General features: G+C 42.5%; 1 protein-coding gene across 2 annotated transcripts; it reads left to right on the forward strand.

Moving 5' to 3' along the window:
- The first annotated feature begins 29,377 nt into the window (after positions 1–29,377).
- Tmco5a (transmembrane and coiled-coil domains 5A) lies at positions 29,378–42,895 on the forward strand. 2 transcript variants are annotated; one of them, XM_075963782.1, is made up of 11 exons: positions 29,378–29,412; positions 30,297–30,446; positions 30,857–30,980; positions 32,429–32,479; positions 33,159–33,230; positions 36,471–36,527; positions 36,963–37,022; positions 37,444–37,508; positions 38,495–38,552; positions 40,622–40,662; positions 42,697–42,895. In XM_075963782.1, the coding sequence occupies exons 1-11, from the start codon at positions 29,378–29,380 to the stop codon at positions 42,893–42,895; spliced, it is 912 nt and encodes a 303-aa protein (XP_075819897.1). The 2 variants fall into 2 exon arrangements, with proteins under 2 accessions (XP_075819897.1, XP_075819898.1); XM_075963783.1 differs by lacking the exon at positions 36,963–37,022.
- The last annotated feature ends 29,194 nt before the right edge of the window (positions 42,896–72,089 follow it).

The following is a 72,089-nucleotide window of genomic DNA, read 5'->3' on the forward strand; positions in this document are numbered from 1 at the left end:
TTACTGTGTGCTTCTGTTTCTGTGTGTGTGCACCTGTGTGTGCCTATTACTGTGTGCTTCTGTTTCTGAGTGTGTGCACCTGTGTGTGCCTATGTCCGTGTGCTCCTGTTTCTGTGTGTGTGCACCTGTGTGTGCCTATGTCCGTGTGCTCCTGTTTCTGTGTGTGTGTGCACCTGTGTGTGTCTATTCCTGTGTGCTTCTGTTTCTGTGTGTGTGTGCACCTGTGTGTGTCTATGTCCGTGTGCTCCTGTTTCTGTGTGTGTGCACCTATGTGTGCCTATGTCCGTGTGCTTCTGTTTCTATGTGTGTGTGCACCTGTGTGTGCCTATGTCCGTGTGCTTCTGTTTCTGTGTGTGTGCACCTGTGTGTGCCTATGTCCGTGTGCTTCTGTTTCTGTGTGTGTGCACCTGTGTGTGCCTCTTACTGTGTGCTCCTGTTTCTGTGTGTGTGCACCTGTGTGTGTCTATTACTGTGTGCTTCTGTTTCTGTGTGTGTGTGCACCTGTGTGTGTCTATGTCCGTGTGCTTCTGTTTCTGTGTGTGTGCACCTGTGTGTGCCTATGTCCGTGTGCTTCTGTTTCTATGTGTGTGTGCACCTGTGTGTGCCTATGTCCGTGTGCTTCTGTTTCTGTGTGTGTGCACCTGTGTGTGCCTATGTCCGTGTGCTCCTGTTTCTATGTGTGTGTGCACCTGTGTGTGCCTATGTCCGTGTGCTCCTGTTTCTGTGTGTGTGTGTGCACCTGTGTGTGTCTATTACTGTGTGCTCCTGTTTCTATGTGTGTGTGTGCACCTGTGTGTGTCTATTACTGTGTGCTCCTGTTTCTATGTGTGTGTGTGCACCTGTGTGTGTCTATTACTGTGTGCTCCTGTTTCTATGTGTGTGTGTGCACCTGTGTGTGTCTATTACTGTGTGCTCCTGTTTCTATGTGTGTGTGTGCACCTGTGTGTGTCCTTTACTGTTTGCTCCTGTTTCTATGTGTGTGTGCACCTGTGTGTGCCTATTACTGTGTGCTCCTGTTTCTATGTGTGTGTGCACCTGTGTGTGCCTATTACTGTGTGCTCCTGTTTCTATGTGTGTGTGTGCACCTGTGTGTGTCTATTACTGTGTGCTCCTGTTTCTATTTGTGTGTGTGCACCTGTTTGTGTCTATTACTGTGTGCTCCTGTTTCTGTGTGTGTGCACCTGTGTGTGCCTATGTCCGTGTGCTCCTGTTTCTATGTGTGTGCACCTGTGTGTGCCTATGTCCGTGTGCTCCTGTTTCTGTGTGTGTGCACCTGTGTGTGCCTATGTCCGTGTGCTCCTGTTTCTGTGTGTGTGCACCAGTGTGTGCCTATTACTGTGTGCTTCTGTTTCTGTGTGTGTGCACCTGTGTGTGCCTATGTCCGTGTGCTCCTGTTTCTATGTGTGTGCACCTGTGTGTGCCTATGTCCGTGTGCTCCTGTTTCTGAATGTATGCACCTGTGTGTGCCTATGTCCGTGTGCTCCTGTTTCTGTGTGTGTGCACCTGTGTGTGCCTATGTCCGTGTGCTCCTTTTTCTGAATGTGTGCACCTGTGTGTGCCTATTACTGTGTGCTTCTGTTTCTGTGTGTGTGCACCTGTGTGCCTATGTCCGTGTGCTTCTGTTTCTGTGTGTGTGCACCTGTGTGTGCCTATTACTGTGTGCTTCTGTTTCTGTGTGTGTGCACCTGTGTGTGCCTATTACTGTGTGCTTCTGTTTCTGAATGTGTGCACCTGTGTGTGCCTATTACTGTGTGCTTCTGTTTCTGTGTGTGTGCACCTGTGTGTGCCTATGTCCGTGTGCTTCTGTTCTGAATGTGTGCACCTGTGTGTGCCTATTACTGTGTGCTTCTGTTTCTGTGTGTGTATTTGCATCTGTATCTACGTGGCTATGTCTGTGTGTTTCTCTGTGCACATGTCAATGTATATACGCATGTGTTTGTCTGTGTATCTTTGTCTGTATCTATGTGTTTCTCCATGTATATTTGTGTCTGTGTCCACATCTCTCTCTCTCTCTCTCTCTCTCTCTCTCTCTCTCTCTCTCTCTCTCTCTCTTTCTCTCTCTCTCTCTGTGTGTGTGTGTGTGTGTGTGTGTGTGTGTGTGTAGGCTGTGTATGTGTATCTGTCTGAAAGTGTATGTGTCTGTGTATGTCTAAGTGTCTGTATATGTGTGTCTGTCTGTCTGTCTGTCTGTCTGTCTGTCTGTCTTTCTGACTGTCTGTCTGTTACTGGAGATTGAACCCAGGGTCTCATGAGAACATTCCACCACTGAGTCACATTTCCAGGCCTTTTTCTTGACTCTTTTTCTTCTTGAGGCAGACTCTCTCCAGGGTGCTCAGGCTGAACTCCTAGGGAAGCATGCATGTGTTCAGATCTCCATCTGCAGGCATCAGTCCCTTGAGCAGCTGGAGCTACTCCAGGCCTTTGCCACCAGATTCAGCTGCAAACTGGTAGACTCGTATGACCACCCTAGATGCATTATTTCTACAGATGGAAAGGCATGATTGTCTTGAGGCTGCTACCGTGAGCACATGTGTTAGAGAGACTGATCCCCAAATGCCAAGGGACAGACCAAATTAGAGGTCATCACTAACTCTGCCTAAAATTTTAGGGGAAAAAATTCTCTGGGGGAAAAAAAGCCTTACTACTGAATCAGTTTTCATTTATACATTTATGATGAAAGAGGATCAAGAAAAACATTTAATAAAACCTGATATTAAATCATAGTGAGAATTTCTGAAAAGTCTGTCTAAATACATCTCAACATTGTTTATTTAAAAAGTCAGTTATTCTAGATATTTCTATAAAGAACATAATTTGTGCATAACCACATTCTCTTGCCAATATACTTTTCATTCCTCTGATATCTATCCAGGTAAGCAATGTTATTACTCTTTGATTGAATCTCTAAAGACATTGAGTTCATCTCTTCCCCTGCTGCTGCTGCTGCTGTTGCTAATTTAGAAGTTGGGAGCACATACTCTTTTAGTTTTTAATACTGAACCTATAAATTAAATGACATATATATAATACATACTATATATGTTATATATTATAGTATTATATAATACATGATATATAATAATATATATGACATATATATATATAAATTAAATAATTGGCCAACTGGCCAGTTGTAGTTAAACCTTGTAAGTACGTAGGGAAATATTTTACAAAAGAAATCACTCATTGGTACAAAGGAGACCCAAACTTTCCTCTTCCCTGCCTAAGGATTCGCTGTGTGTGGAAACACCAGAGAGAGTCCACAGTGATGCAGAGAATAGGAGTCTTAGCCTCAGCCCACCCGTGAGGAGACATAGTCTAGGACTAGTAGATAATTGGTCCAGGGCTCAACAGCTCAGAAATTCAGAGCATAACTCTGTGGCCCGTGGCCTCTGGCCTGCAGCCCACCCGGTGCTGTGAAGCCTGGTCTTAACTCTTCCCCAGTGTCAGACTATACCCATGTGACCCTAAAGTGAGCACAGAAAAAGCCTGGAAATAAATAAGGGCTGGAAAGACAATCTCAGTAAATGTAGGGATTTTATGTTTGTTTGCTTGCTTTTTTTTTTCTTTTTCCACAAAACTACCTCAAACAGATCAGCACAACTGAGAAGAATCCTTGAGCACCCAGGGAGGAGTACTCAGAAGGAGCACGTGGAATTTTGCAGAAGACCTTAGGGAGAAGAGATGAAAAATCAGACTTAGAGTGCTGACAGTGTGGTGTGAACGATGAATATTCCCATTGGCTGGCTTCCAGGAAAACTGCCAGCAGGAAGTAGCCTCCCCAAGATGAATAAGGCAGTGCCTTCCTGTGAAGGATAATAGCCTCACCTCTCAGTGGGGCTCAGACGACAGAATACAAGAAGGTGGCGGGAGTAATATGAATATCCCAAGATAAATTAGAACCTGCTATCGAGGGAGATTTTTTTTCACCCTCAAAGAGGGGGTCCTGTCACTTTACAGGATGGATGAGTAGGGGAACGAATCCCCTAGCCACTGAGGCCAACCCAGAACAGCAGCATCTAAGGTGTTGAGATAGGGTTGGCTGACACAAAGACAGATTGGTAAGATCTAGCAAAGGACCCCAATCAGGTCCCAGCAAGGAAGAAAATTTCAAGATCCTGTCGAATGGTCAACTACAGTAAAACACCAGAAACTGAGTAATTTGTAAACAATGGAACTTTGTTGCTCACAGCTGTCTAGATATTGTAAATCTAAGACCTAGAACTAGCAGTTTCGGTATCTGGGAAGGGCAGGTGTCATCCTTAAAAACAGCATCTCAAAGCTATGTCCTCCTCCAAATGGGGAAAAATACTGTAGTCACACAGGGCAAGAGGGATGTAAAGGTAAAAAGGAAGTTTAACTAGGTCTCCCTAGTCCTTGCTACAAAGTCAGCATACCAGTGAACTGTGGAGGTCATAGGATCCATCTAAATATGAATGGCAATCCATTCTGATCTCTCAACGAAACACTGACTGGCATTTGATGCCAAGGACATTAGATAGTCAAAGTAGTAGTTTAAACTTTGTGGGGAAAGTTTTGTGTGAAGAAAAAAAAACCCTACTTGACTGTGAACTTGAGGAATGGAATATTATTTTATTTCTGCTGTAATCCCCAGGGCCAAGTATATGGCCCAGTGTTGTGAAATATTTGTGTACACTGTGCAAAGATGTATTACTGTGATTGGTTTAATAAAGAGCTGAATGGCCAATAGCTCGGAGAGAATAGGCGGGACTTCCGGGGAGAGAGAATGATGGGAAGAAGAACAAAGCAAGTCGGACATCCAGTATAGAGAAGAGGCAACTGAGCCATGTGATAGAGGCCTATTAATAGAAGCAGGTCAATTTGGGTTGTAAGAGCTAGTTGAGGGAAGGCCTAAGCTAAGGTCAAGCCTCCATAGTTAGTAACAAGTGCCCATGTTTGTATTGGGGGGCTGACAATGCAAAGATAGTGCCATAAGAAAGCTTGCTACAGCCCAGTACACATGAAGAGTTCAGTTAGTGTTTGATGAATAAACAAATGCAGGACATCCTTCTAAGAATCTGTAAACTATAACAGAGACATAAGTATGGTTAAAAGAGCTGAGAGTATAGCTCAGTTAGTAAAGCATTTTTAAAGATGGGATTGGGAAAGTTGGTGTTTTCTTGTTTCCTGTTAGAAAAACAATACAATTCAACAACAAAATTTTGAATGAATTCTTGTGTTTAGGAGCCATACTTAACCCTCAAGAATGAGGATAGAAACTACACTTTTGTGCATGTGTAGAACAGGTTCTGGTCACACCCATCACTTTATCTCTGTCGTCCTCTCTCAGCCCAACACCCTTCTTCCCACCAAATCTCCACCCCATTTTCATGTCTTTTTGTTTTGTGTTTGTTTTTGCTTTCTGACCCACTATGTTTAGGCAGGGTGCCTCACATGGGCATGATGGGGAGGCTCCCATGGGAGTGAGTGTGATCTTTCCAGGAGAGCATGAAGACAATGATTTTCTTCCCCCAATAACTTTCTACTTATATTGCCTTCCCTGAGCGGGACTCCTTGAGTCCCTACTCCCATCTAAGAGTGAATGTTTGTTAGCTCGGTTCGTACAAGTTCTATGCAGGCAACAGCAGCTGATGGGAATTAGTGAGTGCCACTGCCCTGTCAACCCCCTCAGAAGTGACTCACAACTGTCCTCCCAGCTATCCAGCTCTTGCCTTCCTCTCAGCCCTTCCTCCACAATGTTCCCTGACACTTGAAGGAGGTGGTATAGGTGCCCCATTAAGGCTTACCACTCAACCGTCACTTGTTCTCGGTGCCTTAAACAGCCAGGAATCTCTGCATCAACCACTGTTTGCTGCACAGAGAACCTCTTCGGATCAAGGCAAAGGACCGAACTAGTTTGTGAATATAAATACAAATACTTAGCAGCCGATTTGAGAACGTGCCCATTTAGGAAAACAGGTAGTAGATTCCCTATGACCTCCTTAGTCATGAACCTTACCAAGTTCACAGTACCAGGCATGAATTCTGTCCCGAGGAGCAGTCCTCAGACATAGTCGGAAATCATTTGGTTACACCTATAACAGGCATGCCCCTGTTAAAGCAATAAGAACCTCTCGACAGCATGTAAAGAAGACAAGTTTGTATCATAGCATACAATGTCCAAAGTCAGAAAAGAAAGACTTTTGCTGACTCCTCCACCACCACCACTCAGCTTCCTGCACAGAAACTGACAGTAGGGAATGAACTTCCAGCTCAATTCCACCAAGGTTTCTCGGTATCCTAAAGTTAAAATATGAAGTATCTTCAATAATAGGGCCTTACCACCTCACTCTGGAAGGCATCCAAGGGTATTGGCCTTAACCTGTATACTTTGGGGTGCTCTGGGGCCTTCCTAGCCAATAACTTCTAGAAAGGTATCTTACATCTGGCAGTAAGATATTCATTTAATAACCTGTGGCTTCAGGATTGGCATTGTTATCCCCGTGGATGGCATCTACGTTCAAAGTCTTCTGTTTTCATTGTTTTGTTTTAAGACAGTACCTTACTGTGTACCCCAGCTCACCTGAAATTCACCGAGATCCACCTGCCTTGGTTTCCCAACTGCTGGTTTTAAACATGTGCCACCCCACCCAGTCAATCTTTTTTAAATTATATGTTTGATTAGCTTTAAATTATTGGGTTTCTGTGTGACCTATTCACACATCCCCAGTGTAGTTTAACCCTTTCCTCTAATCCTCATCTTCTCCCCATCCCTCAACCTATTGAGACTTTGATGTCAACTGTCTTTCTGTCTCTAGTTTTATTCTTTTAGGATAGGAATAGCTATAGGGATTTTAGTGAACATTCTTCTCTTCCTCTAGATTAAAAAAAAATGTTACTAAGTATAGGGTTTTCTTGTTTTCCCAGAAGTACATTCAAAATCAAAGCTAAGGTCTACAGTATGTCAAGAGAGCCACCCCCAGTATTCTACTATAGAAAGTGGTCCTGCACAGCCTACTGAGAGATTGCTTTAGAACACACCTTCCTACTGGCCACTACCTCCTCTCCCTGGATACTTTATGAAGAGAAATAAAGGTACAGCAAAGAGGCTAACCTACTAAAGAGACACCATTCCTTGAACAGGAGGAGAACTTGCCACTGAAAATCAAAGGACAAGAGCTTTAAGTTAATCGATTCATTTTTAAGACTAAGAGGTCATGAGCCGATGGCAGGATAGGCTGTCCATTCTCCAAAGGACATTATTTAGCCAGCATATTGGGGAAGAAAGGATTTGGAAGACCTGTAGGAGAGCCTACCCAGGAATAAGCTGAAAAGTATAAGCCTGCCAAACAGTGAAGCATTTGTTCTTGTTCCTCACTGAAAGAAAAATGCGCAAGAAGGTTGGAGATAGATAAGCCTATTCTTTTGTGGAATGAAGGGAGGAAAAGATTTTTGAAACAACATAAGACTTTTTTTTAATTTAAAAATATTTATTTATTTATTAAGTATACAGTATTCTTTCTGCGTGTATGCCTGCAGGCCAGAAGAGGGCAACAGATCCCATTACAGATGGTTGTGAGCCACCATGTGGTTGCTGGGAATTGAACTCAGGACCTTTGGAAGAGCAGGCAGTGCTCTTAACCTCTGAGCCATCTCTCAGCCCCCAACATAAGACTTTTATAATAATTGAAAGTCACTAGAACTTTCTACACTCAACTCAGTACATTACTAAGATACCTGCTAATACCAGTATATAATTAGGTACTATGATACCTAACTGTATTGTAGTATATTGGTGGATAGTAACTGGAAGCCTATACTGAATTTAAGCTCTTCAATAAATATTTAGTTGTATCTTTCACTACTTCTATATTTATTTAGGATGGAGATGAACATGTTGTTATTATTTGGTGTACGGTCCCTCCCCCCTTGTCCAAATAATATTGTGATTATATGTTCAGAATATTTATGCCTCTTGAGACTCCCCATAGAGATACAATAAAACAAAAGAGCAACTTGAGGTTCCTGAAAGGCTCCCCTACCCTACCTTTGCAGTGACAGAAATGACATGCATCAGGGGCTTCTGTGTAGGATACCAGCTTAGAATCACGTTGAAGCATATTATTGTTCTACAATGCTCATGTTGTCAACCCATGCAAATGCTTAGGTTTTTCTTTTCATCTTTTCTTTATTTTGTATCCACAGATGATGAATTCTGGCTAATTGGATATAGTGCTTGAAATTTCAGGTGTCCCCTAAATAAGTAAAATAGAATCCTCACAGAGCCAGGGCAACATGATGCTTGAGTCAGATGGCTGGGACTTCTTAAAGCCCAAGCTGAAGTCTCCCGTGGCCAATGAGTAAGGGAAGTCTAGTTTGTGCTGAGCGATTCCTACCTCTCTACTTGCAAAGTCCTAAAGAACTATAGAAGCCTTGAAGCGAGGACGTGTACATTTTGAATGGATTTTAGTTTCTTGGGGTTAAAAGATAGCTTCTAGTCTGAGATGTAAACAGATGAAACTTAATTGCATTCAAAGCTAGGTATTACCCATAGGGAACTCAAAAGCCATCCAAATTCCAGTGCTGTCTGGGAAATGAACCCGGAACTACACTGGGGTGCCATGGCTAGCTTGACTAGAGGTGAAACAGAACTGCTAAGCCAATACTGTGCACTTTCACCTCTAAGGGTCTGGGAAATAGGCACAAACAAAATAGTCAAGAGCTTAAAATTTAGCTGTGGGAAATTTATTGCAGCTAAATAGAGAAGGAAACAGCGGATCCCTGGGGAAGCAAGCAGGCTGTAATACAGAATGCAATTTGGAGCCGCGGTAAAGCAATTCCCCAGTACTGTGTGCGCCATAGTCACTTCAAGGAGGGCCCCGGTATTCTCCACTCTGGCACCTGGGGAGCTCAGGGGTTCCCAGCACAAAGACCCATCAGTTGAAGGGAGAAGTGACAGAAGGTTCAGGGAGATGGGTCAGCTAATGGATGGGGGAATAAATTCTCCCAGAACACTCCATGTTCAGACCACTGGAAATGGAGTCACCCTTCAAATAATCGTTGTGCCTGTTTCTTTTTTTCCATTTTCAATTTATAATAACAATAACGACCTAGACATAGGACATTTCCTGGGCCTTAATGACTGTCTGAGGTTAATGGCCCTCAACTACACCTCAGGCCATCAACCCCTCCCAGCTGGTCATTAATCTCCAGGAAGTATCCTGTTCCAGGGTCATTACAGTTTCCGTATCAACTATACCTTAAATGCTTTATGGATTCTGCAGATACAGATCTCTTGCCAGTAGAGGCTGTAAAACCTGTTTAGAATTCCAAAATTATTTTGAGCTTGACCTCTCAAAAATGTTTGCTTCTAAACCAAAATTGGCCGAAGGAAATATGCAGCTTCACTTTTCCTGAGTTATTTACATTTTTGGCAAGAGAGAGTTCAACTCAATGTTACAGTGAATATGCCAAAGATCAATTAATATTGGAGGGAATCAGCAGCTTTAAAGAGGAATTCCCGTTCTTCTGACGAGTATCACCACGCAGCCTTTGAGAAGGGATGCTGTCTGTGAAAATATCTCCCTTTGAGGATGCGCGTGTGTAGATGGCAGGCATTACATTTAATGGACAGACTTTTCTAAGTACATCTAATCCTAAAGCCTCTTTTTTTTTTACTTTCATCGGAAAAATTCCAGTGTATACACAAATATCATAATAAGCATTTGTTTTGCTACAAAATATTCTATATAAGGAGGAACTGAAACAAGAGTGAAATACGACTGCCGGAAGGGGTAGCAGCCAAGCTACCACCCCACAGGAAATGGAAGGGTAGATTCTCAAGAATCCTTGAGGATCTAGAGAGCTCAAGTAGGGACAAAGGAGGGAGACCAAGGAAACTCCGGAATTCCAACTATTGGCGATAGGCCCATGCCCCGACTAAGCAGGAAAGCCATAGAAACATGGTAGCTGGGCATTGTAAGCCTGTGCTGGTCAGTGTTTGTCAGCCTAACACCAGCCACCTGGGAAGAAGGAACCTCAAATGAGTAATCGCCTCCATCAGACTGGCCTGTGGGCACGTCTGTGGACCATTTATTGATCCTAATTGACATAGGTGGTGCCATTTCTGGGCACGTGTACCTGAGCTATAAAAAGTTGTTGAGCAAGCCAGAAAGTAGTGTTCCTCTGTGTTCTCAACTTCAATTCTTGTCTCCAGGTTCCTACCTCGGCTTCCCTCAATGACAACAGACTGTGACCTGTAAGCCAAATACACCCTTTAATCACCAAATTGGTCTGAGTCGGTATTTTAGCATAGAAGTGAAAAGCAAACTAGGACCTTAGAGGTAGGTAGCTGAGCCCAGCACTGGGGAAGAACAGTGGAGGGATAGGGAAAGCATCAAAGATACATGAACGGAGATTCTGATGAGACCCTTGTCTAACGCACAGTGATAACTGCATTCCCAGCTCATGGGTCCAGATCCTCAAACTGAACAATGTCAAACACCTAGGGGGCTGGAGAGATGGCTCAGAGGTTAAGAGCACTGGCTGTTCCTCCAGGGGTCCTGAGTTCAATTCCCAGCAACCACATGGTGGCTCACAGCCATCAGTAATGAGATCTGGTGCCCTCTTCTGGCCTGCTGACATACATGGAAGGAATGTTGTATACATAATAAATAAATATATCTAAAAAATATATAAAAAAGACACCTAGGGCACAGAATCAGAGCATGGGGAGACTGCTACAGTAAAAGCTGTAGAGGACCAGCCTTGACAAAAATACCACTTGTCAGGGTAGGGACTTGGGGATCAGAAATGTAAGTAAAGAGTACAAAGGTGTGAAAATAATAAAACAGAAACCATAGAATAGTACCGGGAGAGTGGTCCACTGAATACTGACATCGTCTGCATTTAATTTTCTATGCACTTTTATACCCCAGCACAAAACGGGGAAGAAGGCAACAAAAGACGTCTTTAACATGGTACAAAGGACAACTGCAACAGTCAATTGCTTCAACACTTTGAGACATCAAGTCATTCGCATTCTGTTGTTTAGGCAGTGAAGCTACCCTAGATCAAGTATCCTGAAAGCAGCCACTCCCAGGTAACCTCCTATTACAAAAGAAGGAGCAAAAGTATGCTTGCATATCCTGACCATCTATCTATCTGACAGGGCAGAGTAGATCTACCCATATGGACCATCTTAATGTCAAAAGAACCAAGTAACCACGTCTTGATTCAGGAGCTATAGCTCTGAGGTTGTTAGCAAAACTGAGCATTTTCTAACTCTCTGACCTTCAGACAAGGTGGAAATAGGCTCACATTTTTGGGCCTCCACAAAAAGCTGGACGAATTGTACAGAAGAACTATTTTCCTCTATTTGTAAGACCAAGACCAAGTTAACCCAGTTCCTAATGAGGGTCCCGGTAAAGTCTTGATATAGTTTATTATGTCTTATAAGGATTCATGTAGAAGTCTAGTCCCAGTGAAGCGGTGTTGGGAGAGTGTGAGAACCTTGAGGGAAGACATTATGCCATTGGGGTCACTGCCTTCAGCAAGAACCAATCCTGGTCTCATAGAGTAAGTTCTTATGAGTATGGGTTCTTAAAAAGTAAAGATACTTCAAGAACTTGGCCTCTTCTGAACTTAACAACTTTCTTGCCTTTTCTTTACAATGTAATGATGAAGTAAGAGGAAACTTAGACAAAAGGTGAAAAACGGTGGTAATTATGGGTTTTCAGGCTCTGAAATTGTTACTTTCCTAAATAAACCTTTATAAAATATAAGTTCCCAGATTCAAGTATTTTATTATAACATCAGAAATATGGTTAAGACTCACTTCCTAGTTTTCACGGTGCCTCCTTCTTGCCACATTCTTACTTGAAAAAAAAAACATATCTCTACCTTTAAAAATAGTTAATATTGTCACTATTGAATTTGTTCAGAGGAGTTTAAGAAAATTAAATATAGAGCTACCAAATGAGTTACATATGGTACGGAGCTAAAGGAGTCAAAGTTAGCAGATCACAGTTATGCCTCACATCTCTGTTTACTGCAGCACTGCACACTATAGCTGCAGTGAATACATATGTGTATGTATGCATATATGTATGTATGCATGTGTGTATGTAATAAGCCCAGCCACCCAACAGCTGAGCAGATAAAGAAAATATACTATGTCATTCTGGAAATGATAGGCTCAAGGCATGGGAACAGCAAGTATTAAAAGTATTTACCAGAACTGATGGGAAAAGAAACTTAATAAAGAAAAATTCCATATCTATCACCCTGCAGAAAACTCAGCTCCAAATGGATCCAGGGCCTCAACATAAGGTCAGCTATCCTGAATCTCATAGAATCTTACTGGTGTGGAATAGCCTTGACCTCACTAGCACAGGAAAAGACTTTCTGAACAGAACACCATTAGCACAGGAACTAAGAACAACCATGATATATGGGACCTCGAGAAACAGAAACACTCCTGTACAGCAAAGGACATCATCATTAAGGCACAGCAGCAACCTAGAGAATGGGGAAAGATTTTTGTTGTTGTTGCTTTATTGATTTTTATTGAGCTATACGTTTTTATCTGCTTCCCTCTCTTCCTCTCCCCTCTCCTTCAACCCTCTTCCATGGTCCCCATGCTCCCAAGTTACTCAGGAGATCTTGTCTTTTTCTACTTCCCATGTAGATTAGACCCATCTATGTCTCTCTTAGGGTCCTTATTGTTGTCTAGGTTCTCTGGGATTGTGAATTGTAGGCTGTTTTTTTTTTCCTTTTTTGTCTAAAAACCACTTATGAGTGAGTACATATGATTATTTTTTTTCTGTTGTGTAGTACTCCATTGTGTAAATGTACCACATTTTCCTTATCCATTCTTCAGTTGAGGGGCATTTAGGCTGTGTCCAGGTTCTAGCTACGACAAAAAAATGCTGCTATGAACATAATTGAGCACATGTCCTTGTTGCATGATTGAGCATCCTTTGGGTATATACCCAAAAGTGGTATTACTGGGTCTTGAGGAAGGTTGTTTCCTAATTTTCTGAGAAATCACCACACTGGCATCCAAAGGGGCTGTACCAACTTGCTCTTACCCCACAACCTCTCCAGCATAAGTTGTTATCAGTGTTTTTGATCTTGGCCATTCTTACAGGTGTAAGATGGAATCTCAGAGTTGTTTTGATTTGCATTTCTCTGATGGCTAAGGATGTTGAGCATTTCCATAAGTGTCTTTCAGCCATTTTAGAGTCCTCTGTTGAGAGTTCTCTGTTTAGGTCTGTACCCCATTTTTTTGGATTATTTGTTCTTTTGTGACCAATTTCTTGAGTTCTTTGTATATTTTGGAGATCAGCCCTCCGTCTGATGTGGGGTTGGTGAAGATCTTTTCGAGACTGAGGAAAGATTTAAACAAATTATAAATCTGATAGAGAGATAGTATCCAGAATATATTTTAATTTTTAAAAAAAAAATGAACATCAAGAAAACAAATGACCCAGTTTTAAAATGGTGTAGAGAACTAAGCAGGGAGCTCTAAAAAGATGAAACACCGATGATAATAAACACTTAAAGAAATATTGGACATCCTCAGCCATGAAAGAAATGCAAATTAAAGCTATTCTGTGATTTCATCTTATACTTATCAGAATGGCCAAGGTTAAAAAAACAAATGATAGCATATGCTGGCAAGGGTGCAAGAAAATGGGAACACTTATTTGTTGCTAGAGTTAATACAAACTTGTACAGCCACTATGGAAATCAACATGGAGATTCCTCAGGAAGCTAAGACTCTATTGACCTCAATCACCACCTGTACCACCCTTGAGCAAAGGACTCCTCATGCTTCTACAGAGACACTTGTTCATCTGTCTTCACTACTGCTCTATCCATAACAGCCAGAAAGTGGAAACTATGATAATAAAATATGGTACATTTACCCAATGGGAATTATTCAACTGTTAAGAAAAATTAAATTATGAAATTTTCAGTTAAATCAATGGAACTAGAAAATAATCATCCAAGGCAAGGTAATCCAGACTTAAAAAGACAAATATTATATGTTTTTTCTTATATGTGAATGTTAGCTTCTGATATGTATGCTACTATCTGAATCATCACAGAGGTTATATACTTAGGAAGGGACCAGAGAAGAGGAAAGAATCTCCCATGGAGGGGAAAATAGAATTTAGAGTTGTCAGGAGATAAAAAGAAAACTAGAATAGGAGAATTAAATGATTAGGGAGATGGGAAACCAGAGTAAAAGAAGGATATGATGAATAATACTAACACTAAAGGTCTTTTGAAGTACCATATAGAAACCTTCTGCTGTATAAGCTTCCTAAAATATACACACATATGACAGGAGTTTAAATGGAGCCACCAAATAATGGTGGAGACAATGTCCAACCAGATGTCGTATACCACCAAGTAAAACTTTCAGTGCCAGGATGGATTACATCTCCTTGAGTTGCTGGCCAATGGGTTTCCATGGACTCCCCTAAACATCACAGGCCATTGTCAGGGCTATTAGTTGCTCTCCACAAACTAATGGTAGTGCCATATTGCTGGAAACAACACTTACATCATCAAACACAGAAAATTTTCTGGGGTCCTACGAGGAGCGTCATTTCTACCGACTATTTGTCTTGATCCTGGAAGTTACTTTGCATGCTATTAGAGAAGAAAAGTAATCATCAGTATCACCCAGTTACAAACTCTGTGACCTGCAATAGCAACCTGCATGGTACAATGTTTGCACAATGCTATGTGTGTGAGTAACTAACTCCATTTTTATTGGATTTAAGGCTCACCCCTTGAGATGGAACTCACACCTTACCCTACTAAAGTGATCAAGAACCTGAGACTAGCTAGGTCTTGAGCTCTCGTGGTGCTTTATTCTGTTACAGGAACACAGTAATAAAACGACCCTAATGACATGTTCTATATGCTTAGATCAGCGCCTCACTCGCCCCGTCAAAGGAGCATTTTCTTGCAGTAGATGAGGATTAACACAAACCCACCCACAACTGGAGAAAGTGCAGACAGTGAAATACTTTGGAGCACTCCTACGTGAATGGGACATCTTCATCAAACTCTTCCCCTCAAGTTCCAGAAATCTATGCAAAAGAGGAAGTATAAAAATTATAAGAGCCAGAGGCAGTGAATTACTCCAAGAAAATAGTGTCTTCCAGACCCAACAAGACTGATGGACTCATGGAGACTGTGTCTGCATGCACAGACATGCACAGATTAAAGCCAGACAAAGTCCCAGCACTAAGCAAAGGAAGTGGACACAAAGTCTCATCCCTAACCAGGAAGCTATTTGAAATTGATACCAGCCAGGAAGGGGAAAATCCGTTTCTCCAAAGGAGAGGCACTGGGTGTGTTAACCACACTCTACCATCACAGGCCCTGTGTCCAGGAGTAACTGGTCAAAACGAAACAAACTCCATGTGGACGTGTGTGTGTGTGTGTGTGTGTGTGTGTGTGTAAGTTTTTGGTTTCATTTTGTTATATTTGGGGATTTTTTTTTCTATGTTTTTTATTTATTTTGATTTTCATTTTTGGTTTTTGAGGATTTGTGTGTGTGTGGAAGGAAAAAAGAACAAGAACAGGAAGTGGGTGGCTAGGGAGGTGGGGAGGACCTAGGAAAAGGTGGGGGAAAGAAAACATAATCAAAATCTATTGTATGAAAAAAATAAATCAATAAAAGTAGCAAAAAATTTCATGTTACTTTTGCATATTTGTTATCACTCAGAAAAGCAAGAGGAAATAAAACGTGAATTCTCCTTTGGGGAAATAGAATCTGTTCTGTGGATAGAAACAAAGTGTGTGGGTTCTCAGAGAGAATCACCCCTCTGAGTGTGAATGGTGTCTTTTTATAGCAGTTAATAGAAATTACCTGGCCTTGACTTCTGGGCTATTTATGGGGGATGGTGTTTGAATAGATAAGAGGGGGCTCACTTTCTGCTTGTCAGGGAGTAAATTTTATCTCATCATCTGTCCTTCCTGAGACTGGTGTTTGAGGCGAGGTGCCAGGGGTCATTAGGAGTTAGACCACAATTGTTTGTATGAGTCATTAGAAGGCCCTGGGTCAGACTCCAAGCCTTGAGAGCTGATTGCGGGAGAGTGGGAAATTTGCTTTTTATTTTTGAGCCCTTATTTATTTCGACCTTTTAGTGTCTACAATACACTTTTTTCCCTCACTATAATGTCAGGGAAGTGGACAAGGTCAAAATTAGGACATCTACGAAAAAATGAAAAGAACTATATATCACTGGGTTAAGCAAGAAGTTAAAGCATTGTGCATTTTCTCTCATATAATGAATCCAGGGGAAACAGAAGGGGACCTTGAGAGAAAAGGAAGGTACTTGGGGAGTCAGAGGAACAAGGTCATGGATATGATCAAAGTATGTTATATACATGTCTGAAAATGTCACAATTAAACCCATAATATTAGTATAATAACTATACTAATAATAAGATTAATAATTCCCTTAGGGGGCCACATCATCAGAACTTTACCTGAACATAAGCCTCTCTCAAAGGCCCTACCTCTGAATTCCATCAAATTAGGGTTGGTTATTTAACACATGAATTTGGTGACAACTCAGGAGATGATGCAGTTGGTGAAGTGCTCACTGCACAAGTGACAGGAACAGGGTGTGGTGATGGTGCATACATGTAATCATAGCACTTGGGAGGATAGGCAGGGAGATGAGAGGTTCACAGCCAACATAGACTATATAGCAAGACTTAAAACTACCTGTTACTTCTGCTCCAGGGGTTCGAATAACCTCTTCTGGTTTCAGTGGGTACCTGCACTCATGTGGACACACACACGCTCGTGCACACACATGTACACCTTCACAGTTTTTAAAACAATAAAATAAAATTTTAAACTTAAGTATATAGCATAAAATGAGAATAAATTTTATTTAAGGAAAAACAATACTTGTGTTAAAGGCAAACCTTAAGTTCATAATTATCCTAGGAGAGGATGAATCTAGCAACCACTCTGAGCCTGACAACTGACTGATGTGTGGCCATTAGGGTCCTAAGAGCCTATGTAGCTTAGATGGTGGGAAAGAACAAAAAAGGCCATCTGAGGAGCACCACAAGCTTGGGGTCAAGAGTTTAGGTTTCTTTTAGGAAGTGCTTACACTGGGCCAAGAGACACTTTCAAGCACAAAGTAGATAATCAGGAAGTAAATCAAATTGGGCCAAGACTAGTGAGACTATATATATGCATTTTATCTGCTTCCCTCCTTTTTTCCCAGTCCCCTTCTACAACCTCTCATGGTCCTCATGCCCCCAATTTACTCAGGAGATCTTGTCTTTTTCTACTTTCCATGTATATTAGAGCCATGTATGTCTCTCTTATGGTCCGAATTGTTGTCTAAATTCTCTGGGATTATGAATTCTAGGCTGATTTTCTTTGCTTTATGTCTAAAAGCAACTTAATGAGTGAGTACATATGATATTTGTCTTTCTGGGTCTGGGTTACCTCACTCAATATGATGGTTTCTAGATCCATCCATTTTCTTGCAATATGCAAGATGTTGTTATTTTTTTCTGCTGTGTAGTATTCCATTGTGTAAATGTGCCACACTTTCCTTATCCATTCTTTGGTCAAAGAGCATTTAGGTTGTTTCCAGGTTCTGGCTATAATAAACAATGCTGATATAAATATAGTTGAACGCATATACTTGTGATACGATTGAACATCCTTTGAGTATATACCCAAAAGTGGTATTGCTGGGTCTTGAGTAGATTGTTTCCTAATTTTCTGAGAAATCGCCATACTGATATCCCAAGGGGCTGTACCAATTTGCACTCCCATCAGCAATGCAGGGAGTGTTCCCCTTACCCCACATCCTCTCCAACATAAATTGTCATCAGTGTTTTTGATATTGGCCATCCTTACAGGTATAAAATGGAATCTCAGAGTTGTTTTGACAGCTAAGGATGTTGAACATTTCCTTAAGTGTCAGGGAGATGCCGTGTAGCTACTGAAGGAGAAAGACTCCAGAACCTTACTGGTAAGCCACAGCCTCGTGATGATAAACAGATTAATAGAAATGGGTTAATTTAAAATATAAAATCTAGCTAAGAATATGCCAAGCCATTGGCCAAGCAGTGCTGTAATTAATATAGTTTTTGTGAGATTATTCGGATCTGAGCAGACAGGAAATGAAAGCACAGTCAGTCTACAAACACTGAGAGAAAACAATGACAACCTGGATTCAACACATATTTAAGAAAATATCATCCAGGTCCTAGCGGGCAAGGTGCTAGGCCATGATGTCATTCAGGTAAGAACTTTCTACTTTCCCTTCCTTCCTTTATATACCTAAGGAGGTGTATAAAATCATACCCAGTGCTTATGGAGGAGTCAACAGACTTCATATGTGAGCAGAATAGTTTTGGTCAACTTCAAATCAGCTAAAGTCATCTGAGCAGAAGAAACCTCAATATAGAAAATGCCCCATCAGTTGGCCAGTAGGACAGTCTGCTAAGCATTTGCTTGATTATCATTTATATGAGAGGGCCATCCCACTGTAGACAGTGCTATCCCTGTCCAGGTGGTCCTAGAATGCAAATAAGAAACTGAACAAACTGTGAAAAGCAAGCCAGTAATCAGTGTTCCTCCGTGGTCTCCGCTTGGGTTCATGCCTCCAGCTTCCAGCCTTGAGCTCCTGCCCTGACTTCCTCTGGTGACAGACTGGAACCTGCATGTCAAACAAATCCTTTCCTCTCCAGCTTCCTTCCCATCTTGGTCATGGTGTTTTATCACAGCAATAGACACCTAACGAAGACGACATGGAAAGAGTTTCAGCAAGGCCTCCTTCCACAGGCTCAGCCTTTCCCCCAGCAGGCCTGACTGCTGGGATTCAGAAGCCTCAGGCATAGCAAGCTCGATGTTTCGAGTATTTATGACTGAACCAGAGCATTGTTTGGTCACTAGAGATCAGCAGACAAGGTCATGGGATTTCAAATTTTGACTTGGAGCAAAAAACTATTCCCAGTGAAAGCAAACTTTAACAGGCAGTAGGAGAGCAAGTAATCTAAGGATTGATGTGGTGGTTCAAATAAAAAAGACCCCCACACACTCATTATTGGAGAGGTGGCCTTGTTGGAGTAGGTGTGACCTTGTTGGAAGAAGTGTGTCACAGGGGATGGGCTTTAAGATTTCAGGAACTCAAGCCTAACCCAGTGTCTCTCTTTCTATCTGCTGCCTGCCAGTCCAGATGTCAAACTCTCAGCTACTTCTCCAGGGCCATGTCTGCCTGCATGCAGCTGACCTTCCCACCATGACAATGATGAACAAGACCTCTGAACCTGTAGGCCAACCCCAATTAAATAGTTTTCTTTGTAAGAGTTGCTATGGCAATGCTGTCTATTCACAGCAATAAAAAAAAAAACTAAATTGTTTTTTATTAACAACTAACTAAGACAGTTGATGCTTGCTCAAGACAATGATTATATAATTAGGTCAGACTGGAGAAGCTGAGGACAACAGCTCTCATTGAACGTCTTGTAGACATTGTGCCCATAGGGCACTCATTACTGCCTTTGTAAACCAAGCAAACAGTTAAAATATCTCTAATACACAATCTCTAGAAGGAAAAAAAATGCATGGCAGAACTTGAACTGCAGATGCTTTGGGCAAGCCCAGCGTGTCCAGAGCAGTAACTGAGGAGTGTTCGTGAGGTAAGAATGCTACTAGTTTCTTTCAAGAAGTGCATTGTTAGGCGGATCTCTGTGAGTTCGAGACCAGCCTGGTCTACACAGCTAGTTCTAGGACAGGCTCCAAAGCCACAGAGAAACCCTGTCTAGAAAAACAAACAAACAAGAAGTGCATTGCTGACGTTGAACTTGCCTGTCCTGCTATTTTCTTAGTCTACAGTTCCCACCTTTATAAGAGTAAGGAAGATCTGCTGTGTGAATATAAAACCAAAGAATCAGTACCTCTCATAGAGCTTCCCCATCTGAGCCCTGCCCCGGGAGCTAGACAATCCCTGGAAAGAGTGGACCCTGAATTGCTGGCCCTTACACAATCACGACAACTTTGTAAAGAGCAATATCTGAATGACCCTTCAGACTTCAGAGATCAGCAATAGCTGTGTGACAGGAAGATGTTGGCTCCAAATGACAGAAAAGAGAGTTAGCTGTTCTCAGGGCTCTGCAGTTTTTAAGGAAGAAATAGATATGATTGGGTTTAAAAGGGAAAAAAAAGAGACAATTACATTTAAGGATGTAGCTAGGGACCTCACCCAGAAAGAATGGCAGAAAATGGCACTTGCTGAGAGGAACCAAAATGTGATGCTGAAGAACCATAGCAATCTCCTCACAGTAGATTGACAGGTCACCAAACAGATGGAATCTTCTAATGGGACAAGAAGAGGCCTGCAAAAAAGTAAACACTACAGCTGAAGACAGTGGCTGGCTTCTCTCTGCATGTGAAGCGTTGACTTCTCTACGAGCGGCTGGGTAGGATTCCAGAGAGCTACAGGTCAGAAGAGAGAAGAACTTGAAGGCTCTACTTGGCTGATATTGGGAACCAGTACCCTCATCCCTGGGGTCCAGATTGTTGAGATATACTACACAGTTGGCACATTCTTGCTAGACACTTGTCTATAGTTTTCCCATTTTAAGTAACACCCAGAAGAGAGCGCAGTTCCCTTGGTGTATCAGATTCCTTTGCTTGTTTGATGGAAGGTGGGAGGAGGGGAGATTTTGCTCTTTTCCTTTACAGATTCTGATTTTATGAAACAATGTTTCAATTTCGATCAATCAAGGTAAATTTTTCCAACTTGGACACCCCTGGCCTTTTGTTTCCTTTAACGTCATATGATACCGGATCCATTCGTCTGTATCTTACCCTTAAATGAGAGCATTTTCTCCTGGACCCCGCCCCCATCCTTACCAACTGTGCCTGACCCTCCTGACACTTTATAAAAAGTTCCTATGTAGGCCTGGTTGGTCCTTCCCCTCTGCCTAGGTCAGGGTGCTTTTAGAACACTATACGTCAGTCACTGAAATACCACGCTCATGGTGCTTGCGACCCTCTCATTCCCTGAGAATAATTACCAGCATAAGACTTTTCTATAAGACAAATATCATTTATACAAAAGAATTGACCTGGTGGGCTGGAGAGATGGCTCAGAGGTTAAGAGCACTGACGGCTCTGCCAAAGGTCCTGAGTTCAATTCCCAGCAACCACATGGTGGCTCACAGCCATCTGTAATGAGATCTGGTGCCCTCTTCTGGCCAGCAAGCATGCAGACAGAACACTGTATATATAATAAATAAATTTAAAAAAAAAGAATTGTCCTAAGCAACATCTTTACATTTGACATAGTGCTTGTAGTTTTACTATGTATTTAACTGTAACTAGTGTTTAATTATGTGTATGCATGTATGTCTATGGGAGGTTATATTCATGTCCAGGAATGCAGATGCTTGCAGAGACCAAAGGAGAGTGTCAGGTTCCCAGGAACTGGAGGTGCAGGCAGTGGTGAGCCACCTCACCTGGGTGCTGGGAACCTAACTTAGATCCTCTGCAACAGCATGAAACACTCTTTCTTGTTTTATTTTATTTTATTTTATTTTGTCTTGAGACAGGATTTCTTTGTGTAGCCCTGGCTGTCCTAGAACTCACTCTGTAGACCAGGCTGGCCCCAAACTTACGGAGCTCTGCCTGCCTCTGCCTCCTGAGTGTTGGCATTAAAGGCATGCACTCTTAACCATGGGACCATAGCTTCAACCCAATTACTGCTATTAAAATTTGTTTTAAAGTTAACAACAGTTGTGGGCTTGTGGTGGTTTGAATAAGAACCATAGGCTCATAGATCTGAACGCTTGGTCACCAGGGAGTGACACTCTTAGGAGGTGTGATCTTAATAAAATAGGAGTGGCCTTGTTGGAGAAGATATGTCATTTGGGAGTGGGCTTTGTGGTTTCAAATGCTCAAGCCAGGCCCAGTGTCTCTTTCTCTTCCTGCTGCCTGCAGATCCAGACATAGAACCTCAGCTGCCTCTCCAGCACTTTGCCTGTCTGCTTGCCTTCCATGCTTCCTGCCATGATGACAATGGACTAAACCTCTAAAAATGTAAGCAAGCCCCAATTAAATGTTTTCCTCAATGAGTATATAATAAATTCCAGAGGACTTGGGTTTGACTCCCAGCATCCACTATTTATAACTTCAGTTTCAAGGGACCCAATGCCTTCTGGCCTCTGAGGGAACCATGCATGCATGTGATATACAAACAAACCTGGAGGTAAAGTCCCAACACATATAATATTTTTAAATGAACATTTTTAAATCTTTAAATTAACAGTTTTCTTTCTTTTTCCAATTTAAAATCTTGTTAGACTATCACTTTTCTTGTGACACACCTACTAATGTTCTATAAGAAATGACAGTAAATTTTGCCCCTCCCAGGTGTATTGTGCCTTCAAAGCCACTGTTCCCCTCTGCTTATAATATCTCTCCATTATTTAGTAAAGTTGTTTCTTTACATTAGGATTCAAGTCAACAGAAAGTTACTGCCCTGTTGAAGCTCACTTAAGTCACCAAAATTACAGGCTGTTCATCTGCATCCCAAAGTGCTTTCTGTCTCCCTCCACCAGAAAGTCTCCTACATCACAGGCGAGAGTATGCCCATGTTTACCTCCCTGACAATGCTTAATACTGTAATCATCTTGGGTCACCCCATTATCTGGGTCACAACATACTTATGTGTTCAGCGTTTTCATTAGTGAAATGAATAATGATAGAACATGTAGCCTCAACTAATGACAAGCCACTTAAGAACATACACATCCAAGGCATGATGTTACTTTAATTAAACAAGAGATACTCCAAACACTCAGTGTTTAGAAAACTTCTCTGTCCACTGGGACTAACAAAAAATTTAAACAACAGTGTTTTCACAAGTGACAAAAAGCTATCGAGTTATATGACTTTGGAAAAGAGCATGAAGTCACATCAGGGTTTATGTGAACTTTATGAGTTCACACGCAGAGAACTCTGGTCGCAATGTTTAGGATCCTCATGATTAATGTTCACTCTCTGACTGCAAATATGGGAAATAAAGCTGTAGACACAAAGGTGAAATCAACAAAGAGACTAAGGAAATGTCCGAGCACTTGCTACACAAACATGAGAACCAGAGTTCAGATCCCAGCACCCACGTAAATGCTGGGTGGGAGGGGGCAGCACACCTGTGATTCCAGAGCTCAGAAGATGGACGTAGGAGATCCTCAGAGCAAGCTGGCTAGCTTGGGGGTCATCTGAGAAACCTTGCCTCAATGGATAACATGGAGAACAATCGGGGAACCCTCTAGTCTCACATGTACACACACAGATGTATGTGCATTTGAACACATGAGTGTTCACACACATTTAAACAAGCATATGTATATACCCCATGCAGAGACAGATGAAAATAAATAAACAAATCTGGCTAAAATGCCTACCAAGCATGGGTTTATCTCAGAAGAAAATTCGCACATTGAAAACAAAAGTACATCGCCAAATATGAAGGGTGCATTGAATGGCACCCATGATATTATATCTGCATCAAAACTATGGGAATTCCCTGGTTCATGGTACAGTTGAAGAAATCCCTTTTCCTCTTCCACATGTTCCGAGTCACAGAAAAATCAACTAGAACTCATTGAGCATGTCATATATGGTGGAGATTTTAAAAGCTTCTCTAACCCAATGAGAGTCAATCTTTCTTGCTTTCCTCTTCTTCATAATCAAATTATACATATTCAAAATAGTTAAAGATAATAATATGGTTGTCATTTGGTTATACTGGAGAAAACCCAGTGCTTCTATGAACGTGTTCCTTGAGGGAAGGGGATGTGTGTGTGTGTGTGTGTCCCCAGAACTAAACCCAGGACCTCACAGAAGCTCAGCATCTATTTTGTCATTAAACTGTAGCCATAGCCCCTTTGACATGACTTTATGAGAAAGGAGAGGAGATGAGAATGCTCACAAGCTCTGCCACAAAATATCATCCCTTGAGTGCCTGGGTGTGCCGGTCACGGAGAGCAGAAAGGTGATGTTTAGGTACTCTTACAGATGGAGCTATATCCTCCCCAAAGTTTCTGTTGAAATTCTAGCTTCAGTTCTTCAGAATAGGACTGTGCTTGGTGAGAGAGCCATAGGCAAAAGACAAAAATTAAATGTCATTGGAGTGCTCATATGTATGATACAAATATCTCATTTTACATATATTATACATATCTGTGTCATATGTTCCTCCCCATGGCTCAGAGATCATCATTAAATGGGGAGCTGAAAGATTACAAAAGCCAGATATCAGGGATGACAGGATCGAAACTGTCTTCTGTACATGACAGTACTTACTACTGTCACGAATTCATGATGTCTGTACCAAGATTTGCACAAGATCAAGACAGTCGGCATTCTAGCACAGACTGAGAAGGAGCTGCCACCCCTAACTCAGGAGCTATGGACAACGGATGGCTTCCTAGTTTTCTTTAGGGATATGCTTCCTGGTATGTTGAACGCAGCTCAGTAGATGACCATCTAGGATTATATAAGCAGCAAAAATGGAGTTGATGAGTTGTTGGTTTGTTTGTTTGTTTTAAAGATACAGAGTTGGGGAGTAGAGGAATGGGGATAGATCTAGAAAAGATTAAGCAACAGACTTGATCAAAATAAATTATATGAGAGACTGGAGAGATACCTCAGGGATCAAGAGCACCCGTTGCTCTTGCAGAAGATCTGGGTTTGGTTCCCAGAACCCACTGAGCAGCTTTCAACCATCTGTAACTTCCGTTTCAGGGAATCTGACTCCCTCTTCTGGCCGTCGCAGTCACAGACACACACATCTGTGTGCAGACATACGTGTGGACACAATACCTGCACATATGACTAAGTGGAAAATTAATCATAATTTAAAAACAAGTTCTATGAGATTGTTGAATAATTAATGATACATTTTGAAAAACCAGAGTTATTGCTATGAGGTAAAATCCATGATAAACCTTTTTAGTTGTTTACTGTTGCTATAATAGCAATGGCTCAGTAAATTTCATTTTAAAAGAAATGGATAGCTCTTTTGTCAGCTGAAACTCGATGTATTGGATGTTAAACTGTATTGCACTGAAATTTGACTTGTATATAATTAAAAGAAGAAAAAAACAGTCTGGATCAAATGATATCCTCCCTCATATACATATGTGTGTGTGTGTGTGTGTGTGTATATAGAGAGAGAGAGAGAGAATTGTGTGTGTGTGTGTGTGTGTACAGAGAGAGAGAGAGAGTCTGTATCACTCTTTTTTCAGTAGTTCAAATATATGCTTTTCTGAGTACTAGAAATGTATTCTGAAGGGAAATTCAAAGAGATTTTTATAAATAAACCTAGAATCTATGAGATAATTGTAGCTACAAATACAAAAACACCCAAGGGTTACAATGTATTTGAGGAACCGTTTTCTAAAATGATGCCCTCCCCCCTCCCCCAGCAATGAGCCTCCAAGCCAGCCTTTCTCCTAAGAGCGTCCAGCACACATTTAGCGACCTTCAAAGAAAGGACAAGCAAGGCAAGCAGACAACAGAGCTTTTCCATTCCCCACATGCCTCACCAAGCAGCTGGAGGCGCCCCGCAGCTTCCACCGAGGGCCCAGGTGTGCCTACCTGGCCAGCCCCCACAGCAAACGGGCAGAGGCCCAGCAAATCCAGCGGGGGCTCCAGCCTGCAATCAGGGCAAGCGTTTCCCAACAGTTACTCACAAAGGCAGAGGCAGTTCTGACAGCGGGGAGAAGCCGAGAAATGAATCTCGGCCGTTCTTCCCACTGGAGAGGGAGGGCATAGAAACTTTACCATGGAGAACAGCTGCTCCGAACGCTGCACTGGGTGTTAATCAAGCCATCTGTGATCTGCAGGAAGAGGCTTGGATCAAAAACCTTAACTTGCCCCCAAGGCCCTGTTTCCACCTTGATTTAACGATTCTCATTGGTAGCAATCTGCTGTTCTTTCCCCGTGCAGGGTCCCAAGCGCGGGTCCTGTGGCTCCATCAACTAGCTGGGGTAGCCCCTCAAGGAGAAAGGCTCCCCTGGCAGGAGACAGGGCTTTATTTTTATCCCAGTTAAAGTCCCTGTCCACTCCATTAACAGCTGCAATAACCTTGGTCCCGGGCATCTCCTAGTGAAGCTACAGCCAGCTGGGGTTAATGAACTCTCGCGACCATCAATTCCTGGGAGAGGCCATTGGCCTGAACTGTTACTTAATTACTCTTCTGTGTACAGCTTCATAAAGCAACGAGAAGCCTTCTTTCAGGAGATGGTAATGGGGGTCTTCAGAGGCCATTAATTTTACAAATAGTTTTGCTAGAAACTTCAGTATGTTAAGAAGTCGGCCTGGCTCACAAATCACCTCAAGGTGGTCTCCTCCGAGGAGAGACCTGAAACCTGACAGGTTTCTGTGGCTGTCACCCTGGAAGTTATCAGCTGTGGCCGTGCCTATGTCCTGAGACCCCCAAAAAGACCACCACGGAGCCATACTCTTGTGAGTGCAAAAGCAAGGTCTCATTTATTATATATTGGCTAAGACAGGTCCCCTTCCTCACAGTCTGACGTGGCAGATGGAGGGAGGAGGACCTCGTCTACTATGGTAAGGGATTTTTAAAGACAAAAGCCACAAAGCAGTCAGTCCCAAGATTACAGTTTCAAAGTACAAAGTTGCTTGTCTGTATCACAATTGGCCAAAGGTTAGGTAAAGTTTAGCTGTTATTCTCTAATAGGCTGTCCTTGCCTAAGGAGGTTGTTCTCCCATAGTAACTGTCCCCTGGTCACTTCCTCGGGACATCTGCTGGCCCTTTGCTAACCACAGGGGCTGTCTGGAAACTTATCTGATTGGTCCATTGTTACTCAATGGACAAGGGAAGTTAGGTGGTCAACATCTTTTGTGTAACCACGGGTGGGGATATGGGTGGCAGTCAGGAGTTTTGTGTATCTAGGATTTTTCCATTAACTAATACTTCCCCTCGCGGCTCCTGGCTTTTCTCGAGGGTTGGAGTGAAGTTCGAAGTCCCACGGGATCCCAGAACAAAAATGGAATCTTTTTCGGCCTCAATTTGTCTGGTCTCATACAGTAAGAGCTGATGTGCACGCGCATGCACGCGTGCACACAAACACACACACACACACACACACACGTGTGTTCCAGTATAGAGAATGAGTATTTTTTTTTATTTTCTGTGAATGATTTTTCCCTAAAAGTTTGCAAAAGAAGACATTGTGGGGCTAATCCAAAACAATCACGGCCATTGTCAACGAACGTTAAAATCTCTTGTAATTTCTGTCTTATGGGTGGGGCTCTTAATCTCTGAAACTCTCACCTAGCAAGCCTGCATGGACCAATAAGCCTCTGCAGGCAAAACTGGGCCTTGGTGTCCCTTGCTGGTTTTGCTAGACCTGCTGGACTCTGCGGTTATCTCAGCACACCCCAAGTTCTCCTCCTGTCCATCGAACCTCTTCACACACCAACACACTGCTTTCAAACATGAGGAGACTCCATGGCTCTCTCTGCACTACCCCATTTAAAACTGTCGTATTCTCCCTTTGCCACACACTTGATGCCTTCCCTCATCCCCTTCACCTGCTCATGTTTTCCCTGTGGGGGCCAGCCATGATAATCTAAGTCTGGGCAGGTCATCCAAAGGAAGTTCTTTCCTTCCAACCAGTATCACCTGGGACTCCGGCCATCAACAAATTTTAATAAGAGGCCTGAGTCTCCGTAGTTTACTCTGAAGCAATACCTGGTAGCAGGAAAACACCACAAGCTGAGATTACCCGACTCCCACCCAAGAGCAGACCATCCAAAGGAAATGCCTGACATTCCATCCTCTGTAGATAGGAGCACCTGCCAACGCACCTCACCAGAACACCCCTAGACAAATGTCAGCCAGTCAGGGGTCCTGAACCTTAGAGCCCCCTCACTCCCACCTTTACTATTATAAAAACCCAATTCTAATTGAGCTTGGGGTTCTCCAAATATTCCAATACATTGGACATGCAGAGAGACCGAGTTTGCAAGCTTGATTAAAATAAAGGCTCTAGCCGGGCGATGGTGGCGCACGCCTTTAATCCCAGCACTCGGGAGGCAGAGGCAGGCAGATCTCTGTGAGTTCGAGACCAGCCTGGTCTACAGAGCTAGTTCCAGGACAGGCTCCAAAGCCACAGTGAAACCCTGTCTCAAAAAAAAATAAAATAAAATAAAGGCTCTTTGCTTTTACATATGGGACTCGGTCTCCTTTGTTGGCTTTTGTGGGGACCCATGGATTTAGGCATAACATTCCCATTCTCTTTTCATATGAAATAAAATCAATGTAACCCCCCTACACACACACACACACACACACACACACATCTCAGCATGTCAACTTTGTGCTTTGAATTGTCCCATTCCCTCTTGTAGACACTGGCACTTTTACTCTTCGATACCCATAGGACAAATGGGTCATCAGTTGGTTATATGACAGCATCACTGTGACCACAAGATCAAATTTCCCATCTTCTTCCCACTTGGGGAGGAAGCAAGCCCTACTTATCAGAGAGACATGATTAGAAAGGCTGTCCCCTCATACTTTCTAGAAACAAGATTCCCTGAAGATTGTTCCTGCTTAGGGCAGACTTAGCCACAGAGCCCACACATCTATAGAGGTTCTGACTTCTTAAAGATTAACAAGAGACTGTTATCAGCACCACTGTGACATGGCGCCCTGACCATCCTATGTCAATTGTGGAGTCATAACCCCATGGAAGGTTGTGAAATTCTGGTTCCACTGGAAAGAGATGAGAGTCTTCCAGAAGCTAATCAACTAGGGCAGGATTAGGAAGCCACAGCACATCAATAGAAGGGAGGTAAAGTTTGGGGAAGCAACTAGAGGGCAGAGAGGGAGTTGCCTTCCCCTTCCTTTTCTCATCCCTGATTGGCATTGACACACTTCCCAACCAGTTTGCAGTGACCAGGGGTTAGAGAACAGCCCATAACTTTCCAGGGCAGCGATGTCCCTACATCTGTACCCTAAGACCTTTAAGAAAGCTGCAGGTCAGAAAGAAAGACGACCTGAGAAAAACTTAGTACCTCTGTTTCTTCCTAGTATTTTGTCTAGGTTTCCAACTCGCATTATTATGGCAAACAGCCTCTAGGTGTGTTTGCTTGCGAGATAGCTTATGGAATTTTCCAGTGGATCTCTGCACCCTCACTTCCTGATGCAGAGTCAGAGGAGGAGAAGAAAAAGCTGAGGGTTTTGTCATATCCAGCCAAGGGGCTCTGAAGGGAGAGAACCAGTTCATTGACTTTCTATTTGGGAGATTGATGGGCCCATTTCTGCAGTCCATAACCACATCTCTGCTAACATTTCAGGCATCTACAATGGAAGAACAGAAGGAAAATCAGCTAGATTATGAGTAAGTAACAGAGACTACAAAGGCTGCATCCAGGCATCAGGTGTGAGGCAGGTCGCTGGCCATACCTTCTCTAATCTTCCAGCCACCTCTCCCTCCTGCCCCCTCAATCCATCTCCCAAGCATTCCACTCCTACAGGGAGTGGTCACCACTATAAATTCCCCACCTGAGGCATGATATTTTCCAACGTCGTGCTTCATGTCTCTCAAAACAAAATCCTTGGACCATACTACCCTAGTCCCAATTAAGAACTCCAAAGACAAGTCAATGAAATCTTTCCCAGGCTAGTAAAAGTTTAGTGTGGGCCTCCCTTGACTTCAGTACTCTTCCTAAAGTTACCATTTCATTCAGTTGTTATTTTCAAAACAGACATCTGTGCTCTTGAATGACATTCCTGGAATATAAGTATGTAGTCACTGAAATGGCCCTCGTATGAGAATCTCAAACATTATAATCAGAAATCAAAGAGAAGGGGAACCATGGGTGGAAGGAGAGAAGCCCTATTATGGTAGTAGAAACTTCTGTCTCTGAATAAAGCAGACTCACTCAGAAGTGATGCAGCAGGTGCCTAGATAAAAATAGTCAATAAAAGTGTATTGCATAAGCATGTTTCGAGAACAATTTAGGAAAAGGTTGCCATGGGAAACAGTTCTCTCCAGCACGAGGCTATTTAAGGAAGTGAAGCTTCTCTTGAAATCAGAATGGAGGTGCATCTCAAGATGGCCCTCGCTGGGTTGGGAATTACTGAGACAGTTTAGGGTGTGATTAAGATGTGTGCCTATTCACAGCGGATGAATTACCTATCTTCTAGAGAGCCTACCTAACCTGGTGAGGTTTTGCTCTTGAGACAACCAACCCTTGTTCATTTGGGGGGCTGTGCCTATAGGTCAGAAAAGATGGAAATCTTAAGATTGGCCCAATCCAAGAAGAACATTATCAGTTTAAACATGGACCTTGAAAAAGATATGCAGAGAATTGATGAGGCCAACCAGGAACTTCTTCTCAAAATACAAGAAAAAGAAAATGAAATCCAGAGGTGAGTCTAAAGTTTCAGGATGGAAGTTCTCAACCTGAAAGAAGGGGGGGTGGTGACAGGAGGAAGAAATCCTCAACTTCTCTACTTTCTGTAGAGAACTCTATCCCATGTAGCAAACAACCATCCTTTACTCCGTGACGGTCCCCCCCCCCAGGACATCCAGATACAGCAAGCTTAAAGATGCACTTACTTAAAAAATTAGGCTGAGCTTTCCTTGAGTTGAAGAACACTGGAGAGTTTGGCCTGGTATAAGGTTGTTCTTTTTTTATGACTTGGAAATGGCCTGAATCTGTGGACCTGGGAAAGAAGTGTTTCCAACCTGAGATACCCAAGTAGTCGTCAACCCCAGATTTTACCACTTCTGAACCTGTCCATTACGATTCCTTCCGGTTTTCCCTTGCGTCATCCAGGCTGGAGAGTGAGATCACCCAGACTAGAGACCCTGCAGAAGATGAGGACTGGGAAAAGGAAAACTATGCTGTGATGGAAAGAGAACGCGTTCTGCAGGAGCTGGAGGAAGAATCAGCCAGACTTGTGAGCATGACACTGGAGAAAGCGAGTCCATGACGTCATCCTGGCCATATGTGCACTGTAGAGCACGGCCCCCCTTCAGCTAAGCTAGTCTTTTTAAATCCTAACTTGATGAGGTCTTGAATCCCACATAGCTGAAATATCATTTCAACATAAAGTCAATATAAGCATATAATTAGCATATTTTCCTTCTTTTGTCAATGTTTTTTAAATTACAATTACATCATTTCCCTCTTCCCTTCCAGCCCTCACATATATTCCACTCTGCGCTCTTTTCATAATTGTTGTCACATATATATGTGTGTGGATATTACTAAATACATACATATAACCTGCTCAGTCCGTATCTCATGACTTGGATGCATTTTTTTCAAGGCGGACCATTTGGGGTATTGGATGACTAATCAGTGCGCCCTTTTCTGCGTGAAACGGTTTCTCTCCAGTATTTCTTAGCAGACTGTACCATTGTGTAGGGCCGAGGGCCTCATTGACATCAGTGTGTCTCTTGGTGGCATCCCCCTTCAAGTCATATTTAGAGATCCGTGTTGTTGAGATGTTATGTGTGTAACTTCTGACATCTCTAAAAGACACAACCTCACAAAAACGTTCTTGTTCTTCTGGCTATTAAAATTTTTGCTCCTCCTTCTTGACAAGATCCCCGAGCCGTAGGTGCAGGAATTGGATTAAAGATATATCAGATGGGACTAGGTTCAAACTCCTGCAGTGTGGTGGGTTTTGGTTGTTGTTGTTGTTTTGTAATGCCCTCCGTCTGTTTCGTAGAGAAGCTTCCTTGATTAGGGCCAGGACTGCACTTGTCTGTGGGTAGAAAGACAAACATTTAGAAGATGATCGTGCTGGTTTAGCAAAGGGGTGTTCAACTCTCTCTCAAGATCCATGCCTTCACTAGCCCTGGGTATTTTGCTAGGTTTCTGTACCTGGCGTGATTTCCCTTTGGCTGAGCAAGTCTTGAGTCCAATTAGAGAGCTACCGCCAAGGTGTAAGTGTCACGACTGCACCTTTGGAGCTATCCTGCCCTGCTGATTGGTGTTATGATTCACAGGAGGCACAGATGGATAGACTGTTGGTTGCTTCCCTCATTTGGAAGCTTCCATGGAGCCTTCTGGTACCAAGAAACCTAGTCCTCAGGGAGGAGGCTTTTAAGCAATTCTTTTTGCATAGAAAGACTATGTCCGTGCATGGGAGGGAATTGGGGAGAGTAGGGTTTCTTGGGTAATATTTAGTGCTGGGACCATAAATATCTATATCCTTTGTATGCTACTGATTATTTCACCTGTGATTTGATTTCAAGATCTCCTTACAACTTACGTTGTTCAAATAAGCCCAAACTTGTGCAAGGAAACACTGCTTGATGAAATGGGAATACCAACCGAATAGCAGTAGACAATGTTACCTGTGATTCAAACTTACATTCTGGTCCTTTCTCTCTCCAGGAGAGGAAGAATGAGGCTTTGGTTCACAGCATTTCAGAACTTCAGAGGAAGGTAGGATGGGGCTCTGTGGTCCTCAGTACCTCCACAGCATTGTTATTCCCAAAGAGGCAAGATAAGGAAAGTGTCAAAAAGGCTTCAGTTTGGCATGGATCCCACTCTCGGACCCACTCTCCTGAGCTTAAGGCTCAAGTCAAAAAGCCGTGAATATTTCTGTAAATGTGGAATGAAAGGAACAGTGGATGAGGTGTTCAATGATCTCACTAGTTCTCCTTTCTGTCACAAGGCAATAGATTCTAATAGATACTCCGTTGAAGTGCTTAGCCAGAACCTTAACGAGAAGTTAATTGTACCTTCAACTAAGACTGTAGCTCACACACAACTACCCTTAATCCCCAAAGATTTCCTCTTCCACCCTCTTCATATTACCGAGAACTGATACCCACTCTGAGCCACCCTGAAACCCTGTGTAGCCCAACTTGAATTGGGGCTAGAAAGAACTACTTGCTTGCCCTGACTAGGTCACATGACAAGAAGACACACGTAGAATAAAGCTGGCTACATAGGACATTGAGGATCTTCCAAAGATCATGTCCTTGAAGTTTTCACATAGCCCTGACTCTTACCCATACACACCAGAGGATATCTTTCCTCTCGGATTATTTTTATGAGTATCAGTTGTTGTGTTTATGTCCATATTTGAAATGTGTGTTTTTTTTATCTGAAACTGTAGCTTGCATGGAAATCTCAAAAGATAGTCAAATGTGAACAAGATGATCCAAAAATAACCCAAGAAGAGTCCAAGGTAAGTGCCAAGGCAACCGAGACTGGGCTTGGACCACACGGCCAGGAAAACAGCTGGCCAGCTAGACACAGTCATTGCAGGTGCTGCAAATTCTCTGTGCTTTGGCCTGTATCTGACTTGACATAGCCAGAGCCACTGAGGTCTTCGTCTCTTTCCTCGGCCCTTACTCAAGAGTTTCTCTCTGCAGAAGATTCTATTCTGTCTTCTGTCTGGAAGAACAGAGCATATATGAGTTCAAACTATTGAGGGAGTGAAGTCCCCCATCTAAACGCTGGCTCTGGTAGTTAATCTAAGCATGTGGTTAGGCTGTTTCATTGCTCTCTCGCAGTCTCAGCTTGAGGACAGATGAGATGGTGCATATGGAAGATTCTTTCCTCCTTTTGCTATCTGAATGCTCACAGAGTTATCTAGCAATTCTGAAGTTGTTACTTAGACGTCTGCCTGAGGTTATGCATAGAGGCAGACCTAGGATCGGTAATTGTCACCTGAAGGTCAAATAAGATATATTTATTTATTGTGATCCAAAAAGGGTTCATTCATTAGACCCTAAATTATTTAATGATCTCATTTTATAAACACATCGTGAATGTGAAGCATTTCTCTAATTATGTCCCAGATCTAAGGACCCAAAACCAACCACAAGCTATCTAATCAAAAGTACAAGAGTTGGAGACTTTTTTTTTTTTACTGAGAAAGCAGATAAAATTCTCTTGACATTTTTTTCCAGAATCACATCTTTGTCCTAATCCGAATTCCCTATGCATTCAAAAACCAACACTATTTGAAGCCTCTGAAGAAATGGAGATGCTGAAGATAGCAAACAGAGAGGAAGGATATAGAATCCATATCCCATCTTCTGCTGACCAGTTTGGTACCAGAGGCCACTGGGGGCTACACACACAGGCAGTCCAAAGTCAGCAGGCAAACCTGCTTGACTGTGCTCCTGTAGAAAACACCTAGGGAAGAAGGAAATGGTGGGTCTGAGGCTGCATCAGGAAGAAGTTGGAGATAAGACCAGAAAGGGTTAAAAAATAAAATAAAAGACCCTGACTGTGCCTGCTGTCTAAGCAGTCAAGAGATCGGTATTCTCCAGAGACCCTTCCTTTTGCAGAACAAGTTTTACTGCTGGTAACCCAGCCATAACCAATAGGAAACACGTGGGGTCTGGCAATGGCGGCTGTCAGCATCTCAGCCTTTGTCAGAACTACCGCCACCCTTTGTTGTAGAAGGTCACTAGGCCTGGGAGCCGTCCGTTCCGGGGCATTCCGGTTTAATTACTGTCTGATGCACAGCATGGCTTTTGCTTCTTTTGGTAGGACTCAGGCCAGTTGCTGAAAGAGGTATCTGCTCCCCAACCTTATGATGCACATCCCTGGCCTGAAAGAATAGCTCTCGGAGCATCTGGATGACGGGCCTTGGTGTCGTTAGCTGCAGGGAGAAGTAACTGTGCAGAGCGCAGGTGTCAGATCACAGCTTCTGGATGGAAGAAGGAAAATAAAGCCGAGTAGAGAAGTGTATACCCCAAATGCAAACCCTCCTCTCCCTCTGTTATCCTGTTACCCCCTGCTTCTAAAGTCACCAGGACATGGGCAGTTTAAATAGCCTCCGTCACTATTCTCCTGGCTTCTCATTTTACTCCTAAATGATCCATTTTCTATACCTGGAGAAAATTGGTTTTTTTTCAAATAACAAATTGACTTTGTTCCCCGCCCGCGCCCCAGATTCATGCTGCAATCAGAATGAACATCCAAACTCCATCTACGAGCTCCGGGGCCCTATAATACGACCTAGACAACTCCTTCGGAACTCTATGGAAATGTTTCTCAACCTTCCTAACACTCTTGACTCCTGAATACAGTTCCTCACATTGTGGTGACCTGAACCATTGAATTATGTTGTTGCTGTTTCATAATCGTATTATCGTGAATCATAATATAAATACCCGATACACAGATGGTATTTATATTATGAAAGGGTCATTTGACACCCCCAAAGGGGTCACAAGGGGTTCTATACGTTCTTCTAGAAGCTACAAGGACCGATAATTTAGGCCTTAGCCAAGCCTTTCCTACCTGTTCTACCTACCATACTCATCTACCTGTTCACGATCACCAAATGTGCACCTTCTTTCTGACCTTAGCCTTCGCAAGAACTTCCCCATAAAACACATTTCTTCCAACTATCTCTCAGGCTAAGATTTGTTATGTAGGCCTCCGCTCAAGCGTCATCTCACTACAGAGGCCTTTCCCGCCACCCCTCTCCCACGTCACCCTCCTCCTACACCTCTAACACACCGCTGCTCACGTTCTGGTTTTAATGCCTTTTCTTACACAGACCATTATAGTAATGACGTTTTTGTTATGTTCCCAACTATACTGAAAGTTCCTCATGGAGACAAAGGTCTTACCAATCTTTGCTCTCCATAGAGAGAGGGAGGGAGGGAGGGAGGGAGGGAGGGAGGGAGGGAGGGAGGGAGGGAGGGAGTTTATTATAGTGGCCAATATAAAAGAGTGTTCTCCAAATAGTTAAGGAGATAAAACAGGGAAGAAAGTATAGTGATATTTTATTTGTATTTTAATAAATAAAGCTGAAGATTAGAGTGCAAAATTAGTCACACTAGTCAGCCATACAGACCAGGCAGTGGTGGCACACATCTTTAATCCAGCAGCCACACTAGTCAGCCATAGAGGGCGGATGGTGGTGGTGCACACCTTTAATACCAGCACTAGAGAGGAATATAAGGCAGATGAGACGGGAACTGGCTCTCTTTTCTGTCTGAAGATTTCAAAAGTAAGAGCTCTCTAGTGGCTTGGTTGCTTTGCTTTTCTGATCTTCAGCTTGAACCCCAATCTCACTCTCTAGGTTTTAAGAATATAGTGAAGGATAAAATACCGAGCAAATAGTCCTGGACCAAACTAGCTGCAGAGCTAGTTTCAGGACAGCCAGGCCTACACAGAGAAATGCTGTCTCCAAAAAGAGCGGGGCGGGGGGGATGGAGAGAAGTTCTTCAGGGCTCATAATTTTTGAGAAAATTCATTTTAAAACTATATAATTCAAAAGCAAAATTAAAAGATGAAGGCTCTGTGCAGAGAATTCTGTTCAGCCGCAAAGCTCTGGATGCTGTAAGGCCCCCATCGATGGTAAACGGATGCGTCCAGAGCCAGCAGAGCATCGCTGAGACGCTATGCCTGCTTTGTGCGTTTTCATCTGCAAAGGCTTTTGATCCTTTTTTTTCAACAGGTCAAGTTACAACAGTTGGAATCTTCCTGTGAAGACCAAGAAAAGGAACTTGGCAAGGTAAGAGCAGGACTTCAAAGTTCTTCCCAAGAAGGAGAAACATAACACACACACAGCAACCTAGTATATCCCTCAAAGGGCTGATGATTCATCGGCTCCCAGACTCAGGACCAGAATGGGTCTAAACGGTGGTGTGTTTGTTTGTTTTTAAGAAGATAAACCCAATCCTCTATGTTTTCTTCAATTGAACATTTTTACAGAACATACCCCAACACCTGTGTCTAACACATACTTGTATATACTTCTTTTCCAAATTTCCTGAAATAATTCCCTTTTGGACTATAAAATATGGTTTATTTGTGCTCAAAAATGAAATGAATTAATACACACAGCAAAAGTTTACATTGTGGGTCTAGAAATGGGATGGGAGGGACATAGGTACTTCTCTCACCGCAGTAAACGGAGAAAACTTTAAGATTCCACTTTGGTTTTCAGATAATGGAAGACTATATGTTTGTGTCTCAGCTCTGCGAAGATCAAGCTCTCTGCATAAAGGTACAGCTTCTCATGCAAGGGACAGAAAAGGGATTGTTCATCGGCAGGATCAAACAGAGCCAGGCTGCCCAAGGAATAATTATCTAGAAAAAAAATGTCAATATGGTACTAGGGAGAAACTGTATGGTCATCAATCCCTGGCACATATCACCCTACCGCTCCTTGATTCTTGGTAACTGCTAATAGGCCATCTCAGTGTCTGTGTTCTTAAATTAATAACAAGCGTGTCTCCGTGTCTCACCCCAGTTACTCTTGGGAACCTATCCACCACTGAGGAGTAAGGGGAGAGAAGGTCCATGGGTTGAGTGGCTGTGGGAATACCAACTATTCATTGCATAGTCTGGTGAAAAGTGCTTGTATGTTTAGAAAAATCGTTAAGCGCCCAAATATTAACTGTGGCTTCCTTCAATTCTCTTTAAAGAAGTACCAGGAAGCACTAAAGAGAATAGAAGAAGAGCTAGAGACCGGATTCCTTGAAAGAGAAGTGTGAGCATTGACGGAGGGACACGCTGGTTTGGTGGTAACCCCTTCTCAGCTGAGTCAGAGTCAACTCTGCCCAGGTCCCCTCTAGAACGGGAGGAGCCCCTCCTTTTGTGCTCTCATTAGAATCACAGTCTTGAAAGACTACAGAAAACGTCTTCATGACTTTATCCCACAGTTACACTATCATTTGGGTTAATATTAAGAGCATAAGCACGCATTTTAAAAAGTGCTGGTGGCTGAAATCCTTGGTACTTGGGGTAGTCCTTACTGGTCACAGGATGAACTTGAAACCATCAGCATCCTCACTTCTGACTATAAAATCCCAGTCGTGATAGAGTCATAAGGTTCACCCCTGGAGACACTGACGAGATGTGTTCCAAAACTTAGAACTCTACAGAGCACTGAACACTAAAAACTAGAAAGGACAAGGCTCTTGCTCTCCTTCTCAGGGATAAAGAGCACAGAACCAAAACAATGAGCCTTGCCTCCATCCCTTCACCCTCTTTAGGAGCTAGTCTTAATGAATATGCATTTCTGTTTATTAAATTTCCGGAGAGTCTTTGACTCAACAACAGGAAGCCAAAACTGCTTAATCCTCTAAATCAGCCACTTACAAATGGCAGCCTTTCCTTCCAGAAGCCAGGTCCTAGGACATGCAGGCTCTTGATCCTGAAGAAAACCCTCTGGTCTTTCTAGATGCTTGTTGGACATTAGACTGGGACTTCATTGTTAAGCTGAGGTTCTGGAACAGAGTTTTTGGTAGATCTTTCTGTGCCTCCTATTGGAGGCCTCTATCCACCACTGACTGACTTCTGAGTACCTGGAAATGGGTCACTTGTTCAAAGAGCTGGCTTTCTGTTTAAATTTATTTAAATAACTATAGGTCATGGCGACACTATGGGATAAGGCACCTTTTAAATAACCATCCTCTATGTTATGAATATTTGAATATTTTGCTCAATCTCTTTTGTGGTTCCTTTTCTTCCTAGATCAAAAGTATTAAGCATGGATTCTGCGAGAGAAAAGACTAACAGCCTAGCTAATAAGGTAAGAAATCCCCTCCTTCTGCTCAGTGCCTTCGCCTATCAAGGGCGTTTCTAGGAACTGTGGGTCACCAAATAGATGCCCAGTTTTCTCACGGCCCTTTGCAAACATTTGCAACTCTACCCACCCTCAACCAAGATGCAAAGGAGCAATTGTCTGTTCCCGTTTTACCCACTCAAAAGACAACCTAAGACCGAAGAGTTCCGTTCGAAAGCTGGAAGAAGCATTAACGGAACATGAATTACTGTATAGAGGAGGCAGACACAGCACACACCCTTTCTCTCCTATAATCACAAAATGTTCTTCTGTGCCTCCCAGCACAGTCTTGAATCTTCCACAACACAGGGCACCAGGTGTCTAACAGTGTGTAGCTGTAGTAGTTCTGCAAGTTAAAACATAGGAAGTCAGACTTGTGTATGTCCCACTTCATTGTCTCCTCGTAGTCAGCATCATGAAGTCACCAGCTCACAGGCCAAGCCTGGTCTAAAATCGCGGACCTTTTTGGAAGGAGGTTACCAGTCCTTTTAACCTTCTTGCTGTCTCACGCCAACAGGTTACATACTGGCTTCCACTGGCCTTAAGGCCAAGGTTGACAATCAATGAAGTTTTCATGTAGTCAAGATAAATGGGGCTTTGTTTGTTTGTTCGTTTTAAGATTTATTTATTTTATGTATGAGTGCTCTATTTGCATAAACACCTACAGGCCAGAAGAGGGCATCAGATCCCACTAGAGACGGTTGTGAACCACCATGCGGTTGCTGGGTATTGAACTCAGTGCCATTTGTTTGGTTTTGAATCTCAGAAAAAAAGGCCATCTCTTTCCATAAGAGAGACTATTACTACGGCCCTGGCATCCACCAGATACTTGTTTCTGTTGAACCACGCTCACATGTCCTATGCAATCTCAGAAGCCCATCGATGGACTCTTTTAGCAACAACCGGAGAAAAACAGATTTGTCTTCCCAAAGCCCATATAATCCCATGAGGGCCCACTGGCCAGTGATGTTTAAATTCCTTCACGCAGGAAAGGCTGCCCAAGAGGTAGGTGTCCTGAGTACCTACTAGGGCCCTCCAGCACCCTCAGGCTACAGAACCCATTTCCAGTTTCTGATTCCAGTTCTATTGGCTTCAAAATGTGGGCAGAACTTCTCTTACTCTTGATATCAAAGAGACTTTATAAAGGCAATAAAAGAGCTGAGAAAATATTTTGGAAGAAAGATATCAAAGAAATCCAGCCAGGCAAGTGGTGTCACATACTTTTAATCCCAGCACTTAGGAGGCAGAAGCAGATGGATCTCTGTAAGTCTGAGGCCAGCCTGCTATACAGAGGAAGTTCCAGGACAGCTAGGGTAGAGAAACTTTGTCTCCAAAAAGAAAATAGAAGGAAAAAAATCAAAAAAAGAAAAGAAAGAAAGAAGAAAAAAAAGAAAGAAATCCAGAAAGCCTCATTTTGAGATTACTCTTTTTGAAACTTCTCTCTTAAGACATGTCTGTATGATTCCCATGGGCTAAAAATTCCCCTTGGCTAAGTAGAAGGCAAATGAGCAATTTAAAGAGCTGGAAATGTGGACTCAGAGGGCCCAGTTTGTAGGTCATTTAACAGCTATAATATTTCCTCATTAATAATTATCTTTCTCTAGTTTGTATCAGTCTCGTGTGTGTGTGTGTGTGTGTGTGTGTGTGTGTGTGTGTGTGTGTGTGTGTAAAAACCAAGGCTGAAAAGATGGCTCAGCTTTCTGTCCTTGCAGAGGACCCAGGTTCAGTTCTTAGCACCCACCCAAGTCATTCAGTTCACAGCCATGTGGAAGGCCAAGCTCTAGGGGCTTTGACACATCTTCTGGCCTCCATGAACACCCAAACCTACATACACATATCCACACATAGACAGACAGAAGTTTAAAAAGGAATAAAATAAATCTTTACAAAGTAACTTTCATCTTTGAAAATTACATGTGTTTTTGTGTATATCAAAAATTTGTAAGATTTATGTCAATAAAACAATCAACTGCTGTTCGCTAACGTTATCTGGCAACTTCCAGAAATTGTTTATTTACTGTTGGTGTTTCTTCCAGGGTGGCTCCATCGCCAAAAAGGCTTTAAGATTCAGTAAAAGGTAAGCCAGGCCTCTGCCAGTAAACTTCCTGAAAAGCTGAGGTGCCAGGATCTATGCTGGCATAGAACAAAATATGAACAAGGAGAACCTGACACACACGTGTATGCACACACACACACACACACATGCGTGCACACACACATACGTGCACACACACATGCGTGCACACACACATGCGTGCACACACACACATGCATGCACATGTGCATGCAAACACACACATCGGCAGACTAGGGTCACTGGCTGTGTTCTAATGCCATGAGACTTGTGAGCCAGAGGCGACTGATGAACTCAGCTCTGCAGTGTCAGAAGTTAGCAGCTTAGCTGTGATGAGGACCAGAAGTCTTCACTCTCAATCAAGATGCAGTTGCTCTCACTCCCTGACTCCCTTTTGTGGTTTGAAGGAGCTTGTTGCACAGTTTCCCGGTAGCTATGATAGACAGGAAGTAGGGGGACTGAACCCCTGGATGGAATTGCACCACTGTCTAACAGCAGACCTATTAAATAGGAAACATCCGGGGAAAGAAACCACTAATGGTGTCCAGCACAGAATACAATTCTTAAACTTTTTCAATGAACAGGGATTCCATATTGAACACCTGGGTACATGTTAGCTAGTCCTGAGGGAAACACCATGACAGCAAGGAACAATTAGTATTCAGTAAGCCCTCTCCACGTGCAGGAAAAGGCCAAATATTGTCCCATGTGATCCACTTAAGAAGACATAAAGAAACATACTCAAAGTGGTGTGAAATATGGTTTACAAAGCGTCTCATCAGGACAGTCAAAATTATTGATACTTAAAAGTCAACTCCGATCGCCTGGGAAGTTTGCTTAAAGAGAACACATTTTCCTACCACATACATAAAATATTACATGTTCCTGTGTCCCTAGCTAGGACATCTCTGAAACAATGAGCAGAGTGCTCCCAGAACCCCAGGCCGCCCTCTAATCCATAACACCAAAGCCCAGCATGGTTCACTCTGTTGCTGCTATGTTTAATTCCTTAGCAGTGACCACACACTGCAGTACATGCATGAAGGGCATGCATGCAGTACATGCATGAAGGGCATGCAATACATGCACGTTTAATTCCTTAGCAGTGACCCACTAAGTCCCCCACACTCTAGTACATGCATGAAGGGCATGCATGCAGTACATGCACGTTTAATTCCTTAGCAGTGACCCATTAGGTCCCCCACACTGCAGTACATGCATGAAGGGCTAACTAAGAATGAGCTTGCAGATATTTAGAAAACCTGCAAGGACTTTGAATAGAAAAATGGGAGTACCTCTCTAGACTTCCTTTTGTTTTTCTTTTTAGCCTTTTGAAACAGGAGTTCACTCTGCTGATCTCCAATTCATAACATTCCTGCCTCACCTCCCAAGTGCCGGGGCTACAGACATAGACATATGCCATCACACTTAAACACTGATTCTAGTTAAATAAAGGGTTGACAGACAAGCTCCTATTAAAATTAAGAGTATTTGTTCTCTGATACCTGAGAATCAGAGGATGTTATAAAGGTGGGCGAGCGTAGATCATTACATCCACAATATATAAAGAGTTCCTGTAAGTCAACAAGCACAAACTACCTACCTAAGAGGTAAATGGGCAAGAGGAGGGAAACACGTGAGACCAACTTGCCTAGGGAGTTCAGCTTCAGTGTTCATTATGGAAATGTGAATTGAGGCCAAATGAGTTCTTATTTTATAACTGTTGACTGGCAAAATCTAAGCATCTGATAAAATTGTGTTGGCGGAGTTGGGAGCCCACAGACATACATGCTTAGAGGCAGCTGACTACTTTGGAAAATAATTGGAAAAAAAAGCTAAGGGAACAAAATGAAGTCTCATGGCGATAAATGGCACAACGAAAATAAAAGTGTATGGAAGGAATAACTGAGTAGGCAAAGGGAGTGTTAGGGAATGACGGCGGTGTATGGAGATGGCAGAGGCTCTCAGGTCTGCGTTTCTATTCCGGCCCCGGGTTTCGTAAACCCCAATTAACAGTTTCTGGGATTTCTCTTTCAGGGTTTTCCGCCCCCTCTTGTTTACCACGCTGTTTTTCATCAGACTGCTGGGTTACCTGATCTTCCATTTAAGCTTTATAAACCCCGACCTCCTCATCAACGCGCTGCCCAAGATCCTGAGCAGGGATGTCCTGTGGAAGCTGCGATGCTTCCTCTTCCCGTCCCTCACACTTGAGACAGGAGACATGCTACCGCACTGATCCCAAGTGTCCGTAGGCAGCAGAAGGCAAGAGGGAGACAGGCTTGGAGACAGGAGGTGGCGAAATTGCGGAGGGTAGAGGTTTTCCTCAGTTCTCCCCTGGTGCTGGCCTACTTGGTGATCGTTTGTCTCCGTGTTACTTTTTCAAGATTAACCTTGCCCAGTAAAGAACTCTGTCAATGAGTCTCTGGATGAATGGATAAAACGAACGAACGGTACACCGTGCTGATAAACCTGGCTAATTTCAGAATTCTATAGATACTTGTAAAGTTAGAACTGACCAATGAGTTCTGTGAATCTCCAAAATCTAATGACCAGTATCCCTGAAATGCAGAAGACCCCCACACAATACATGACTCAGAGTTGGTCTTCTATCAGAATCAAAAGCAGTGTCAACTGACCTAGAAGGTGTATCCATCAACAGGCTGGGCTGTGCTGTCCCATCTGTCCCATCGGATACTCAGGGACAGGGCAGGAAGACCAGGAGCTCGAGATGAGCAGAGGCACTATAGGAAAGTCCTCTCTCCAGAATAATAATAAAAACAATAGTAAAAACAACAGTCAAACAACCAGAATCTGGGACTGTAAGAGATTATAATAGGCAAGGCTGGAAGAAACCTCAAAATGTCATCAGGGTTTCATGTGCCTTTCTTTCTCTTTGATCATCCCCTCCCCCCTTTTAATTTGACTGTCAGCACCTGAAATTCTACACTACCCAATTAGCAACCTCAGCAAAAGGAAACTACCTTTGCCAATAGCTCTAGTTGCAAAACCCGGAGAACACGGACTGGCCCATCGGAGGTAAATCATCTACCTCCTGCCCCACCATCACTGTGGGCAGCAGGACAGACTCTCTGATTGGTCAGTCCTAAAGCGTCTATCCGATTCCTTGTTAGGGAATATGGGAGGAGGTAAAAAGGGAAAGAGGCATTGGGAACTGGCTCAATGGGTAAGAGCATTTTGCTGTGGATGAATGAGGACCTGAGTTCAAAGCCCCGGCCCCCACGCCTGTAAGTTCAGTGCTGAAGAAGGGAGACCAACAAATCCTGGGAGCTGCCAAGCAGCTGAGCCAAAGCAGTGGGCTTCAGAGTAGCTGACTGGAACTTCAGAGTTCCTGGCTGGAGGAAGCAGGAGATTAGTAGAGCAGGACATTGGATCCCTTCCCCTGTCCTCCATCAGAGCCTGTGTGTGAGAAATCGCTGAGGGAACCAGCCCAGAGACATTGTACACAGTGTGTTTCCCACAGGAAAAGAGTCTGTGTTTCCAGAAATGGGGAGAGGAATGCTTGACAAGCAAAGGCAGACATTCCCAGAATCACGCAACTCCAGCAATTAAACAAACCTAAAGCTGGAGCCCCATCTGTCTTCCAACAAGGAAACGTAGACGGCCGCAAGATCATAGACTGAGATACTGAAAATTCCTACAGACCGAGCAAGATAAGAATCATGTCGTTAATCAGGTCTCTAGAGCGGCAATAAACAAGGACTCTAAACCGCACACAACCCACTTCTGAAGCTCAGGGTCGTCTCCACATGGCCACAGCCCTTACTTTTCCAGAACCACCAAAGCACCTGAGTGCCTTACAACAGGGTGGCTATGTTCAGACTCCCTCCTAAAGTGCGCCCCCCCCCCCCCGTCCGCACCCTCCGCCCCCGTGTCCGCACCCCTGAGAGTTCTGAAGAGCTCACTGCTGGCCAGGAATGAACTGGAGCCAGCACAGGCCACTGCTATTGCTGTTTGAGACCACATGATGTCACTGTTGAAAAGGGAGCTACACGAGGTGCAGGGATCCTTTGATAAACAAAGACACACCGGATAGTAAGTAGAAAAAGATGCCTACTGACAAGGCAAGGAGAGAAAGACACGCCTATCCGGAAACCTTAGGGGAAGCCTAAGGTCCCATCCTCTGGGTGCCCTGCAGAGACAGGTGAGTCCATCCCTCTGTGCTACGTCTACACAGACAGAACAGGAAACGACACGCTCACGCAGGGGCTCCCCTCGAGGCACCCCCTCCCTCTACCCAAATCGTTAGCACCAAGGTCAAGCTCTTAGAATAAAGATGGCTTTTAACTTTTAGTCTATCAGGGAAACTTTTGGTGACTAAAGCCAGCCTGTTCTCAAGAGACCACCAAACACCTCCCCGCCCGTTTCCTGTAGTCAGGATCCTTTCCTCTTAGGCCCTTGGAATCCAAAGGATCCACGCGGTCACCTAAGCCAGGCCCAAGGTGCATGTCTTTCCTGCATCCACTTTCCGCTCTCCTCCAAAATGCCGCCCCTGGCGAAAACGTACTAAAAGGCAGTTTAAACTAGTCTTCTGTCTGTCGTCACACACGAATCTAGTTCCTAAGCTGCTCTTACCTGGGCTGTGTAGGCAACATCTCTACATCCCTAAATTCCCAAATAATTATTCCAAATCCTGTGTTTGTCTCGCTCCTGTCTGGAGGAGGAAAAAGAATTAAAAAAAGAGCTTTTGTGAAACTAAGGTTGGAAATTCCAACAAGGGAGGCACAGTGTCTGTCCTTGAGGAGAGGAGAGAGGGAAACAGATACAAGGGGTCATGATGGGGAGGGGAGTAACTCCCCGTGACGATGCCCGATGGGCGGTAATATCAGATCCGTGGGCTAGGCTGAACTATGAGGTCAGCTGCCACTGTTAGGGACCCGCTTACCAAAAAATTAAAAACAAGTCATTAGGCATACAAACTGGCCTTCCTGGGGGCTTGGATAGAATAATAAAACTCCAGTTGGGTGGAAGAGTTATGGGAGAAGTTTGCGGGATACATAGGATCAAATACACTATGTAAAACGAAATTCTCAAGAAATTCATTAAAAAATAAAATATTTTTGAAATATAAGGCTGAAGGGATGGCTCAGTGGTAAAATCCCCGCCGTGAAAGCATGAGGACCTGAGTTCAAATCCCTGGCCTAGCACCTGTGTTACCTGTCGGTGACCCCAAGGCTGAGCAAGCAGATCCCAGAGGCTTGGTGGCCAGTCTAGCCGAAACTGTGAGCTCCTGGTTCATATTTTGGGTATATATATTGTGTATACACACACATTATATATTGGTTTTCCGAGTAGCTTTGGAGCCTGTCCTGGAACTAGCTCTTGTAGACCAGGCTGGCCTCGAACTCACAGAGATCCGCCTGCCTCTGCCTCCTGAGTGCTGGGGTTAAAGCCGTGTGACACCACCACCCAGCTTGGGTTAATGTTTTCAGTGGAAGGGACCACACAGTACTAAAAGACTGAAGCACAAGCAAGCAGATCTCCGTGAGTTCGACGCCAGCATGTTTCAGGCTAGCCAGCTACAAAGAGAGATCCTGTCCTAAATGAGGGTGGGCAGCTTAACCTGTTAAATTGTATGGAGCTGTAACTTTGACTTGTATCCTAAATGGCAAGACCAAACACCACGCTGAGCCCTGGAGGGTCTACATTACAGACCACACTGGCCCTTCCTTCCCTGAGCCTGGTACTTTGCTCCCACTGGGCTGCCCGTGCTGTGTTCCGGACTCCCTTCTTGGCAGGCAGAAAGGCAATGTAAAGGAACCCTGTACCAGAGTTCTGCCCGGTGAGGGGAGTCGACACTCTCTAACCTCATACATTGGAAATTCAGAAGAGTGGAAAAGAAAAAAGCACTTCCACACATTGCAACTTCAGAATTCTTAAAAGAAACTGTTAAGATGAATGGCTGCTCCTCTGACGCCCGCTACGCTGCCTTTAAGCAGCTTGAAATCTTAACGCTGTGATGTTCAGAAGCAGAGACGTTAAGGTAGAGTTAAGGTGCAGTGGTTAGCATCACCGATTTTAAACTCCTCTGATAAAGGACCACACAAACCTCCTAGGTGCTTGCTGTGAGCTTGAGGCAGGTCACATGCACAGAAGAAAAAACAAAAAACAAAACAGAGGCTACGTACAACATGACCAGAGAGCTGCATCTGCTGGCTAGCTGGTCTCTGCAGCATTTTATTCCTGAGACCTAGACACTGCCTTTTTAAATGGTGTCTCCATCACAGCAGGCAGCTGGGTAGCACGTCTGAGCCACTGCATCTGGGAGGCCCTTGAATTGGCGCACAGCTGCAGGTATTCTGTGTGAACAGTAGATGGCACTGTTCCCAGGCACACGGAACTCTGTCGCCCTCTTGTTCCCTATGGTGCTTTTCAAAGGATGGTCTGTAGACTAGAACGCCAAGGGTGCAAGCGATAAAGTACCCGTCAATACCTAGAGTTAGAATCCCTCTAATCCACAGACTGTGTGCCCTGAGCAGACCCCCGCCCCCCTGACGTTAAGCTTAAGTGTGCACCTTAAAGTAGGACTTGCTGCTTTGATAACTCTGCATGCAGTAAGATAAACAGAAAGCTCTCTCGTTTTGTGGAGACAGGGGACAGATAAATGACTCCTCCCACTGAATCAGCTCCTCTACTCAGTGAAGCTTCTTTCCTTTCCCTCCACACATGGGAAAATTGGAACCGAGGCTTCTGCCCAGAGCGTTCACTTCTTCCTCTCAGATTATTTTTTCCACAGAGAAAAACCAAAGTTCAGATCCTGGTGTAGCAGCGCTCACCTGTGATTTAAGTACACGGGAGATAGAGGCTGGAGGATCAAGGAAATCAAGGAAATCGTGGGCTACAGAGTGAGTTGTTTTTTTTAAACAACTTTATTTCATGCACATTGGTATGACAATGTCAGATTCTCTTGAACTGGAGCTACAGACAGCTGTGAGCTTCCATGTGGGTGCTGGGAATTGAACCCGGGTCCTCTGGAGGAGCAGTCAGTGCTCTTAACCACTGAGCCATCTCACCAGCCCATACAGAGTGAGTTTAAGGCCAGCCTGGGGTACATAAGACCTTGCCTGGGAAGCTGAAGCTGAGTGACCCGACTTCATTCTGATACATCAGTGAGGTGATCCTGCAGTCCTAATGCTGTCTATGAAACAGCCCCTCGCAGCAGATGTGATGTTCATGGTTACCAGTTACACGCCAGACAATGTTCTGTTTCTTGTGCATCAAGCAGCATTGCATTAAATGCAATCTCCCGTGATAAATGTCATTATGCCCAATTTATAAGCAAGCCTTTTTCTAGAAATAAATTACATTGATTTCCAAGGGTTTTGGCTTGAAATTTTGGGCTCTCACTCTACCTACAACGTGGCTCCTAAACTCTCTAGTTCTTCTGAAGATAGGTAGACCAGATGTCCAGCCAGGGAGAGACTGGAGCATTTCCAAGGAAAGGGGGTGTTTACCTATGTCTGTACAGGAAAATTGCAATCTTTGGTTATATTTATAGATAACGTAGATGCCAGAGAGACTCTGAGACTAGCCATGGAGTCATAGAACTGAAAGAGATGTTAGAGGCTTCTCCTTCCAGAACAGTCCACCAGAGTTTAACTGTGAGGTAGAAGGGAAGGGTAGTGTTAAAATTTAAATTCTCTTGAAGTGATTTTTTTTCCTAGATTGTATCCTTGGATTCCATGTTTTTTTCAAAAAGAAATTTTAATTCAAATGATAGGATTTACATAATTTTTGGTATCGCACAAAATACACAAGCTCTCCAGATGTCCACCAAGACCTAGCACTGTTTCATGGTCTCTTCCCCCCCCCCCCCCCGCAGCTGCCTAGAAGTTTGTGGGATCTGGAATCTGCATCTCCCATCAGTAGCCCAGTAGCATTTTGTCTTACCTAATTAAAAAAAAAAAAACAGCCTCCTGCAGAGAAGAGCCTTGTACCATGTCCCTAAACATCCCTCCAGATCATCACCAACCCATTTCCAGTCACAAGAAGCTAACCTAACCTATGGGAATGTTCAGATATGCTAATAAGATCTACGTCTGTGGGAGCCAGAGTAGGCATGGGGAAGGCTTTCTTTTTTAATTGTTTTGTTGTTGTTTCAGGCAGACATGATCTCATATAGCACAGGCTAGCATCAAAGTCACTATTTAGTCAAGGAAGACCTTGAATTTTTGATACTCTTTCTCCACTGCCCCCACCCACCCCACTTCCAGGACTCCAGGTTTTATTCAGTGGTGGGAACCAGGTCCAGGTCCTCCATACCTGGCAGACATTTCCAGCCCTTTTCGTACATTATTTTATCACTTAAGCACCTCATTAAAGGGAGATATAAGTGCCTCGATTTCTTTTTTTTATTCCCCAGATTTCTAGGGCAGTGTGTACTGTTGTAAATACTTGTAAAACCCCTTCCTTGAGGGCTGGGGAGGCCTCCAAAGAAGGCAGGAACGATGAGCAGTGCTTTGTCGGATGCTGAACGGTGTGCGCCAAGCGGTGGCTCCTTGCACCTCCACTAATTTGAGATCAACTCCCAACATCACACGTCAAACAGTTTTGAAAAGACTGAAGGTACCCGGGAGGCTGTGGTGCAAGAGCCTGAGGCAGGAGAATTATCAGGAGTTGGAGGGCAGCCTGGACTGCATTGTGAGTTTCAGGCAAGCCTGGGCTAGAGAGTGAGGCCCTGTCTCCAAGACAGGAGCACTGGGTGAGGGGGGTCTTTGAGAGAGGCAAGTGGGGCCCTCCAGCAGAACCTGCTGCAAACGGAAGGCCTCCATTTCTCAGCCTTGCCTGACCCTCCCACATACTCCCTAAACATGAGCTACAGTCTGATGAGCTTGTCCACACTCTCCTTTTCTTCCCCCTGCTTCTTCTTTATGAAGCAGGAAAGGCTCCGTGTCATTTGAGGTTTGCTCAAATTCTTCTGTGTTCTGGAACCAGATTTGATTTCTCTTCTTTTCCACTGACTCACCCTGGATCCCTTAGGCAACAGAGGTCAGAAGGTAGCCTGGGTGACAGTCAAAACCGTCATCCTCCACAGAAAAGCCCTGTGGACAATGCACGGGATGCCTGTGATTTGCAGGGTGTCTTATGCGCAGATACTCAAATGCCGCGGGTCTCTTCCGCCGTCATCTTCCTGCAGTTCGGTCAGGCATTTTGTAGAGGAAAAAGATCCTCGCGAGCTCGGCAGTATATAGCACTGCTGCAAAACTTATTTTTATCACTAAGTTTCTCCGCAGTGACTCAGAAGGGATGCAAGAAATAGAAGAGAAAGAAGACGGGAAAGGCAGATGCTTGTTATGCAACTTAAAGGCGGATGTACCCATTTCCTCCACACAGTGGCGCGAGCTCCCTAAGAAATGGTCTCAGCTCGAAGAATGGAAACTTTCTCACTGCTGAGAAAAGCTCCGGGTGGTTCTGCCGCCATTCACAGCCCACCTCCCCGGGAGAAATCAAACTCACTGGTTCAGGCCGTACTGACTCTGGGTCTAGAAAGCCACCCTCCGTGGAAGGCGGAGTCGTGTGCTTTCCTGGTCCAAAGTCCAAAACCTGTGAGAGATCAGATGGCTTGCAGATCTTGCGGGAAATGCCATCTCAGGCTCTCCTTTGGAGTCTTGCCAGTGCAAGAGGTTGACGGCTATGGCTGCATCAAGGAAACGAACTTTGTTGGGGTACCTTTCCAGCCAGTTGGCCGAGATGCTGACTACCTATCACGACCAAGACTTCCTGGCTGCTGTGTCTCTGTGGGGACCTAAAGCTTTCCTTTAAGCGTTCTTAACACCTAGGGGAATGTCATTAAGAATGTTAAATTAAGGAGAGATGGCTGAAGGGCGGATGTTTACTGCTCTGGGAGAGGACCCAGTTTGGTACCCGGCACTCATATGGCAGTTCGCAACAGCTTATAACTCCACTTCCAGGAGATATGTCTACCCTCTTTTTTGGTCTCCACAGGCTCTGCACACATTTGGTGCATGTAGACTCATACTGGCTCGCATAAGGCACAGAAAAAAAAAAATGTGTGTGTGTGTGTGTGTGTGTGTATGTGTGTGTGTAGAAAGAGAGAGAGAATATATATATACATATATATATAATTTGTGTATATATATATATATATATATATATATATATATATATATAAAAGAATGCTAAATAGGGGCAGACAGCCCAGTCTTAGTGTGCTTGTTCTCGAGCACAAGTTCCAGAGCTGGTCCCCCAGATCTACATTAAGAAGTTGAGCACGGTGACATTGTTGAGTGTTATATAATCCCAAAGTTAGGCAACAGATTCAGCAGGATCCCTGGGTTCATTCATACCCAGCCTAGGTAAATCGGTGAATCCCAGGCCAGTCAGAGGCCTTGTCTCAAAACAAAAACAGAAACACTGAGAACAACTCCTGAGGAAAGACCCGTTTGGTCATCTGAAAAGGAACTGTCTCCCATATGCTCCGGTATTTGAGTCCTTCATCACCAGTAGGTGGCACTGTTTGGGGAGATTATGGACAGTGATGGAAGTAAGTCAGTAGGGATGAGTTTTGAGGGCCCGTGGCCTCCTCCCACTTCTGGTTTGCTTTCTCTGCTGTGTGTGCGTGAGTGGAAATGTGTCTTAACAGTTTCGAGCTCTTACCGCCTGTGGCCCTGCCTCCTCCACCCTTAAGGACTTTCTTCTGGAGCCAAGAACCCAATTTGTTCTTCCTTCTAGAAATTGCTTTGGTCATGGTGCTTTATCTCAGCAACAAAGAATAACTGATACAACCCCTGAGGTTGTACTATGACGTCCACAGGGACACATACAGATATACACGTACACACGTGTACACACACATACACACACACATACACACACACAGTAAATGTTAAATTTGGTGCCCAGCCCACATATACACCCAAAGAATATTAAATTTGGTGTCCAGGCAACAGTAGAAAATGCCAAGTGAAACCAATTGCCAGGTATATGAACCATGAATCATGGTCCCAGTCAACAACAGAAGCTTCTGTCGGCTTCAGGAAGGGGGAAATGGCCTTCCACGGTGCTGGAACTGAAAGCAATGGTTGCTATGAGCAGGTGACAGAGGCGTCTGTCAGTTCAATGGCCTCGTGACTCACCCGACAGCTCAAGGCCCTGCTAACATCTGTACCCCAATATCTCACTCTGGCTGAGAAGGAAGGCAATACCCACGGGCAGTTCTCATCAGGTGAATACATCCATGAGGTTGGCCAGCCTATCCTTTCAGTAGCGAGTAGCTGAGCCCTGAAGAGATGGTGGGTGTCAATTAAATGTCAGCCAAGACAAAAAGGTAGCCAGCAATGGGCTCTAGGGCCAAAAAATAGAAGTGGCACTGGGTTTGGAAGGGTTTTTTGTTGTTGTTGTTTGTCTCAAATCAGATCTAGAAAGCTGGTGAGCTATGGGCCTGACACAGCTCACAGATGAACCATGCAGGTTCCATGTGTGGGGAGGGGGTTGTTGCTATTGTTTTGGTGCTTTTATTGCAACTATTTACAGTTCTGGAGACATTGTCTAAAAGCCCAGGTTTGGGGGTTTCTTTTTTATGAAGAATATCGTTATCACGGAACAGATCTCTCAGATGGCGATTTGTCAAGACTGACAAATGGCAGTCTGCTACCCGAGCTGAGACCATGGGTCCACCATGGTCACTATCATCCTTCTTGTGCCGTGCTCAGTCTCCTGGGTTTGTGCCACCAGCATGCCTTGTGGGTCCCAACTCATCTTACTTCCTAAGGGGCGCCTAGAGAGCAGATCTTCAAAAGGAACATGGTGGTGCCAGTGGTAGATAGAGAGAAACAAAGACAGCCAGCCTTCAGAGGACAGAGAGATCCTGCTGACCAGGATGGAGAGAGACCCGAAGGTAGTGTGGAGACCACTACTAGAGGGCTGAGAGGAAATCACAGGGCTTCCAGGCATCTCCAGCCATGGGAAGAGGTCATGTTGGTGAAGTTACTGCTGTAAGCAACAGGTCCTGAGCTCCGCTGGCAATCTTCTGCAAACCAGGAGGTAGCTTCAGGATGCTCCCTTGGAGGGTAGAACACTAAGCATTGTCCAAGATTTGGGGGTCGTCATAAGAATTTAAACTTTCCTGCATTTCCAGCTTGTACTAAGAGGGATCCCAGAAGCTTCCAGAGTGTGAAGAAAGCCCTTAAGCAAAGACAAGGGTTGAATTAAAGTAGGAACTAAGCACAAGGAATTAAGTCCGCCTAACACAGACATGATTATGTGTTTGCATTTATTGCCATGCTATATGCCCAATAACCAAAATCGGAACCAGCCTGGACGCCTACAAGCGGGTGGATAGACACAGAGAATGCAGTATATCGATACAACGGAGTCTCATTCAGCCATGGAGAAGAATGAAAGTGTTGTTTTCAGGAAATAGGGGGGGACCGGAGGTCCCCAAATTACACAGATAAGCCAGACGCAGAAAGATAACACGCCATGTTTTCTCTCCTATGCAGAACCATGATATAAGCAGATATGTATATGGGACATGAACAAAGAAGAGGGGATAAAGGGAAAGGGAAATCTAAAGAGAAGATGGTGTACAAGAAAAAGTAAAGAGAGAAGGAACACAAAGCACCACACACTTGTATTCCTCTCATACACAGAGTTTAGATTGAAATCAACATGCATTTGGCATGAGAGCAAAAATGGGATCATTCGAGTGATGGAGGGGAACGAGTGAAAGGAGGGAGAAGGATGGAGAAGCGATGAGAGCAAGGGATAAGGATGTGCGTACAGGAACGTGGTAATGAAACCTATTGTGTCTTAACTAAAAAATAATAATAATAATTTTTATTTTTAAACTGCCTTTAAAAGGTATCGGCTCCAGGATGAGGAGTGAATGGGAGCATCATTTTCTCAACTCGCTTGACCTCTAACGACTTTCTTTACAAAACAGTTCGATGCACTGGGCTCTAGAACTCCCTGCCACGAGAAAAACTGTCACTGGTGAGATGTTGGTGCAAGGGGAGCAACACTGCTGCTGGGTAATCCTGGTGGAATTCAATTCCATTAAATGGTCTCTGCAGCTTTTATTTGTAAAATCAATATGACAAAGCATTCACTGAAGCCCAATAGGCCCCTGATATCTCTAGGATAGAAATGAAACCAATATATCTCCGTTGGTGCCAGACACCAGGGCAACTCCAACATGAAAATCCCAGCTGGGAACAGTCACATCCAAGTGAGGTTGCCACCAGAAGGGATGATGCGTGTCGGAGGAAGAACAGAATGTTCAAACTGTAGCTGGAACCATGACAAGGCATTGCCATCTGCCATAGAAGCCCCATCTCCTAAGCCTTCAGACCATCTGCACACCTGCTCAGGCCTGTCACGCGGGTCAGAGGGGTGATCGTGCCATCATTAAAGCCATAACAAAAGAAAGCAAAGGTTCCAGAAATAGCTTTTAGCTGCATTGTGACACCTATACTGCCTTAAATTTCCTTTCCAGGAGGGAAAAACCCACATTTGGAGGAGAGATTCATCAGTTGGGAGCTTTGATCTACATAGGGCTGAAGTTTCCATGTGATCTGAATTCCTAGACCACCCAGTCACACATAGAATATCAGTAAGTTGTTAAAGGGATGTCATAGCACATGCTAAGCAGACCATATAGACCTGAAAGCATGACATAGCTTCTGTTTGAACCATGATCAGTGTAGGAACCAAACCTTCTCAAACCTATTCATATTTCACCTTAAGACACCCCCCGCCATGTACCAGGAAAGAGAAGGCAAGCCCAAACAAAAGCAGCTCTGAGACCAGTGCAGTAAGTTCTCATAGAAAGCCTTGCACATGAGGGACAGCTTGGCCCTTCGGACCTTCAGTCCTTCAACTAGAGATGTGGAATGCTATAAAATGCGTAGTCTTGCCCAGGGTGCTTTAGGAAGATATGTCCTCTACTTAGTGGATCTCTTCTAGAAACAGGGTCTTCTATTCTGAATATTACAAAAGGTCTCCCCAGCTCAAAGTGACTCCCCTTAAGAATAACTAAATGATTGACCACCATACTAGGTAACAAAGCAAATCTCAGATACAAAAAAAAAAATGGAATAACCTCATGTATCTTATCTGATCATTATGGTTTAAAATTAGAATTCAACAGTAACACCAATTTCAGAAAGCCCACAAACACATGGAAATTAAACAATGCTCACCTGAATCATCAATGGGTCAAAGAAGAAATAAAGGAAGAAATTAGAGACTTCCTAAAATTCAACGAATATGACCACAACATACCCAAGTTTATGGGACATAATGAAAGCAGTAAAGAGGAAAGCTCATAGCACTAAATGCCTACATAAAGAAGCTTGAAAAATCCCACACTAGTGAGTTAACAGAACACCTGAAAACTCTAGCACAAAAAGAAGCAAATTCACGCAGGAGGACTAGACAGCAGGAAATAATCAAATTGAGAGCTGAAATCAACAAAATAGAAACAAAGAAAACAATACAAAGAATCAATAAGACCAAATTAGTTCTTTGAGAAACTCAACAAAATAGGCAAATCTTTATCCAAACCAAAAGGCAGAGAGAGAATATCCAAATTAACAAAATCAGAAATGAAAAGGGAAACATAACAACAGACATGAAGGAAATCCAAAGAATCATTAGGACATGCTTCAAAAACCTGTACCCCACAAAATTGGAAAACTTAAAGGAAATGGACAATTTTCTTGATAAATATCACTTACCAAAATTAAATCAAGACCAGATAAGCAAATTAAATAGACCTATAACTGCTAAAGAAATAAAAACAATCATCAAAAGTATCCCAACCAAAAAAAGCCCAGGACCAGATGGTTTCAGCTCAGAATTTTACAAGACTTTTAAAGAAGATAATACCAATACTCCTCAAATTATTCCACACAATAGAATCAGAAAAAACATTGCCAAACTCTTTTCATGAGGTTACAATTACCCTGGTACGCAAACCACATTGAGACATTACTAAGAAAGAGAAGTAAAGACCAGTCTCACTCATGAACATTGATCCAAAAATACTCAATAAAATACTGACAAATCGAATCCAAGAATACATCATAAAAATCATCTACCATGACCATGTAGGTTTCATCCCAGAGATGCAGGGATGGTTCGACATACACAAATTTATTAATGTGATCCACTATATAAACAAACTGAAAAAAAACATGATTATCTCATTAGATGCTGAGAAAGCCTTCAACAAAATACAACATCCCTTCATGATAAAGGTCTTAGAGGGAGCAGGGATACAAGGAACATACCTAAACATAATAAAGGCAATATACAGCAAGCCTGAGCCAACATCAAATTAATGGAGAGAAACTCCCAGTGATCCCACTGAAATCAGGAACAAGATAAGGTTGTCCACTCTTTCCATATCTACCATATCTATTCAATAAAGTAGTTGAGGATCTAGCTAAAACAATAAAACAATCAAAGGAGACCAAGAAGATGCAAATCAGAAATGAAGAAGTTAAATTCTCACTATTTGCTGATGATATGATAATTTACATAAGAGATGCCATAAAAATCTGTCAGTGAACTGCTACAACTCATAAACACCTTCAGTAATGGAGCAGGATACAAAATTAACTCAAAAAATCGGAAGACCTCTTTTATATAGATGATAAAGGGACTGAGAAAGAAATCAGAGAAACATCAGCCTTGACAATAGCCACAAATAACATAAAATATCTTGAAGTAACTCTAACCAAACAAGTGTAAGACTTGTATGACAAGAACTTTAAATCTTTGAAGAAAGAAATTAAAGAAGACACCAGAAAATGGGAAGATCTTCTATGGTTTTGGATAGGTAGAATTAACATAGTAAAAACTGGCAGTCTTACCAAATGCAATCTAGAGATTCAATGTAATGCCCATCAAAATTCTTCACAGACCTTGAAAGAACAATACTCAACTTCATATGAAAAAACAAAAAACCCAAGATAGCCAATAACAATCCCGTACAATAAAAGAACTTCTGGAGGCATCACAATCCCTGACTTCAAACTCTACTACAGAGATACGGTACTGAAAACAGTCTGGTATTGGCATAGAAACAGACAGGAGGACCAATGGAATTGATTCAAAGACCCAGATATCAATACACATACCTACAAACACCTGATTTTTGACAAAGGCAAAAAATTGAAATGGAAAAAAGAAAGCATATTCAACAAATGGTGCTGGCATAACTGGTTATGCCATGTTATCAACATGCAGATCCATATCTATCACCATGCACAAAAATTAGTCCAAATGGATCAAAGACCTCAACATAAAACCAACCACACTGAACCTCATAGATGAGAAAGTGGGAAGTACACTTGAACACATTGGCACAAAAGACCACTTCCTAAATATAACCCCAGTAGCACAGACACTGAGAGACAAAATTAATAAATAGGACCTCCTGAAACTGAGAAGCTTCTGTAAAGCAAAGAACATGGGTCAACAAGACAAAATGGCAGGCTACAGAATGGGAAAAAAATCTTCACCAACCCCATATGTGACAGAGGACTGATCTCCAAAATATACAAAGAACTGAAGAAATTGGTCATCAAAAGAAGAAATAATCCAATAAAAAAGTATGGTACAGACCTAAACAGAGAACTTTCAAGAGGATTCTAAAATGACTGAAAAAAAATGTTCAACATCCTTAGCCATCACAGAAATGCAAATCAAAACAACTCTGAGATTCCATCTTTCACCTGTCAGAATGACCAAGATCAAAAACACTAATGACAACTTATGCTAGAGAGGATGTAGGATAAAGGGAACGCTCCTTCATTGTTGGTGGGAGTGCAAACTGGTACAGTCTCTTTGGAAATCAATATGGTGATTTCTCAGAAAATTAGGAAGCAACCTACCTCAAAACCCAGCAATACCACTTTGGGGTATGTACCCAAAGGATGCTCAATCGTACCACAAGGACAACTACTCAACTATATTCATAGCAGCATTGTTTGTCATAGCCAGAATCTAGAAACATCCAAAATGCCCCTCGACCAAAGAATGGTTAAAGAAGATGTGATACATTTACACAATGGTGTACTAAACAGCAGAAAAAAAATAATAACATCTTGAAATTTGAGGGCAAATGGATAGATCTAGGAAATATATTGAGTAAGGTAACCCAGATTCAGAAAGACAAATATAATATGTACTCACTCATAAGTGGCTTTTAGAAGTAAAGCAAAGAAAAACCAGCCTACAATTCACAAGCTCAGAGAACCTAGACAACAATGAGGACCCTAAGAGAGACATACATGGATCTAATCTACATAGTAAGTAGAAAAAGACAAGATCTCCTGAGTAAATTGGGAGCATGGGGAGCATGGGAGAGGGCAGAAAGGAAGGGGGAGGAAGAGAGGGGATCAGAGAAAAATATATAGCACAATAAAAATTTAAAAAGTGGGTTCTTAGTTTCCCCCTGCCAAAAAAGAATAACTGAGTGTTCTATTAACTTGAGCATCGGAGAGATACAACAGATATGCTACTTGTAAAGATTCATTGAAATTTTTATACAAATAATAATATATAGCACTTTTCTAATCACCTTAAGTGTTTAATACAAAGACAATACATCAGGTCATGCTCTGAAGTCAGCTTGCTGAGGTTGCCATCTCCTGCCTATGTAACCTGAGCCAAGTCCCTCAGGCTTCCTAAGATGCTCTTGTGTATAAATGGAGAGTGATAACAAACATAAATCAATGCATATAAGTGAAAAAACACATGAAGTATCTCTTATGATATCTAGAGCATAGTAAGATTGGGAAATTATAGCTGCTTGTAATAGGCAAATAAAAACAAATGGTTCCCCCAAGAACCACTGGACCCTATATATGTTGTCCAATATGGCAAGTATTTTTGACCATTTAACTAAGCTAATGATCTTTAGATGGAAGAGGGGTGTTGGGGTCTTGATTATCACAGTGCACCCTAATGCAATTGCAGGTCTATTTATGAGGAGGGCAGAGAACCAGCATTACATACACCCACAGGCACACTCACATTCACACAAGCAGGCTCACACACACACGTGTGGGCACACATACTCACACAGAGTTCACGGGAAGATGGGCACAGATAGAGGTATAAAGTTCTGGCCTTGAAGCCTAGGATATTATCACAGACCAAGGCACTTCTGGAAAAGAAAGAAAAAGAGTCTGGAGTTGTGGCCCAGCCAAGACTCTGATTTCAGCTTCATAATATTGATTTTTGAACCTAGCCACTCCAGAACTGCAAGAGAATAAATTTCTGTCATTTTGAGTCATGCAGCTTAATGTTACAACATCCTTGGAAACTAACATAACATTAGGAATGGTGTTCTTAGATATTTGTATTGAGTATCTGCTAATGCATGGAATAACAGACACAAACATCCCTGGGTAAGGAATTTAGTCTGTTGTGTGACTTTTCCTGGGGATGAACAAACCACTGCTCACCCTAGATAAGGCACAGGCAACAGATCAAAACACACACACACACACCTTAATTTCTGGCTGAATGGCTGTCCTGGAACTCACGAACTCACTATATAGACCAGGCTGACCTCAAACTCGGAGATCCATCTGCCTCTGCCACCCAAATGCTGAAATTAAAGGCATGAAGTAAAGAAATTTAGAGACCTCCGGAAGCTCTTAAACTTTCAAAATTCATAAAGCCCTGCTCTGAGGTTACATTTGCAGTAACTTTAGCTTGAGAGAGGAGGCTGTCCCACCTACACTGCTGCCAAGCTCCGTGGGAGCACCAGGGTTGTTACTTCCATGAGCAGTCATCCATGCTGGGCTAGGCCTTTTGGTGAAACAACTGACTTTGAGTCAACCACGTTCATGTAAGTAAACATTCACCCATACTCCCATATGCCACCCCAATCTACTTCATGAACCCTGAAAGTTTTATATACTTCCCTCTGGAACAGAATACTCCCATTTAGGGGATATAGCCATATAACATAGGCATAGTTTATCTGTGTGTCTCTGCCTCAAGATGCAAGTCTGCGATCAAGCAGGCTCAGGGCTGTATTCTCATCCTGAGGTTTGACTGAGAAAGAATCTAAGCAAGATTCCAGTTGTCACAAGTCACTGGGTTGAGGGCCTCTGATTACAGTGGATGTTGGCAAATCCACCCTCAGTTCCTTGTGTCCTATGCCTCTCCATAGAACTCTTCATAAGGACACTGGCAGCCTCAGGTGTGTGAGGGAATGAAGGGACCGTCAACTGCTTTTGTGACTTCATCCCAAACTTCCCACATTTTCTTCCCTTTTTCCCTTGCACCATATGAATACAGAGAAAGTGGGATACATAATTAATGCTAGGTCACTTCAAGGTTCTAAAAAGAAAGAAAGTTGTCAATTAGAGGAGAGCAAACCTCATGAATCTAGGAGGCAATGGCTATGACTTATTAGAAAGGCAAAACCCCATCACACTGGCAGTGACAACTGCCAACAAGGAGCCACGGGAACTTTCATTCATCACAAATTGTAACATAAAATGGTTCTGCCCAGTCAAATGCCTTAGTTAGGGTTTCTATTGCTGTGACAATATGCCATGACTAAAAGCAACTTGTGAAGAAAAGAGTTTATTTGGCTTACACTTACTGGGCTGGCCATTTTTACATCAACTTGACATAAGACGGAGTCATTTTGGAAGAGATAACCTCGAGTGAGGAAACAAACCCACAAGACTGTCTTGTGCATTGCGGTACATTCTCTTGATTGATGATTGATAGGGGAGGGTCCGGCTCACTATAGATGGTGTCATTCCTGGGTTGGTGGTCCTAGGTGCTATAAGGAAGCAGGCTGAGTACAGTGATATATTACTTGTGTTTTAATGAATAAACCTTGCCTGAAGATCAGAGTACAAAGTTAGCCACACTAGTCAGCTATAAAGGCCGGGCAGTGGTGGCACATACCTATAAACCCAGCAGCTACACTAGTTAGCCATAGAGGCCAGGCAGTGGTGATGTACAGCTTTAATCCCAGCACTAGAGAGGACTATAAGACAAGGAAAGGAGACAGGTCTCACTCTGAGAATTTAGGAAGGCAGAATTGCCCATTTTTGGTCTGAGGTAGAGGTAAGAGCCAGTAAGAGGTAAGAGTTGCTTTGCTTTTCTGATCTTCAGGTTGAACCCCAATATCTGTCTCTGGGTTTTTATTAATCATGCTATGTTTGGTGCCCAACAATCTGGGTACAAATTCACAAAAAAAAAAAAAGCCATTTGCCTATGACGTTACAGCCACCAGCATAGGTTAGAACTACACGTGGTCAGAGTCACTAACCTACTGGATAGATTTTTCTTTTTTCTCTCCTGGCAGGCTCTCTTTAAACCCCTTCTTGGGCTGCTGTGAAACTAAATAGCTGTCTTGAAATCCAGTCAGGCTTTTACTGTTGTAAAAGCAAATTTGGTAAGACAATTGGGAATTTTTAAAGGGAAGAATTAGTTTAAAAAGAAAGTTTTCCCCACATTAAAAAATTGGAAATAACATTACATTGGAGGGATTTGTGTCTCTGTATGATAGTATGCTGGATAGTTTGAAAATTGAATGATTAAAAGAGAGGATAACTAATTTAGGTGGATTTATGTAATGTCAATTGTAAACATTATTAGCTTTATCATTTTGTTGTATCACTAAAAAAGATACAGGCCTTAAAAAAACAAAAAACAGATCACAGAGATATTCAAATCCAGACAGAGGAATTTTGCGGAGAACTACTAATTGGTTATAATCAGTGTTGCATTATAAGAATAGAGAGGAACAGCCTAGGGATTTCAAATAACCAACCTTAATATATCCACTAACCATACAGGAGTTGCCAATGGACTCCTGTGCCAATGTTAGACTTAAGGAGATTCAAGGAAGCAATAGTCTCATATGGCATGCATTCACCTTTTGTGAAGCAAATGTTAAACTCATGGTCAGTTTGTGAAAGAATTAGCTCTAATGACTGGATGGAGTTGCTTTAAAGCATGGTCCACAATTATAATGAAATAGCTGGTTCAGAGAAGAGGCTACAACTATTAAACAAAAGAGTAAAGCTAGAAGTATGGAAATTTCTCAAGATCAAATTCTTAGAGAAGAAAATTATGCCTCTATGTGATGGTCACATCCTGGCTTTATGCCATGCAGCAGCTCTGAATGTTTGGGACAGAACTGACAAAGTAAGAAAGAAGATTAAATCGTTTACTAAAGTCAGACAGAAACCTTCATAAATTTCATGCAAAGATTGATATCAGCAGTAAACAGAATGATACCAAATTCAGAAGCTAGACAAATAATAATTAAATCTCTGGTTTTGAAAATTCCAATTCTCTATGCAAAAAGATAATTGGACCATTAAGAGCAAGGTCAGCACTTTTGGAGGAATGGATCTGAGATACAATTAATATTAAATCTCATGAGCATGATGATACTTGGATAGGAGAGGCGATTTCCAGAGACTTGAAGAATAATCAAAGTGTTAAATGTTTCAATTGTGGCAAACAAGGTCACCTTAAAGGGGATTGTAAACAGAGGAGTCCTAGAAACAATATTTTTCTAAGCATAATCCTTTCAGAACATCCCTCCCTTCTGGATTATGTAAAAGGTGAGGCAAAGACAGACATTGGACTAATGAATATAGGTCAATGAGGAATATGCAATGTAATTCTTTGTCATTGGAAAAGTTCATGTGGGACCTCTTGCAGGTCCCTATCCCAAATCTTGTTCAGTCATTCTCTGTCATCATAGAGGAAACTTCTTCCCTGAGCTATTAAGGAACCTAATTCCAATTTTACAAAACCATACTGCTTGAATAATAGAAAAGCTATAGAAAATAGAACAAAATTTTCAGGAGAAACCATAAACTTCTATATGAACAAAAACCAAAATTAAAAACACAAATAAATGATATTGTCATTGAATGTCTAGTGGAGACAGATGTGGATATAACAATAATTTCATCAGAAACTTGGCATCCAAATTGGCCTCCTTAGGATGTAAATGTTCAGTGTTTAGGGATCAGACCTTTATCTCAGCTAAAGCAGAACACAAGATGGGTCAAGCACATAGGGCCAGAAAGACAGAGATGAATATTAAAACCATATGTGGCTAGCATAGCAATGAATTTGTGGGAACATGATTTGTTAGAGCAATGGAATACTCAAATTAACATTCCTCCAGTCTTAGAAGTGAACCATAAATTAATGTATGTTTCTGGGGAAAAAATTAGAAGGTTTTATAAAAAATAGTCACTGACCATTCAACTTGTACAAGAACAGGGTACAACAGCTCTCAATATTCCAAAGACATCAACAGCTCTATCTTTAAAATGGTTGGCAGACAAACCTGTATGGGTTGAACAATGGTCTTTAATAAGAAAGAAACTGCAGGCTTTAGAACAGTTAATACAGGAGCAACTAAATGCTCAGCATATTGAAGAATCAACCAGCCCCTGGAATTCTCTGGTATTTGTTGTTAAAAAGAAATCTGGAAATTGGAGAATGGTAACAGATCTAAGAGCTGTTAATAAGGTGATTCAGCCAATGGGCTCTCTACAGTCTATCATTTCTTTGCCTTCTCAATTACCTAAAGGATGGCCTCATATAGTTATTGATTTAAAGGTTGTTTCTTCACTATACCTTTACAAGAAAAAGACAGAGAAAAATGTGCCTTCATGGTGCCTATTTATATTAAGAGATATCAATGAAAGATTCTCCCATAGAGAATGTTAAATAGCCCCACACTGTGCCCATATTTTGTAAGTCAGACAATGGAAATGATACATAAGCAATTTCCTCAATCTAAAGTTTACCATTACATGGATGAGATTTTATTATCTGATTCAAATGTAGATACTTTAGAAAGAATGTTTGAAGAAGTAAAGAAAGTTTTGCACTGTTGTAGATTACAACTTGCTCCTGGAAAAAATGCAAAGAGGTGATATTAATTATTTAGGTTATAAAATAGTTTTACCAAAAAATTAGATTCAAAAAAGTATAAATTAGGAGAGATCAATTGCAAACTCTTCTTTATAACTTCCAAAGATTGCTAGGAAGACATTTCCCATTTAGGGCACACTATTGGGATAAAACCTGATGAACTGATTAATTTAAACAAAACCTTAGATGGTGAGATGGTGACAAGGACTTACATAGTCCAGGAAATTATCAGCTGAAGCTGAGAGAGAATTGGCTATGATTGAAAAGAAATTACAGAAGGCACATGTGGATTGTGTGTATCTGAATCTTAACTGCATTCTGGTCATGTTATACTCCAATCATTCCCCTACAGGAATTTTAATGCAGAGGGAAGATACTATCTTAGAATGGATCTTTTTACCACATAAACAGAGTAAAAAAATTAAAAACTTATGTGGAAAAGGTCTCTGAGTTAATTCTAAAAGGAAAATTAAGACTTTATCAATTAGCAGGAATAGACCCAGCAGAAATCATAGAATCTTTTAATAATAATGAAAATGACAAATTATGGGAAGAAAGTGAACTCTGGCAAAAATCTTGCAGTAATTTTTCAGGAGAAATTAAGAACAACCATCCCAAAAGCTAGAGAATTCAACTTATAAAGAGAATTAACTGGATCCTTCCTCACATTGTATGAGACACACCAATAACTGGAGCCCCTACATTCTATACTAATGCAAATAAATTGAGAAAATCAGATTGTTACAAATCAGAAAATTTAAATAAAGTGGATCAAGCTACTTAGGACATAGTTACCAATTCACAATATACAGAAAGAGTTGTTTGGCATATTGAATCACTGAATTTATACCAGGTAATACAGAATTGACTTTATTATTTATTCAATTACAAAACACAGTCAGGAATAGGAATCATCCCATACATATAACACACATCAAATCCCATATAGTCTGCCAGATCCTCTAGAACAAGAGTAAATGCAGAAATAGATCAATTATTGATTGGAAATGTGCTGAAGACCACAGAATTTTATTTAAAAAAACCATCATGTCAATAGCAAAGGTTTTAAAAAAGACTTTACCATCACATGGCAACAAGCCAAGGAAATTATAAGAAAATGTCCTACTTGTTCTTTATACAACCAAACATCACTGCTTGCAGGAGGTAGGCCAAAGGGTACTCAAAGGAATGAAATCTGGCAGATGGATGTGTTCCATGTTGTAGAATTTGGAAATTAAAATATGTACACCACATGATTGATAGTTATGCAAGTTTTCAATGGGTAAGTGCTTTGAGTTCAAAAAGGCTGATTCTGTAATCACACATTAGCTAGAAGTTATGGCCATCATGGGTACACATAAAGATAGACATTGTTCCACCATATGTCCATAAGAAAATAAAAGTTTTTTGCTTATTGTAATAAAAAGTATATTACAGGTATACCAAACAGTACCACAGGGCAGGCAGTTATGAAAAGATCAAATCGAACTCTATGATATGTTAAATAAACAGAAAGAAAGGATAAGGTCCCCAGAAATAGATTGCATAATGCTTTCTTAACTTTGAATTTTCTAAATGCTACTGAGAAAAGAACAACAGTTGCAGAGAAACATTAGATAGTAGAAAAAGCTACAGAATTAAATTAGCCAATATACTTTAAAGATGTGTTGATCTCAGAATTGAAACCAAGACATGTGTTACATTGGGTAAGGGGTTTTGCTTTTGTTTCCACAGGAGAAGAAAGGCTATGGATACCATCAAAATTGATAAAGATTTGATTTGAACAAGAGACACCTTTTAATTAGAAGAGATGATAGTTCATCAAACACCATGGCCATTTAATCTAAATTAACCTACAAAACTAACAAATGCTTTTCATTTGATCAGATATAACTTGTCAAAAGAGAATCTCCCCAAAGTTAGGCTTGAGGAAGGATTTTCTTTCTGTCTTTTCAGGAGAATATAGGTATCCAGCTAAGGAATCTGAAAACCATTGAACAAATAAGACATCTGAAGAAAAAGAACAAATCATCCAGAAAAAAAAATGCCCCAAGAAAAAGAGTAAATTGACCTATTGGTAAATCACATTTCCAACAAGATAAAATTTCATATATCTTCCCAAATGTTTGTTTCTGGTGTTCTCTACAGATATATAATGCAAATTGTCTTGTAGTCTCAGTCCAACTAAAGATTAAAGCTGGCTTTGGGGTTAGAGTGTGGCTTTCTCCTTCTCTAAATCCAAGCATGCTTACTAAAGTGAAATCCAAAATCTCTGTCTCATATCAGAAGAGCCACCTGACATGGGACAGAAGAAAAACAAATATTTAAGGACTACCTTATTGCCTTTAATCTCATAATTTTTTGGTTTTATATTGACTCCTCAACAGCTTTTCTTAAGGTATAAATTTTATAAGATTAATACATATATATATATATATATATTAAACTTTTTGACATGATATTAATGGTCATATAGAGAACTAACTATTTAGGTTTTATCAACCTTCCTGTGCATGATTTGGGGTTTGATTCTCTATCAGTTTTTTTTAGTGAACCATGAGCATACCTAACAATGACCTTTGAAATCTTCATAAGGAGGATGGGGTCCCACAATGACAATTCCTCCAGGACTATAACAGCACTAAGGTGAAAAACACCACCTAAAGATCAGCTTTGGACTACAAATTGCTCAGAATAACTGCAAGGTGACTAGCTGAGATGACCCAGCCCAATAGACTACTCTAGCCAGGACTTGAGACAAACCCTGCACTTTTCCATGATGCAGAAACTGGACAACAAACAATACAGCTACCTTTTTCAGGAATTGACAATTAAACCAACTTTTTCTTTTTAGGATCCCCTAAAGATACCATCAGCCCTAAACAACAGGAAGTAAATTTAAGAATATAACACCCCCATTCCTAAGGGGGGGGTAGTTTTTGGTCATTCACTTGGATATTTGTCATTGTTTAGGGGGGTTAGTTATAAGTTGTTATTGGTTATGGTCAGGAAGATAGTTGAACAAAGGAGATTAGATGCAGAGTTCTTGTTTTGGAAAGAAAAATAGGGGAATATAGATATGATAAGAAAAAAGGGTAGTTTGCTGAAACTACTTGGAAAAGAAAAACAGAAGATACAGATATGATAAAATTAAAAGGTAGATTATTGAATCTACTTTTTAAAAGCAACTATAAGTTTTAAGTGTTTTACATTAAATTGGACTTCTGTATATTGATACAAATTTCAGATTAATTTTTTTAGAACATACTGTAAATATACATTTCTACTCTTGTTCAAGGTGTTATACCTATACAGCTCATTTAACAATATATTACAAACTTCTAGTCCTTGAAAATTATTACCAACTGTTTAGGATAATAAGGAAATTCAGGTTAGTAGTTAATCACCTATTATAATTGAACATGTAGTCACATTAGATATGTTTTCAAGGTCAAACAAAGATATATTTTAGATAGAAAGGTCAAACACTTCAGAGATCTGTAGGATATGGCATTTGAGATGTTTTAAATAACATAAGTTCTTTTTTTTTCTTTTATGACAATGAGACACGTCTGCTCCTGTCAGCACCAATCTACTTCAGAGAAGATAATGGGCACTGAAAAAACTCCACATGGAGTTTACTTTCTTTGTTGCAAAAGTAAGCCACTGGCAAGAAAATGCCCTTGCCTTGACTGCTGACAGCATGCTGTCCTAATTGAACAAGCAGGAAAAAAAGAAAACGATTGCCAAACATTATCAAGACAAGACAGGACAACCCTTCAGAATATCATATTTCACAGAAAAATGTGTCAGATATGCTAGGCATATGTCAGATATGGATGCCCCAATGTTGCAGAGGAACTTTGGGTGACTGTCCAGGCAACCAGCTGTTTCTGTCATTTCTCACATTTTTTGGAAGTCACTTCCTGCTTACTCAGTTACTATTATTTCCTATAGGTCTCTGAGGGAGATGAAGACTACATAGTTATAGTTGTAGTTTTCCTTGTTTACCAGACTCAGAAAACAAGTTATGATACAAAGTAAATTAGGTATAAGACTTTGGACTCACCAAGATAGGATAGATAATGGAGTAGTTTCTCTTAATTTGCCAAATGCAAATGGACTAGACATTGATATATTTATTGCCTGTATATATTGTATATGGCTATTATACTTATTGTATATAGTTTTTCTTATATTAGTTACAGTCTTTCTTATTTTAGATAAAAGGGGGAAATATAGCAGTATATTATTTGTGCTTTAATAAATAAAGCTTGCCTGAATATCAGTTGCAAAGGAGCCACACTGGTCAGCCATACAGGCCAGGCAGTGGTGTCACACACCTTTAATCCCAACAGCCAAACTCGTTAGCCACAGAGGCCGGGCCATGGTGGTGCATGTCTTTAATCCCAGCACTAGAGAGGAATATAAAACAGGAGGAGACAGGTCTCACTCTCAGTCTCAATCTGAGGATTCATGGAGGCAGGATTGCCGATTTTCGGTCTGAGGTAGAGGTAAGAGCCAGTGACTGGCTGCTTTGCTTTTCTGACCTTCAGATTGAACTGCAGTATCTGCCTATGAGTTTTTATTATTTGTGCTACAGCTGAGCAAGCTATGAGGAACAAGCCGATAAGCAGCACTCCTCCATGGCTTCTCTATCAAGTTCTGCCTCCAGGTTCCAGCCCTTGTTCTGGAACTACCATCGGAGAGTTCTTGCCCCGATGTCCCTCAGTGATAGATTGTGATATGGAAGTGTAAACTGAAATAACTAACCCCCACCACCCAACCCCAGGTTATCACAGTAAGAGAAACTTCAAGGCACTTAGAGTCCACCATTGGGCTTTCAAAACTCAGTCACTGAACAATGATGCAAATACTAGCTGTAAATGCAAATGCCTGGAAGATGCCTCCTCCTCTCACAGTGGTCAACTCTGGAAAGGGAAACTGGAGAAGTAAAGAAGCATGAAGAAAGTGAAGAGACCGCTCTGACTCCTGCTGGAGTCCTCTCCTAGTCACTGAAGTCGGGTCACAGGATCCCCGGGATACTAGTCCATCCTTCGACTCAGGGAAATGGACCCCAGATCCAGATCCCAGCACAGTGCCCGATGTTTAGATGCCCTTCCCTGATCACCCTTGGACTGTGATCCTTGCAAAGAACAAGGGGTACATGGGGACCTACAATCTGGTACCCATACCACCCATCTAGAACAGTCTAGGTTGTCAGGATCCCCCAGTTCTCCAGTCTCAGGCTCATCCCTGGACCTGCTTGGTCTGTTTTCCAGGACAGCGTCTCCAAATGAGGCCTGAGTCAAGAGTGTCCTGTGCCCGAGACGTCAGTGGCAGACCAAGGCAGCTGTCTCTTTAGGAGGCAAAGCTCAGATGGAGGGTTAGAGATTCCTCAAGACTCCTCTTAGCACTAAGTGAAACCAAACCTGGGGCGACAAGGAGTGACCTGAGGATGGAGGCTTCAGTTTGACACCAGGCCGCACAAATGTAAGGGGCGAGCCTTTCTGGAGAGAGGTCCCAGCGTTGCCCAGGCTGGCTGCACTCCCTACCAAACGCTGACCCAGCTGCTTGGACAGAGTAGCACTGTTAACAGTCATCTGCCGCCGGAATGTGCCAGGCCATAAACAACAAATGCCACCCTGCCTCAGACACTGCCAGGGTAAATGCCTCTGCTAGCCTGAAGCCATTGGCTAGCAGGCGTCCTGTAGGCACCTTGTAGCCAGCAAGCTCCTCCGGTCCACCTGTCACAACCACCATAAATCCTTCAACGATGTGAGAAACACAAGCCTCCCCAGGCCTGTCCTTCCTTCTAATCTTACTCAGGTTTGGTTCTGCCTCTTCCCCGAAGTCCTCTTGGCCAACTCACCCACCCTTCTCAGATTTTGTCCGCAATCCCCATTCACGCAGAATGTCTTCAATGCCACAGCTTCCCCCGTCACCCCCTCGACTTCCTTGTTTCCCCCTCCCAGCCGTAGATTGCTGACAGTTCTGCCACACACATAACAGGGAGTAGACACACATCACTTTTTTTTTCTCTCAGTTGCTGCCACAGACCACCGCCCTCTCCCCTCTGTATCAACGATCCTCCCCTGAGGCTTCAGGCCGTTGTCCGGAGCAGCACCTCTCCTGGTTCCTGCTGTCTATTGTGTGCTTTCTGGGTGTTTATCACAGGTTTCAGCCCTAGCTCATCCTTGTTAATGGATTTTTTTCTCTAGCTCTGTTCAAGAAGACTGTTAGATTCTAGACGACCCCCAGTAGCCATTGTGACGTCATATCACACATCACAGCCCCTTGGCTTCCACCTTCATTCAGCAAATTGGAGTCTGCATCCAGTCCTCCATAGCTCCCTGCAGCTCTTTTCTCTTTTATTTCCACGGTGATTGGCCAGCCTATAATTGCTCCATCCCAATATAATTGCTCCATCACAGCTCCTCGCTATTTCAACCCAGCTTCCAATCACCTCCGGTTAGTATTAGCAACAAAATACCCGACTGTGTCACCTTCCCATTTCTTCAAATTCTTGTAATTCCTAGAAATTTTCAGTCTCTTGAAGGAAGTCCCTCTAATTTGGCCTTAGTCACCTCTCATTATTGAAGCTTTTCAGACTTTACTATCCAACTACCCTGAGGGCCCGTCTCTTCTCTTTCCTGACCTCCGTAACTCAACCTTGAAAATAATTTGAGTTTCACTCCGATGGATAGACAGAGACCCACACTGGAGCACTGGACTGAGCTCCCAAGGTCCCAATGAGGAGCAGAAGGAGGGAGAAGATGAGCAAGGAAGTCAGGACCACGAGGGGTGCACCCACCCAGTGAGACAGTGGGGCTGATCTATTGGGAGCTCACCAAGGTCAGCTGGACTGTGACTGAAAAAGCATGGGATAAAACCGTTCTCTCTGAACATGGCGACAATGAGGGCTGATGAGAAGCCAAGGACAATGGCACTGGGTTTTGATCCTACTTCATGTTCTGGCTTTGTGGGAGCCTAACCAGTTTGGATGTTCACCTTCCTAGACATGGACGGAGGGGGGAGGACCTTGGACTTTCCACAGGGCAGGGAACCCTGACTGCTCTTTGGACTGGAGAGGGAGGGGGAGAGGAGTGGGGGGAGGGGGAGAAGGGTAGGAGGAGGGGGAGGGAAATGGGAGGCTGGGAGGAGGCGGAAACTTTTTTTTTATTTTTCTCAATAAAAAATTTAAAAAAAAAAAGAAAATAATTTGACTTTTTAATTAGCTTTTCTATGTTAAAATAACCATACAGTTGCAGACAGTTCTCAGAAATAACAGAGATCACACGTGTCCTTTAGCCAGTTTCTCGCTGCAGTAGCTTCGTCACAGCAATAGGTAGTACCTGTGTCTTCACACAGCATCATGCAGCACACAGTCACAGAACCCAGGACAGGCAGCAGCAGAACCAAGTTGCCAGCAGTGCTACGGTCAACACTTAGAAGACTTACGTCACTGCGGATTCCTGCTGCACAGCATTCCTAAGTTCAAAAGCCACTAGTCTTTCTGCATCTCAAGAAGGCTATAGGGACTGGCACCAGGGCTCAGCGGTCAAGAGCACTGGCTGCTCTTCCAGAGAACCCAGGTGGGAATCACAGCAACCACTTAGCAGCTCAAAACTGTCTATAACCACCATCCCAAAGGATGCAATGCTCTCTTCTAGTCTCTGCAGGCACTGCACACTTGTGGTACATATATATACATATCCTTACAAACAAAGCAACTTTTTCAAGAATGTTATATAAGGGCTGCTGAGACGGTTCATCTGTTAAGAGCCTATATTGTCCTTACAAAGGACCCAAGTTCGATATCCGTATCAGGCAGGTTCAATTACCTATAACTTGAGCTCCACGGGATCTGACACCCCTCTGACCACTTCAGCATTTGCATAGAAATACACATATACTATAATGAATAGTAACAAAAGTACCTTTTAAAAATACTATTAGATAAATAATAAAGGTTTGTGACCTTTGAAGGTGTTTTTCTGTTTTACTTAGTGGGAGTCTTAGGAGAATCTTCTGAGTTGCTGAGTATCAAGAGCTCATTCTTTTGCTGCCAAACAGTGTTCCATAGAGATAATCTCTGGGATTTTGTATATGAATAAGGTTACAACAAACAACTATATAAAAATTTTTGTGTGGGTGTGAGCTTTTATATCTTAGGTATTAGGGCCCATGGGCAGGAATGGGCATTTCTTCCTTGTCCTTCTGGGAGCTAATGGAGGCAGGAAAGAGTTCTTTCACATTCTACAATGCTTGACCAAAGTGAAGTAAGTAGTGGCTATATGCTTTTTACCTAGTTAAACTGATTACCCGTTTCCAGCTGGGGCAAGCGGGCTTGTTCTGTTGTTTGGTTTGTTTGGTTCCCTTTAAAGTTTCCAGGGTGCTGACTTGTTCATATCCAGAAAAAAGGATAAAGAAAAGCCATGAAAAGCGTTACCATGTCACCATTCCTGGGGTCATTAGCCATGTGTCTTCTCTCCATC

The sequence above is a fragment of the Microtus pennsylvanicus genome, chromosome 2, assembly GCF_037038515.1.
Source record: "Microtus pennsylvanicus isolate mMicPen1 chromosome 2, mMicPen1.hap1, whole genome shotgun sequence".
NCBI classification, from domain to species: domain Eukaryota; kingdom Metazoa; phylum Chordata; class Mammalia; order Rodentia; family Cricetidae; genus Microtus; species Microtus pennsylvanicus.

Bases quoted from the DNA above. Each gene is read 5' to 3' on its own strand.
- Tmco5a (XM_075963782.1), top strand. From the start codon at position 29,378: ATGGAAGAACAGAAGGAAAATCAGCTAGATTATGA. The intron at 30,981-32,428 runs GTGAGCATGACA...TTCTCTCTCCAG, and splicing joins AGGAAGAATCAGCCAGACTT to GAGAGGAAGAATGAGGCTTT. The intron at 37,509-38,494 runs GTGAGCATTGAC...TTTTCTTCCTAG, and splicing joins GGATTCCTTGAAAGAGAAGT to ATCAAAAGTATTAAGCATGG.